The sequence below is a fragment of the Xiphias gladius genome, chromosome 21, assembly GCF_016859285.1.
Source record: "Xiphias gladius isolate SHS-SW01 ecotype Sanya breed wild chromosome 21, ASM1685928v1, whole genome shotgun sequence".
In the NCBI taxonomy this organism is placed as follows: Eukaryota; Metazoa; Chordata; class Actinopteri; order Istiophoriformes; family Xiphiidae; genus Xiphias; species Xiphias gladius.
In genome coordinates, this window is record NC_053420.1 from 29,954,006 (window position 1) to 30,014,953 (window position 60,948).

At 40.3% G+C, this 60,948-nt stretch overlaps 3 protein-coding genes across 14 annotated transcripts; 1 reads left to right on the plus strand and 2 right to left on the minus strand.

The window, feature by feature from the left end:
• Positions 1-1,224: 1,224 nt before the first annotated feature.
• Positions 1,225-14,061, minus strand: cass4 (Cas scaffold protein family member 4). 3 transcript variants are annotated; one of them, XM_040158654.1, is made up of 8 exons: positions 13,936-14,061; positions 5,954-6,376; positions 5,205-5,288; positions 4,966-5,082; positions 2,628-3,944; positions 2,415-2,498; positions 2,035-2,203; positions 1,225-1,692 (listed from the first exon to the last, which is right to left on the minus strand). In XM_040158654.1, the coding sequence occupies exons 1-8, from the start codon at positions 13,936-13,938 to the stop codon at positions 1,667-1,669; spliced, it is 2,223 nt and encodes a 740-aa protein (XP_040014588.1). In that variant the 5' UTR covers positions 13,939-14,061; the 3' UTR covers positions 1,225-1,666. The 3 variants fall into 3 exon arrangements, with proteins under 3 accessions (XP_040014588.1, XP_040014585.1, XP_040014587.1); XM_040158651.1 differs by having other exon boundaries at positions 1,225-2,203; XM_040158653.1 differs by lacking the exon at positions 5,205-5,288 and having other exon boundaries at positions 1,225-2,203.
• A 905-nt stretch (positions 14,062-14,966) lies between these two features.
• cstf1 (cleavage stimulation factor, 3' pre-RNA, subunit 1) lies at positions 14,967-32,815 on the minus strand. Of its 9 annotated transcripts, none has more exons than XM_040116261.1 (6): positions 32,637-32,815; positions 31,020-31,235; positions 30,660-30,937; positions 30,380-30,577; positions 29,717-30,107; positions 14,967-16,450 (listed from the first exon to the last, which is right to left on the minus strand). In XM_040116261.1, exons 2-6 carry the CDS (start codon positions 31,186-31,188, stop codon positions 16,191-16,193), a joined length of 1,296 nt encoding a protein of 431 aa, XP_039972195.1. In that variant the 5' UTR covers positions 31,189-31,235; positions 32,637-32,815; the 3' UTR covers positions 14,967-16,190. The 9 variants fall into 9 exon arrangements, with proteins under 9 accessions (XP_039972195.1, XP_039972190.1, XP_039972193.1 ...); XM_040116256.1 differs by having other exon boundaries at positions 31,020-31,238; XM_040116259.1 differs by having other exon boundaries at positions 32,633-32,815.
• Positions 32,816-37,391: 4,576 nt separating this feature from the next.
• Positions 37,392-57,511, plus strand: znf831 (zinc finger protein 831). 2 transcript variants are annotated; one of them, XM_040116104.1, is made up of 4 exons: positions 37,392-37,582; positions 39,239-43,628; positions 45,115-45,398; positions 55,042-57,511. In XM_040116104.1, the coding sequence occupies exons 2-4, from the start codon at positions 39,287-39,289 to the stop codon at positions 55,936-55,938; spliced, it is 5,523 nt and encodes a 1,840-aa protein (XP_039972038.1). In that variant the 5' UTR covers positions 37,392-37,582; positions 39,239-39,286; the 3' UTR covers positions 55,939-57,511. The 2 variants fall into 2 exon arrangements, with proteins under 2 accessions (XP_039972038.1, XP_039972039.1); XM_040116105.1 differs by lacking the exon at positions 55,042-57,511 and adding an exon at positions 47,662-50,827.
• Positions 57,512-60,948: the final 3,437 nt, after the last annotated feature.

The following is a 60,948-nucleotide window of genomic DNA, read 5'->3' on the forward strand; positions in this document are numbered from 1 at the left end:
GTAAAAAGAATCAAACTAGTTGAAGTGACTTTGCTCTTTTTTGTTAAACCTGAAACCTGCTCCATCAATTTTGATGCAAATACTATGGATGCAGGTATTAAACAAGATCTGAAGTGTCACATTGATTGATGAACGTGGGCAAGGCCTATTCATCAATATCTGCCATCTACTGCCTTTACTCAATTTGTTGTGAGCTGGAATTAGCTAGAGACATGAAACTTGGCACCATAACTGGAAATGATGTGCGACTGCTTCCCAAGGAATATGATTCCAATCGACCTGATGGTGGAGATATTATTAACAGTCAAAAAAGTGAAAAATTTGACAGGCCAGCTCCCAAACAGTGTGAGTCCTATTGACGTCAAATTTGAATCACATATACGCTACAAAAAAACCTCTTGGACAATAAAGGCCACCATGATGAATTTTTTTTCAATTTGTACAACATGGAAACAAGTAATATGACATAGACTTTTTGGATTCCGACTTTATCATCACCAAAGCTGGTATTTAGTCTTGCAGGACTGAGGTACACAATTCTATTATAAATGGGCAAGATCGGTCATAAAACACGTCATCAATCAAAAAACTTTGCAGAGGGCGGGGCTTAGCAGGAATTTGGCCATAACTCAAGTTGTCTTCAAGCAATCCTGATTAAACTCAGTGGGAACATCTGGCATTGTGTCCTGAACAGACACATCAATAGGCTTAGTACTTAAGTTTTCACTTGTGAAAATAACAATAAATCAAATTATACCACACAACCAGCTGGAAAAAACAAAAAAAAAACGACCTAGGTTCCTAATACCACCATCCGTTGCATTATGCTTTTTCTCTCATCATAAGCCTATCATTAACTCAAGTCAAAGTATTTACTTTTCCTAATTCTTTTTGGAGGAAAATATTAATAAACAGCACTGAAGTAAGTAACACTGAAGAAGCTGGTGATTACTACATGGACACTTTGTTGAATTTAGAAATTTTTTTCTTCTTTCATTCAAGTGACTTCGCTTGGATTTATGATAAACAGATTGAGTATATGCAAAGTAGCCATTAAATTTATATTGTTTTGCATAGAAATACATATCTTTTCAACAGAGAGGTCACGATATTTACTTTATGTATTATTCAGATAGACATTAACAAAAAAACATATAGAGTTTTCAGTTTTTTATTTCATTTATTTTTTTAAATTTTTTTAAATAAAAATCCAACAGGTGTTGTTCTCAGTCTTTTGTCGAGACAAGTTTGGGAATGCATAACACATTTTTGAGAAACATTTACATAGATATTTACAAAAAGTAGACTGTATCAAACTACTGCCCTGGAGAGCATACTTCTTACACAGTAAAGTAATAAAATACATAAAACATCCACATAACAAACAATATTCAAATAATATAAAATTGTTGTAAATTATATAAAACAAATTATATTTCATACTTGAAATTTAAATTGTATTTTAAAATAGGTTTGAATACAGTATCCTAAATGTGCAATTCATTTTGGAAATCCACTGTATAGAAGTCTTTTATTTTAGTATAAATACAACTCCATATTTGAATTGTTCTGTTTGTCCCAGCCACTTTTTCTAACATCATTAACATTTTAACGAGCACCTGCATTCATTATAACTACATTCAGCTAAAAGAAATTACCTTTTTGGCTAGTGAAGCTTCATAGCAGTTGAATCTGAAATGAATGAACAAAGAAATATATAGCTAAATGACTGATGAATAAACCAAACCTGTTGCACAAAAAATCAATATGCATGATATGTGGACTCTCAGAAGTCAAGCGATATGCGAAAGTGCTGTGCTCTTTGGGCCAGCTCCTTTGCAAACTCTTGAGCATCATGCAGAGCTTGTCTATCTGGGAAGTGCAGTGCCGCCTTCTTGGTGGCCACAGCCAGCTGCTTCAGGAGGGCACACAAGTGGTTGCTTTTACACAGGAGGCTCTGGCTGGACCCTCCACGTTGGGCCTCCCTGCACAGGGTGTCCACCAGTCTCTGGCCCACCATGATCACCAACTTACTTTGTGAGATGAATTTCTCAGGTGGCTGGCCATCCTGAAGGCTGCCCACAAATCCCCCGATGGCCTTCTGGAGAGCGCCAAAGTAAAGCCGACAGTGCTCTGACAGAGAGATTGATCGATGTTCTTCTGTGCCACTGCTGGACTCAGAGGAATGATGCTTGTTATCAGCCTGAGTAATGGAGGAATAGAAGGAGGTGAAGATGGCAACATATCATTTCTTATACTGACTATACTGACTACAAGGAAAGTCTTAACTCTGAGGTAGCTACATTATAGATGGAACTATAAAGATCAAAATTTCTAAAAGACAAAGGTGTTTCTTGTTTTTGTCATACATTTTGAGGAAGGACAAATACCTTGTGTTGATAGGAGACACTCACCTGGGCCTTTTTAGAGACTGGTGTTACATTTTCTTTTGGTTCTCTCTGCATTTTCTTTTGCTGCCTTTCAAATTCATTCTTAGTCTGAGGAAAAGTCAAAAGCAAAAACATTAAATTACTAAGTGTGCTTCGGTTTTTCGTAGTTAAAAGGTCATTCAGTTACGATAGTAACCTATATTACATATGATGATGAAGAGGATCAAAAGCATTTACCTGTAGCTCTACATAGTCATTGTCATCCTCCACTAAGTCACCTCCTTGTTTTTCCCTGTTAGGACTCTTCTTTGTCTCTGGCAGACGTGTGGTGTTGAGGGGCTCTGGATCTTTCTGAGAAGCTCTGAACAGAAGCTTGCCATTGGCAATGATGATGGACACTAGGCGCTTGACATCCTCTGGAATCGTTCGTGCCACCATAACAAATCGCTCCAGTTGGTCAGGTAGCTGGACCTGCCCCGGGTCCTGGCACAATGTGTTGAGGGGCCAGCCGGCCATGTTCAGAGCACTCACTGTTTGTTGTAGGATCACACCTGAGTCCTCTATGATGAACAGCTCTTTATGGAGCCTCGTCTGAAGGTTGGCATCAGTCAAACGGCGGGCATTACCCTTAATGTCCAGGGCAAAGTTTAGGAAGCAGGTTAGAGAACATGCAATCCCATCTGCTGCTTCTTTGATCTCCTTCAGGTGTTTCTGCAGATGTTCTTTGCTCCTCCAGTGACTGCTGACAAACTCCATGAGCCGGGGAACCGCCCTGCAAATGGACTCCTGTAGTTCCAGAAGTCTGCGGCAAGCCTCGTCCTGGCTGAGTGTGACCTCTCGCAAGGGCTCTGGAGAGGATGAGCTCAGAGCCAGAGAGTCACAGGAGCTGCTGGAGGAGTTGGAGGCTGTGCTTATTCTTTGACTGTCTGATGCCGAGAGATGTAGGATTCTACCTCTCTCACTGTCCTCCTGCACCGGTGACTCCCCACTTCCTGGAAGGTCATGGAAGGACGTACAGGACAGAAAGCTCCTCATTCGCTGCAGGCACGCCCTGTTGAGTTCATGAACATTGCTTGAGTCTCCTCTACATTCTAGGGGTATACGATCACTGGGGGGATCACTGAGAACTCGAGTTAAGGATTCCTCTTGGGGAGGGACAGCATATAGTGACTCCACTGTAAGCGTCTGAGTTGGGGGCTTGTCATAAATTGGGACCACCGACAACACTTTGGTGGGACTCGGTATGTCAAGAAAACTGGGTTTTGGTATATCATAAACTGAGGGAGCTGGGCTGCCTCTTTCTGTGGGCCAAGCCCGTGCTGGAAGAGTGTCATAGAGTTGCTTATAAACAGCTTTGTATGGCATGGTCTCATAGGAGCCTTGGGGTGAACTTGGTTTCTCAGGACCCACTGGCACATCATAGATCCACTCAGGCTTGCGGGGGTTGAGAAGGGTGCTGTATCCACCAGTTATTTTCTGTTTGGCTTCTGTGACTGAGGGAACAGGGATGTCATAGTTTGGGTCCTGAGTCAAAGGTGGTGGAACTGCATACACCTGTGCACAACAACAAGGTTGTCAACATCACAGTTAGGCAGAGGCATTGATGAATGAAGGAGAAATTAATGTCTACTTTGTGGAAAGTAAGTGTTTCAATATGCTTCAAACAGATGCTTGACAGATCATCTTAGAACATCTCACACCCCTGCCCCACACCTTCCTGATTCGGGGGCCTGTCTTTGTTTGAATTTCTCTCTCAAGCACTCTTTTTTCAACTTTACACAACTACTTCTTTTCAACAAACAACTGAGTGCAACAATATGAATGTCTTCAAGAAGATACTGTCCAAAAGTGTGCACTGTTATCTCCATTTGTACGATTCAGTGTGTCGACAATACAAAGTGAAAACAGCGAGTTCTTGGAAAGAGCTTAGGAAGGCAGTGTGATGCAGCCAGGAGAAGGCTATGATAGGAGGCTCTTCACACCACCCACGAGAATGGACCATTGGAACACATTTAAACACTTTTGTGTTTAGACATAGTCAGGCAATGCTTTGTGTGAATTACAGTTAGCAGAGAAGGCATTTCAGACACATTCTTGAGTCATCTGTCTCACTCAGGTCTGACGGAACAGATACACTTCTATTCAAATTAATGCAGCTGTCTACACAGGTTGCGTAACGGCTCATGATTTACTCATGCTATACGTGCATAAATATGACCTGATGCATATTTTTACACTTCAAGTCTATTTTCTAAAGTTTTATGCGTGTAAGTACAGTGACTGTGACTTGGGCTCTGAGTGCTGGCGAAACACAGGTGACCTACACCTAATACCGTGTCTGTATGTATCTTGGGTAGACACAGGCAACGGACTGATGCTGCTGCTCTGCTGACATACTGTTTTTTACTACCTGGTCTATTTAGACATGTTGTTGGTTTGTTTCAAGCATACTGAACCCTTAACACCATGAAATAGAGCATAGTATGTAAAAACTGTTGAATGAAACACTGCATTTCAAAGTGAGCACATCATAGGTTCCTTGTTTTATTAATCCCCCTGAATAACTGAAACTTACATAAGAGTCTCCTAGACTGCTACTCCTTAAATTCTCCAGAGAGTCAGATCTCTTCTCCAGCTCCGAAATTGGAATCAGTGAGTGTTTTCGAGACATATGTCTTGGAGTTGTTGATGCCTGAAAATAGAACATCACAATAACAATGAAGATATCAGACCAATATCCACTCACGTGGCAGTATATCAACAAATAGTCTCTACTTTTGATCCTTTTTGTTGTGTATATTTTCAGGAGCTCACAGTGAAAAGAGAAGCTCGTCGTGCTTGGCTTGGGACATCGTAAACCTCCCCTTTTGGACTGGACACAATATTGAAGATTGATGGCTGTAGACAAAACAGACAGACTGTCATATTGGGACTGACTGGCAAGAATTGCACTGTTTTGATCAAAGCAGCATCTACCTCATTGACCTCTGCATAAATGCATTTATGGGGACAGTGTTTGCTCTGAAGCCTGTTGAAAGTGCCAGAGAACCCCATTTTGCATGCACTTTGCCAATTAACGCAGCTCTATAATAGAAACCATGTTGCTCATTGAATATTAGGTGGCTACTGCAGAAGGGAACAGGACTTCCCTGGAGCAGGAGAGGAAATGGTGAACATCTGGGTGTATTTCTCCCCACTTTCTGCCACATAGGCACCCATACAGACACTTCTGTCTTCCTGGGGTCTCTGGTGGCATGGGCTGCTGTTTGCAGTTAAAAGTGTCTGACGTCTGTGTCTGTTTGTCTTTTACAGGCCCATAAAGACCCCAGTGCTGCATGCCTGTCCCCATGGAGAGGCCTCTGGTCCCCATCTGTAAGCTCTTTTGCCAGCAGGGGTTTCACAGCATTTCATTTCTGCAGCAGTCTACCTATCTAATCATGAGACACTTCCAAGGAAGAGAACCAACTTTGACCTTGGAGCAATAGACTGACTAATGTCTACGTTAAGGTTTTCATCTCTTTTCTACATAAACACGGACTGTTTGAAGAAAAAAAAAATTGTACCGTGTCTTCCTCAGGTCCTTCTGTGCTGGGCTTGTGTGCTGCCAAAATTGGACTTTTTGAAGTTGATAAAGGAGTGGATGGGACCTTGTATATCATGTCCATGTGTTCATAAGCTGGATTGCTGGAGGGTCGAGGTACACTTGGGATCTGGTAGATATTTTGCATACTGTCATCAGTTTTAGCATCAGTTAATTGGGTTTTTTCCATGACATGGCATAAGGAGCCTGCAGTGGTTCCAGTTTGTGGTAAGAGCTGCAGTCTATTTGCAGGGGCGAGGCCATGCCGTCCATACAGAGAGCACATCCACCATCCACTGGTACCGGCCACATGTTGATCCACTACCATGACAATGTCCCCTTTTCTGAAGGCCAGTTCATCTGCACACTCTGCAGTGTTGTCATACAGAGCTTTGGCAAGTTTGTTCTAAAATAAAGAACAGAGAAAATGGAAATAAAGGTTATGAGGTAAAACACACCTTTAGGTCACTTTTACATGACAAAAGTAAGCTACTTGATATGGAGACGAACTCCAAGAATCTTGATATGCAACAGTTATCTGGTCAGTTTTTATATTGTGATGTGCACAGCACCGATCCTCAATTAGATACATGTTTTTACTTGAAACTTGTTTTGATGTGGGATACGATCTGCTTCACAGATCCTGAACTGCATTTCTGAATATGGCATGTCAAGTTTGCTGCTGCAGGCCTAATGACAACATTTCCTCTTGCAAAATAATGCCACAAGTTGCATGTCTGAGTCATCATCAGATTCTCAAGGCAACATTGCACATTGAGTCATTTTATAAATCATAATTAACACAAATAGTTGTCACAAAGTCATGGTTTCACCTGTTTTTAGAGTGATTATGAAATACACAAAGTAAATAAATAAATAAATAGAACACTTTTTTGTTTCAAATTACATCACTCTTTGCTCTTTATTTTCACTTCCTATTTGGGCTTCTTACTGAGAGCTAGATGGAAAAAAGTTTCTTCAAAGCTTCCTCTTGCAGAGTTATAAGAATCTTATCTCTTCACTCAAAAAATACATTGACGTGCACAAATGAAGTCTCATTTCAATTTACATATTTTGAATCCCATATGTACTTTGCAGTAGAAGAATGACAATTGCTTTTTATAAGTGTATTCATATAAACCCTCTGCTATGTGTTGAGGCACTCTTCACTGTCACTAATCGAGCAGCCCATAAACTGTCCTGCTTTTTTCCATATTTGACACATCTAAATTAGATTGGGCCACATTTAATGTGGCCTAATGACGTGTGAACATTTCCTTTACCTCAGCTGCCAGTTCAGTGTGATCCACAAGACAGGTGTCATACTTCAGAAAAAGTCCAAATATTTTTGATAAAACCGGAACGCAACCAATCTCTGAATGGAGAGTATTTTCTGTGTATTCATCACAACAATAAATATAAAAAAGTTGGGACGCAGTGGTAGCTCACCTGGTTAAGCGCATACCATTTATCAAGGATGAGTTCTTACTATGGTGATCTGTGTTCAAATATGGCCCAGGCCTTTTGCTGCATGTCATCTCCTTTCTCTCTACTGACGGTCAAATAAAGGATTTGATTTGAATATTTCACTCTATGTAGGGGCGCCCCGGTAGCCTATTGATTAAAGATCATACCACATAAACACACTGCTGTCCATGATTTGATGTCCTGGTCAGCGGCCCTGTGTAATATGTTTTACCCCTGTCTCTCTCCCAGTGTTTCCTGTATCTACCTTCACTAATTGTCAAAGAAAGGCAAAAATGACAGAGAAAATTTTTTTTTTTAAATCCAATCAGTGTAAACATCATATAATTTCAACAGTTAACTAATATTTCACAAATCTGTTATCTACATAAAACAAACAACATAAAAGAATGTCTCTTTGCAGTTTAATTTTGTCTTGTGGATTTAATGTTAATGGGAAATTCTGATGAAAACCACGAATAACCCTTGGGAGGTGTGACAAATCAGATTTTGTTAATATTGTATGTGATGCCTTTTTTGGCTCCATGACACATATTGTCATATACAGACGCTATGAAGACATAAAATGACCAGGGAAACATCACTGAAATGTACTGTGCTTTGTAATTTTAACTTTGTTGAGTCTTGGAAGGCATTGTTTTATAGCGATGATCACACTATATTGCCAAAAGTATATGGACAGCCCTGTCCACGGCCAAGCCTTATCACCCAACATTAGTGTTGGACCTCGGTAATGCTCTTGTGACTGAAAATCTGCCAGAAGTGTCACTCCCGGAAGAGTGACACTGCTGTAGCAACATTGTTACTGCAATAACATATATGGGTGGAATGTTCAGGTGGCCACATACATTTGGCCATGTCATGAAATATTTGTACACCCGTACTAAATGAAGAACTACTGTGCTTAAAGCTAACACATATGTGTTAGCTATAGTGAAACTAAAGCAGTAATGGTACACACGATCAGACAGACCCTTGACCAAACAAACACACCACACACTCCCTCACACACCCACTCACACACAGACGACCCACAGCTGATAAGCCTGTGTTGGGGGTGTTCTGCTGGCTTCAGCAACAAAGAGCCTATTTACCGTCGGAGCCCAACATGCCCAGCACCTGTTGGGATGCAGGCCTGTGGAGCACACTGACTGCAGCAGACCTTACCCCCCCCGCAACACACACACACACACACACACACACACACACACACACACACACACACACACACACACACACACACACACACACACACACACACACACACACATCAAGCCTCAGCAAACTCCCTGCCTAATCCTCTGGGTCATGCTACACGCATGCAGGCAAAATACGCAAGGTCAGATGACAGTCAGCGACCTCACTACCCAGATTTACGTCGTTGTACTTTCTCCTTGGAATTATCAGTGTACACTATCCTAAGATGACATTAGAAACTGATTGGTTTCAAGACCATTACAACAAACTCTGCTTGTGTTACACACTTACACTGTATTTTGTCCATCTGGGTCAAAATAATGCCTGTAATTGCAGTGGGTCACAAATGCCATTTAAGCAACAGCCTTTTGTGTGACCTTAATATTGTTGACACTTTTACATATATCCTTTGTTTCAATCACAGTTGCATCCATGAAACGATTAGAATTTAGGTCGCTTGTACCCAGAAGAATCCCCCGTCTTGCCTCATCTACTTGTGTCCCTGATTCTGTATGTGTTGATCACCAAGTACAGTAACAAAGTCAGATTCAGCTGTGACTCTTTTGGATTCCTGCACACGCCTGCTTGTGCTGATCAGCCCCTCTGACAGCTGACCTGCGGCACTTTAACTGCACAGCTGTCCCTGAGTCTCCCTTGCTTCTCCCATCCCTCTGCTCCATCCTGTTCACAAATTAACATCGGCACATCGGACACATTGCAAGAGATGTTTTTAAAACTAGGGGCCTCTGTTACGGCAATAAGCCACATCGAGCCAAATTAAGCTACATGGAGTGTATTCTTTTCATGACACACATTAAAAAAAATGGTAAAAAAAAAAAAAAAACCTATCACAACCTCTCAGGAGTCAAGGCGACATCTTCAAATCACTTGTTTTGTCTGACCAACATTCCAAAACCCAAGATTTCTCGGTTTTGGAGAGAGAGAAAAGCTGAAAATCAGCACATGTGAGAAGGTGGAACGAGACAATGTTTGGCGTTTTTGCTGGATAAATGACTTAAAGAAGGACCAGGTAACTTTTGCTGAACAGCAACCACTGTGACCATAATTACAAATTATGTGATAATGCTAAAGGCCGAAACATTCTGTAACAGTAGTGAAGAAGAGAAATAAAGTCAGTCAACTGATTCAGTAATGCCCGTTCTACAGAAATATTTACCTAAAGTTCGCTAACACCAGCATCCTAATGTTTTTTATATTTCAAAAAACACTCTATTTTCAAAAAATTGCATGGTCCAGCTTTAAATGATTGATGGACCGTCAAAATTGGCAAGGAGTTCAAAGTGGTTCTCAAGTGACTCACTGTAAGGCTGCAAGAGTGGTCATTTATTTTTTAGTGCATTTACAGTATATCCACACTGATCATTGCCGATGTTTATTCACACACTGTATAATTAATCGAATTGGGTAACGTTTCGGCAGCCATTGATGTGCATTCATCAGGTTATGTATTTAAGGATATTTAATGGAAATCCCAATGTTTGAAAGGGTGATGCTGTTGGGTAATTGCAATCTTTTCCCCAGATAATCAGAGACCACCTGTAGAGACACACTATTAAGTCAACATAATAACAGTCTCCAGTTCCAAAGAGCCACTGGAACAGGAACCAGTCCAGGAAGCGGCTCTCAGTGTGGGAATAAACCACTCTTGGTTCACTCAGACCTTTTGCCTCTTGACAGATAGGGGATGACCCTGGGGTCAGGTCGGCACCTCATCCATTAAACATTCAGACAAAAATTGCGGGCCCAGAAACAACCTTGGTGGCAGTGAACAAATCTGTCACACGTGGCTAAAAGTTGACCAAAATTTAGAAGGAAAAAAAAAAACGTGGACCGTGTGGCAGGAACAGGGTGTGATGAGGAAGAGCACATAGTTGAGATAATCTCTTTTCTATTTCTGTAAATATGACATTTTAGACTTTCCCACAGTATCTGAGATAGAAAGCTGGGGGGCAGTGGGGGAGACGAGGAGGAGAAAGAGGGACAGACAGACAAACAGAGGGAAAAACACTGAATGAGACATTTGGTATTCCAGGGAATTCTCCTTGGATATGTTGGGAATTTGCTCGTGATTGATTAATTTTATCGTCTTAAGTGATCCACAGAAAGTCACCTTTGTAACCCTCTCGCCAACCCAAATAAATTCAAGAAGAGGCTGTGGAGACTAATTGAGGCTCTGTGGTGGTGACACTGACTTGCTACAGCTGCCCTGGTATTTCCTGTATTGGAACTGGTGAGAACTATGTCAGAATCTCATGCACAAACACACAAAAAACTGACGAAAACTTCCTACGGCCTTCCTAGGATCTCAGGAACTCCTTTACTCTGATCAGTGTCAGTCTCGTGTGTGTTAAAATAATTGAATCGGCAGTTCGTGTAAGTCAGTTTGCCCTCTGGGGAGAAACTGGTACAAGCAGGTCTATGAGACTTTTGAAAGAAAAAACAATGAAATCTTCCTATTACATATGAAAAGTTGAATTCATGAGCAACAAGAAGCACCATTTGTCAATTCGATACTCTCAGTGGTTTTCTGCTACAGCCACAGCCTCACACGTATGACCCAAGCTGACTGTGGCTAATGTTAGCTCGTGTTAACCAACTGAGATAACTGAGTCCTTTTCTGACTTTATGAATCTTCTCTACTTTTCATACCATTCCTGCGGGTTTTCATCAGTGTAGGAGCGTACTGGCGCAGCTATTTGAAGGGAAAAGTATGAAACAAATACCGTAGCTGACTCAATTTCATTTGAATGCATTATTATTATGGTTGCCTGTGATAAACAGAACGAGCAGAAATAATGCGTAATTCACTGTCATTGGCAGTGTCAGTCATCTATAGGACAGTTTGTTGTTTCCTAGAGGTGTAACAGTAAGAGTGGATGACAATGTGAGGAGCAGCAGATAACAGACACGCTGCAGGCTCACTGCTCTGTGGCAGGAACTTATCTCATTGCTCACAGTTTTATTTATACTCACACTTCCTCAGTCTCATCTTCTGCCTTTTGTCAGAGTGTGTATATGCACTATGTGGTCACTTTATTGCTTCACTTGCAGCTGTTACAGCGTTAAAAAGTATGTCAGCAATTTTGACTTATGATCAAAATGTTTTTTTCAGTGCAGGCCTTTGTCCAGTTTTTTTCTCTGTACAAACACAAATGGCATCTTTACTCATCAGGGTGAATTTAAAGGTGCTACATAAAACATTTGAAGATGACAACTTTCTTTTTGAGACATTACTATAATAACTGAGCACATTGGCACAAACAATACCATGGCTTAGACACTAGCTACCAGACCTCTCCTTGGTACAAGTATAGGTTTGCGATATTTAAACCAGGGATAATTGATTTTTTTTGGCCACTTGAGGCCAGTAAAACAAGCTTGGAACCCAACATTTACATATTATTACTTAAAAAAAAAAAAAAAAAACTCCTTACAAAAGTAGCTACTAAATGCTCCGCTATATTCACCAGCCAGTCACTAACTTTGTCTTTCCGCTGTTTGCTGCTGGGCAAGTAACATACAGTGGGTTTACTAGAGCTTTCATTCACTGAAAGCAACTGCCTGTTGCTGCTGGAAACAACGCCGATGACTGCGGTGAGACTGAGCAAAAAAACATGAAAGATGTGGCTTGTAAAAACCAAATTAGCTGAGAGACATTAAAACGCTCCTCAGCGCTGGGGGCTACTGCTGGTTCTGGGTGACAACTCTCTGTGGCTTTGTTAATATTTCACATTACACATAGTAATTCCATGTATTGTTACAATAAAAATGTTTGTCAGAGCAGCTTTAAAAGTCCAACTGATAAGAATCTCAGGCCTGCGTTCCAGCTGAACGTCCCACTATAACAAAGCCTAACGCTCTGTATCTTCAAAATGGGAATTTACAGAAATGGTTTTGGAAAGCCCCTGCACTGTTGCAAGCCATTATTAAATCATATTTATTATTCATCCATTTATTATTGCCTCACAAATCGACCCGTGTTTCAGCTCTACCGACCACTGACTCAATTCATTTCGTTTTCATACTCTATCTAGTCTATGCAGGATCCTATTGCCCAGTTTGCATACAGTATATCCTCAAAATATTTGTCTGAGAGGATGAACAATCAGGGCCTCTCACTTCTGAGGTAGATTAATATTCCTCAGCAGTTAAGCACATGGACTGATAACAAAAAGGACAGCTGGTAGATCAGACCCACAGAAAATTTCAACTTCCTTGAGTGGGATGTGAAGAGCATGCTGTCACTTCGCCATGCCAGCCTCCTGCTGTGTAAGCTCCCGTGACAGTCTACCGACTCCTGCTCTCAGATGATAAATACACAACAGCGGAAAAGACATCCTAAAATAGGTCTCTAGGAACTAAACAAGAAATAAATTCCATTACAAAATAACCGTATAGAACAGAAGTGAGATTTCTTGAACTCACAGTTACTCATCAACGGAACCAGTCTGTTTATTTTTTCAGAAGCAATGAATAAGATGAGCTCAGTTGCATAGTTGCTTTGCATGGGAAAATGTCAGGATGATGCATCTTTTCCCTCTACTGTGACATACAGATAGGTCCTGGGAAGATTATCCTTCACTATTACATTAATCACATGAATGCTTTTTGATATATTTTCCACACAAAGACCCCCAAACCAAATACTGACTGGCCTGGTAGGCCCAGTCTGAGAGAGATGACTAGACAAAGGTAACAAAGGATAACAAAGGATAACAAAGGTGTACAAAGACTGTCTAACTAACTAACTTTAATGTCTTCCCCATCTGCTGTTGTCTACAATCCATTCCCATTTAGTTACTCTGGGGGTCTTGCAACAAACACCGACTTATGGAGATGACATGATGCAAATACACCCCACTGATAAAGCTGCAAACAGAGTTAGAAGTGCACCAGAGCTGCGTAATCCAACTCAAAATTCAATACCAATGAGGTTAATGAGGCTCATTAAGTTTTACTCTCAGCTGTGTCAGGATCAGCCCTCTCAGGTTACAGTTTACAGTAGGGCAGTTCAGAGGGGTAGTGAATAGAAATAGGTGGGAGCTGACACCACAAGTTAAAGTGAAATCCAAGCAGGTGGTCTACAGGGACATTCCTATGGATGAGCCACAGTAGAAACAGAGTAGATAGAATAGACATCACAGTAAAAATTCAAAAATTGCATTATAAACCATTCAAAATTAAATTTGAGCTTTAATTTTAACAATATTTTGGAGTAAAAATATTTGAAGTCCTCGCTAATGGAGTGGTTGCAGTACTCACCATGTTCCTTTAGCAGTTTTATTCGGTTTCTAGACAGAGAAATAAGTCCGAGCACAGAGGGTCCGTTTTCAGTGAACCATCTCCACCATGAGTGTGTGTGAAAACTCATGGAGATTTACCCCTCCTGTGTGTTTCACAAGCATATTGTCTAAGCTGTCACTGAGAGCCAGACTCTTTTACACCCTGGGCGGGGAAACCAGGCTCCGTGTCACTGACAGAGCTGCTTTCCTGCAGCCTCATTGGCCTGAACGAGACCCCCCCCCCTTGCAGCTGCCCCAACCCAGCAATGGTTTTTTTTTTTTTCCACACAATTTCATGCCACTCTACTCTCTTCATTCTCCTCCATATTTCTGGTAAAAGAGAAGTACACCACCATGTACACCCCTAGTTTACTTTTCATACTAAGGGAATTTTTGTCATTTTGTATTTAGCTTCCTCTTTTCTTATAAATTTGACACATTCCTCCACATGCATGACCGATTTATAAGGCAGGTTTTGGGGGGGGGGGGGGGGGGCTTGTTTGAAGCAGAAATTCTTGTAGGTTTCCTCGTTGTTGTCTGGGTAACACAGACAGCAGCGTCTGGGAGAGTTGGGTTGGGGGTTGGGAAATGCAGAGGGAGTGATGGAGCACGGTGAACTTCCAGTCAGAGGATGCAGGCCAAAGTCGAGAAGGAAAATCAGGAGCTTTGATAAGTTTTTTTCTTGTGTTTTACTGTAATTTTTCTGATCATTTGAGGTCACTGCTAATCTAATAAAACTTTAAAGTTCGGACTTCTTTTGACAGACAGCTCTTAAGTGGAACTGGCTTATGAGTTTTGTCACCACACAGAAACAAATACCACAACAAGTTAATGCATACAAAACCTATGGCTATATTTGTGTTATGGTATTTGTGCCTCCCTGCACGTTCTCTCACTTTTTGGTGCAACAACTGTGGTCTTATCTACAGGATATTACCATAGCTGTAGTTAGATGTGTCATTTCTGACGTTGACATTTTACCATCAAATTCACAAAAGAGGCTTCTTCCTTTTAATTGTTTAATAAAAATCTGAATTAGAACAAAGGACACAGAGAAAGTATAAAAGTGGAAAAGACAACAACCATACTCTGCGGTCAATTATGACATTAAACAGAAATCTGAGATCCAAATGTAAAACTGAAGTTTCCAGGCAGTGAAAGGAGTTTTAAAGATCAGACTTTCAATTCAGTCAGACAAATGTTCAGTGTGTCAGTCAAAGTGTAGTGGTCAAAAATGTTATTCATTCATTTTTTCTAGTCTGACTTAAAACAATAGTCAAATCCCCATACACACATCGAAACAGGTTTTGCTTGCTGGAATCATTCATCGTGTTCCTGCTGGACTTTAAAATATCACTTCCTGATGCACTTTCAAAGGAAGTCATGACAACATCTGCAGTACTGATTCTGTGGAAAAATATTTTCAAAAGTCTATCTGAAGCTAATATGAGGTTCACAAGTCTGAATTCAAGAATTCAAATCAAGTGAGTATCTTCTAAAGTCAGTCTTTGTAGTACAAAATTCCCTCAAGCCAAACATGTCTCAGTGGACATACAGGCACCTGACTGTTGTTTTAAGACAGAATTGAAAAACTGTGAGTCTGCCCTTTAAGATGATGAAATGACAACTCTGTTTTGTTGAAGGTACTATATGTAAGTTTTAACCATCCTTACATAGACTTTGTTAGCATTAACAGCTGTTTAGCCAGAGCTACTTCTTAATCCATCCTACTTCTTCATCCTCTAATGCTGAACTGAGGGGATATTGGACGCTACAGTGACTCACCATCGCACAGTGGTATTATGAGATGGAAAAGTAAAAGAAAAGAAGTGATAGAAATAGGAGCAAAACAAGAGTTAACATTGGCGTTGCCTTCCAGCGCTGGAGACAGCTCTCGGCAAATAAAGGAATGAACTTTTGATGCTGAAATCAAAACGTTTCTTCTAGCCTGGTAAGTAAACAGCTGTTATTGCTAACGTTGGCTTTGTAACAATAGCAAAAACTTACATACAGCACCTTTAAGTACTGTCCCACAAATTCCACTGCAGAGTTTAAAATGAAATAAAAATGAAAGATGCCAAAGATAGAAGACAGTGATGAGATCAGTGAGGTTATGGAATCCTAAAGAAGAGTCAGACAGTCATAGAGACAGATGACTCCAGCGTTCTTTTTGGTTCAGGGGGCATGAGATGGGGAGGGAGAGCTGTAGAGTGGAAACATGGAACCAGGTCGGCCTCAGTCTGTGGTGGTGCGGCGGTACCAGAAGCGGGCCCTGAAGTCATCACTACAGGTCATGAAGCCAGGATTGGTGGGCGAGTGGACGATGCAGCGGACGATATTGTTGTGTCCCAAAGACAGCAGGTTTTTCCTCTCGGCCGTGCGAGAGTCCCAACAGCACAGGCTGATGGTGCGCTCATCTGGCAGCAGCACGTAATCCTCCGTGTGGTTGAACACGCCCTGTGTGCGATGCATCTGACGGCCGCTCAAACCTGCACCTGTAACAGCAGAGAGAGAACATATCACAGGGTTCACTTCACCAATGAGACCATAAAATTGTAATCAAATCAGAGCTGACTGCCAACATTGAAATTGACAAGTCATTGACCGTTTGCTAAGTCCCATCCCTCCTTAGTTACTATTAGTACGCTTGTCAAACTTTCAATTCATGCACAACACATATGTCGTTTACCATGACGATGGTGGCAGATTTTCCTTTGAAATTCATAACGCTTTTCCAACCAGTGGGTTCTTGATTTCAAACATAGATAACAAAAGCAAGCTGCTCATTTGTAGGCACTTTATCAGCAACTGCAACTAATCAACAACTATTGATTTTAAGTTTGTGTGTATATGTTTTGGGTTGAGTCTATTTGTTGGTTTGGATTATCTGCATGCATTCAAACGTCGTATAGCTCCTGTAAAATGAGCTGAATCCATTGTGTCAGTGTTAATATTGCATTTTATTTTGATGTAAATGCCAGCAATACATTTGCAGCCTTTTTGCCAACAGCTTGTTGACATGTCTATCACCACGTGGTTGATATCGCTTTTGTCAGAAATTCCTGATATCTCGGACTCTGAATTACAAGTTTGAGGCTGACACAAACAGCAACTGGGTGTTTCTCCCACCCGGCTGCTCACAGTTAGAGTTTAAATGATATGACGTGAACATGGCATTAGCCCATAGATTGTTTACATCTGATTAAACCTGTAAGCACCAATCCCAGCAGGGTGCAGGAGGCAACCGCCCTATGGGGCGTCAGAGTTGTTACTCGCAAGTGGCTGTTTCTGGGACTATGGAAGGACGCGAGGAAAGAGAATTATGACGGAGATGATGCTGCAAAACAGGAAGATGGGAACAACAGAGCTGGGGAGCAAGCGCTACACTCGGCCCGCAGTTTAAAGTGCTATATGTAAGTTTTTGCCATCGCTAAATAGCCAACATTAGCATTAACAGCTGCTTATTTACCAAGAGCCTAAAGCTATCATTGCGTGTACAAGTAATGAGGTTAGAATACACCCTCTGGGAAGCGCTACTTCATCCTCTCATCCTGAACTGAGGGCACTATCACAAAGTGGTATTACAAGACGGGACAGGGCTAGCTGGTTAGCATGCTAACTTCAGTAGAAGAAAAGAAGTGATAGAAATAGCAATCACTATCACTATAGCTAAAAACTACACAGAAAAAGAAATTACGTTCGCAAATGCAATTCCCAGTTGGATGGTGGACAGAGCAGGAAACAAAGGAATTCCTGTGATTGACAGACAATACAAAACTATACACTATGCAACTCACAACACGTAAGGTCAGCTTGTGCGAATCACACAGCTGGATCACCTAGAGTTCAGCGGAGATGAACTGTACGTTTCTTCAATCAAAGGTGGAAAAAAATGAAAACAGAACCTTAGTGAACCTTTTTTACACACTGAAACTAAAAATGTTGCAATAGTCTAATCATCAGTCTCTTTTAAATTATATATTAGTCACTTGTTACGCAATAGCTTATAAAACCAGTTTGATGTTGTATAAAAGACTAAAATAAATTGCTGCTTTTAATGTTTTGTAGCTCACTTGATAAGGGTTTTGGTTTAAAAACATCAGCATGTCTACGTTGATGGGAAGCATACTAGATCTGTTTCCCCACTGTGACACCTGAAGTAGAGAACACCCTCTCAGATTGGACCGAAGTTGCAGGGATGCTCAGGTAACAGCACCCCAGTCTCGCTAGGACTGTTTCAAGCATCTGCCACCATGAGAGAGGGTCAGAGTCATGGTGGACACTTGGCTTCTGCATGTAATCGTTTAACTCATCCTTATCAGTCTTCAATATCAATATATATTATTTCTGGGGTTGCTTGGACGTGTTTAGTCTTCTCTGAAACTCCTACATCTATGCCGCCTTCTGCTCTTAAAGACTAGCAAAGCTAGTCATGCCAGTCTCCCTCACAACACTTCCAAGAAAACGCATTGTGGATTCAGTATAGCTGCTATTACAGCTAGGTTTGCATCTATTTCTTTTTCCCATGGCTGGATTTGGGTTCAAAGTAAGTGACACACAGTATCAACAAACATAGCAGCCACTGTTCTGCACTCCTTGGAATGCTGCAGGTGGTTGTTAATCAAGCTGCAAATAACTGGGTACTCCATAATTCTCTAGAAATCCCTGCGGAGTTCCAGATTTTGTGTGTTGCTGGATTTTGTAACGGCACAATCAGAGAGAACAGCTGTCATAGCCCATCTCTGCTCCAGCAGTTTGGCAAACATACCTACCACTGAGTTGTGGTGCACCTTGTACCACTGGATCACAGTTTATTTGACTATGGCCATTTGCTCTTGCTTCTGCAGCAGGCATGTCATGGCCTTGGTGCTGTGGTGGAAGTGGGAGAAAAGCTTGCTGCATGGCCCCACCATGCAGGTCAGTGTGAAGCACATCGTAAAACCATCATTTATGGCCAGCTGCAGGGAATGGGCAAAACGACATAGAGACTTCCACTCATAACATTCCTAGCTTTCCGCATGTTTGCTATATTATCATGCACTACAGCATGTTTTAATTGACATGTTTTAATTGACATGGATGTGGGATCACATTTACCACTAGTGTACCATGAGTATATAAGCAAGTGTTTATTGATATCCAGGTGTTGGTAGTAAGAGCCACAGAGATGACATTGCGAAACTTTCTTTTAATTACTGCTGTGTGGTCTAATAGCGCTTCTCTATCAGCGATGGTCTTCCGACATGGTATCTGCCCGGCCCAAGGTAGGAGATGAGATCTTTGAATTCCCAGTCTTCCACAACAGATGCTGGCTGCAGGTCCAGGGCTAACATCTACTCAATCTACACTCCCTCCTGACGGCGAGTAGCTTCTGGGGATTCCTTAAGCCTTGCATACATGGAACCAGTGCCGCCATTTTACCGCTCTGCTTGTTTACGTTTGACATTTTATTTACATCATGCCAGGTTTACTTTTGATAGTATCACTATGGTTATGAATGATTGGAACACCCGAGGTGTTTTTGGCCAAGTAACAAATTTCAGAATACAAGAGAGAAATGTTTAATTAAAAAAATTTAAAAAATCTGGACATTACCTAAATTATCATATGGTCAGCATGTACATGTGTACCCGTTCAGACGATTCGACCTATAATAGTTACAATTGCTCATCTATGATTGTACAACTCAAGTTCAGGGGAGAGGTTTAGTGAACTGTCAGTTATCGTACACAAAATGAAGCTGGGCAATTAAGAAGACCTTTAACAAAATCAACATTATGAATTGCTAACTAATCTAATTGAAGTCATGTCAGTATGTTCGGTAATTCAGGCCAACTGATACAGGATTGTTGAGGCCAACACTAGATTTCCTTTAACAAAAAAAAAAAGAACAAACATGTTACATTAACAAACTTTTTTTTCTTTTTATAAAGGATCGCTTACATTTGGTTATTAAACAATTGTGACTATAATATGTACTGAGTGGGACCTTAAACATTGACAAAAATTTAAGTTTATAATTTTTTTAGTTTTTAAACTTGTCAGCGCTTTCTGGTGGACAAACTCGTAATAGTAACACTGTTTGTAAATGATGAATGAAAGTATTATCTATGCTTTACAGTGCTGCTATTTTTTGTTGCTTCTCATCAGCTAACGTATATGCTGATACATAAATATTGCAATGAGCTGAAATCCGAACCCCAAATTACAACCGATGATTGTCAGTCAGCATATCCATTGTGGGTTCATATACAACAGTGAAAGTCAAGTATTGTTTCACCAAGCAGTTTAATGTGATGTAAGTAACCATGTCTGTTCAGTGTAACTGAAATAGAGAAAATGACTCAAGTGTCGGAAGAAATGTCAGCTGGGGCTGTGAGTACTGATGAGGAAGTGCTCACTCAGTTTGGTTTCAGTAAACATAATACGGAAGAAAATTAAACTAAATGGGAGGGGGGTTTCGCCAGCACTTCAGTGATTTTATCAACAAGAGCAAACTAAATTCTTTCAGCAAATGCACAGAAACAACAGAATAATGCTTCAAATATAAACAAAGTATATTCAATCGAACGCTCCTCAGCCAATACATGCACTTAAATGGCATAAAAAAATCTAAAGTTTAATGTGGTGAAAACAGTAAAGTAGCCGGCATTAATTTATAAATTAATATGATCGATTCTGACAATTGTTTTCCACAGCTGCTTTATATTGTATGAAAAGCTTTTCCTTCAGGTCATTAAATCCCTGCAGCCATCTGAAGGCAGCAGGACACGTGTTCATTAATCTGCAGCCTCTTACATACTTTTCTTCGGACTGGTCAGTTAGAACATGGCATTCTGTCTGTCACACGGGAGACATCGGATTACCTGAATTCTTTAACCATGTGCATCATGAGACTTCTTTCCAACTTTGCAGTTTTTCAGCGGTTCATTTTTATTCTTGAAATGTCTAACAATGCTAATACTGTTGCATCACATTTTGCGATATGATGGGACAATTTACAACACGAGATAGAAGATTTTAGAGACAGCAGTCTGTTATACAAACTGCAAATAAATGTCACAACATACACTAAAATGTCCTACAGTTGGAATAAGATTGGAAGCTAGGAAACTGGTATTTAAATGTATTTATACTTATTTTAAAAGTTGTAATAGATGTGAAACAAAGCCTATTTTTCTTTTAATTCCTAGTTTAGAAAGCTAATTTCTAAAATGGGTTTATGTTAAATAAATGCTTTTCATGGTCGTAGTAAAGGTTAGGGTTTGATAGCATTTTATTAAATCTGAATCGAGTTGCAAATCTGCTTATCGAATCAATTCAATAAACCTGTCCTGACTAATTTTCCTTTTACTGTGAGGGGAAACTGGCATTAGCTCCTCACTGGGAGGCTGTGCTACATCTGCAGAAGCTTAAGTAAAAACAACACAGTATAAATGTTATTAGTTCTACTTTATCATTCAGTGAATACACTTGCAGTAGGCTGAGGACTCGCCCTTTTTAAGTTACAGTGCGTTCAGGAAGTATTCAGACCAATTCACGTTTTTCCACATTTTGCGGTTTTGCAGAAAATCGCGAAAACATTCGTTTTTTTCCCCCTCATCAATCTACACACAATGACAAAGCGAGAGCAAAATTTTAGAAAATTTATGCAAATTTATTAAAAAAGGTAAAACTGAAATATGGCATCAAAAATACCACAACTTCTTACATTAAAATGTTGAAGTTGATGTTTAAACAAAGAACTTGTTGTCTCCTTCTCTGTGAGTATCCTCCCACAATTGGTGATCGGCACCTACTACCACTACCACTTACCTCTTGTACTGCCTTGCCGATCAGGAATTGCAGTCAAATTGGTGACACTCCTTGCTCTGTTAGTGCTAGCGGTGGAAGCGGGGAGTAGCATTGGTCATGTCACTAACGGGTGATTTTTGCTGCTCCGAGGTCTCTACAGCCTCTAACAGGAGCAGCGCTAAAAACTTTTGAATATTGTTCACTGTACAGCAGGTTAAGTCTTTGAAAATCAAATGTCCAATGCTGTTTCCATTTTCAAATTGTTAAAAAAAAAAAGATTTTATTTTAATTGTGACTTGAATGTTGCTTGCACGAACGGTTACATTGTTCATATTGCATTTTAATTTTCAAATTTGAATCAACATTTGAATATTGTCCACTGTACAGTGGGTTATGACTTTGAAAATTAAATGTTTAACAGCTTTTCCATTTTCATTTTAATATGGTCATAGAACGCCCATATAAGAATGTGAAAATGAAAAAGCAAATTGTATAATTGCATTTTCATTTTTACTCAAATAACACATTCATATGTCGAAAACTATGATGCTATTGTGGAATTAAATTTCATTTTCAAGTGTACATGATCATTTTAATATGGTCCCCTATAGGCCTCCACACTGGAGAGCTCAAGCTCATCTCTTGTCAATAAACACAAACACTGCTAGTAGATGAATTAGGGAGTTTTCAGTTTCTGCCTTGTTTTTTGATAATCTAGCCTATTTTGTGTGTTTGTGTGTGTTTAATAAAGGCTTCTTAAGATAAAAAAAAAAGTTTTGCACATGTGAAAAATGTTTTGATATTTTGCTCTTCTTGCATTTGTGCAAGAAAAATACTCAATTGTGAAAGCTTACAATAATAATCACACTGTTTATCTTTTAAAAGCAGAAACAAAATATATGTATCACTTGAACTCCCTCATGATGTATGGACCGATGCAATGTTACCAAATGAAAAGCCTCAGAGTGGATGTAGTAGCTAAACTGCTAGAAACAACAGGCTTAATTTCTTAGCCAACAATGAAGACTAGTTGCTGATTAAGATAATGCAGAGACACTGGAAGGTTATACAATATCTGGGTGAGGGTTACTAACCAACACTTATACACCAGAGAGTGCAATTACAAAGTATTAAGATGGAGATATGTCTTTCATCATTTCCTTGCTCTTCATTTTCTCATATTGAATTGAATGAAACAATTAAATTAGGTTAAGTGCTTGCTTTCAGCTTTAAAAGCATTCCCTGGTGTTCACATCCAAATTGGATGAACAGTGTAGGATCATAGTCAATTCTTAAGGATAGTCCCCCATTATTAGAACAATGCAGCATCAGCAATCCTAAATATACAGCCTATGGATGTCCCAATTAGGTTTTCCTGGCCCCAATCAGAGTCCTTTAACATTAGCTAGGTCTCCATCCAAATGTATTGCGTATTTTAGAAAAAAAATCTGTAAAAGAAAATGCAAATGAATATAGGTTCAATCCACTACCTTTATGTGAGGCGTTGGTGTTGCTAAATGTCAAGTCATGTGCAATTAACCCATTGCAGAAGAAGGCAGCAAAACAAGATGACTTAAAAAGAGCATCAGTCAAAATCAAACAGAAAAATTTAGGAGACACAATGGAAATATGACATTTATGTTTATCTGAAGTCTTAATTTTCGGAAGGTTAGCCATTGCTCCACAAAGATCTGATGTTATCATGTTTTGCTGTTTTTCATCTCTCCAGTGAGGTGGAAGCTTCAATGATGTTTAAAAGGTATAATCAGCAATTGTAATTTGTGCTCATGCACGGGACAAGGAAAAGAAGAAGAGGGGAAATGGGGGAAAATGGGCATTGGGAGTGAGTGATACTAAATCTGGCACATGCTAACTATTAAGGGTGGATAGTGCCAATTTAAGGAATACCAGGGGAAAGAGAAGGAGCAGTCTACCCTTCGCCACCACACCGTGTGGAGTTTTGAATGGGGAATGATCGGCACTGCGGAAGAGAGACCAGCGGAGATGTTAAGTCGAGTCAAAGAAAGGAACGTCTGCCAGCAGCGGGATGATGGCAGCATATACTACACAACATGATCGCATTGTCAAGAAGGAGAGATGCCTGACAAACCGCCAAAGAGGAGAGGATCAGAAGAACAAAAACTGAAAGAGAAATGCTATGATCAGGCAAGGGTGAAGAGCTGCGTTAGCATTGGTGAGGCAACGACTGAGAGACCTCCAAGAGGTGAAACTAGCATGAACACGAATGCGGAAGTTACTCTGATTCTGTCTTGACAGGTGGGTAACCTTAGTTTTTCTATGTTGCCTAGGGATATCCGGCTTACTCTTTAGTTTGCCAAGATATGTTGTTGGTGTGATGTTAGCTATAGTAGTAGGCGAGTTGTGAGTATCGCCGTATGCAGCTGGTGTGCTGGCTCTGGGAAACCGTCTTATCCTCTCTGCATGTTAGCTTTGCAGCAGCAACTGTAGCGGACAGGGTTTGCTTTTTCGTTGTTCATGATAGGCTATTTGTCTGTAAACATGAGAAGGGTTGTATAGGCACTAAAACCTAAAAAACACACGTTTGCTACCACAGTGGTTTTATTTCGATTGATGCGTAGTTTCAAATGATATGCCAGGTAACTCTACTTTCCTTGTTAGCTTAGCTAACGCTCCTCTCTTCTGTCACTGTGGTTTTGTAAAAACAATCCTAACAACTAACTCTCACTTGTTTTTACCCCGTTGTGTTTTGGTTGCTGTTTTTGCATGTCGTCTGATGACATTTTATATTATAAGGTTTGTTTGGCTTCAGCTATGAGATAGAGTATCCACTTCCACATCTTATAAGATACTCTGGATTCTTCCACTGCGTCGTTGCCTTGGCAATGTGCATCCATGAATTTGGGGGGCAGAGCTTCTGAAGGAGCACTGAAGGGAGGGGTGTATTTGTTCTGCTTTTGAGGACAAATATCAACAGTCTTTGTCCAGAATCACTTACTCTTTCTTAAAGTCACGTTTCCTGTCCAGCATGATTTATTCGCTAAGCCTGTTTCCATTGCACTTTGTTGCATTTCGCTTTTATTGATGCACTAACTTTTCCACCACTTATCAAATTTTTTTTTTTTTTTTAATTTTTCTACATTTCCAGCCAGGGTTTTTTAAATAGGCAAATTAAAAATACAGATAAAAACAGGTGGATGTGAAAAATGTCATTGTACCCAACAACTAGTGTGCAAAAATTTCAGCTAAATTTTCGAGTTGTGGAGACTTTAAAAAAGGGGTTGTGGCCCTAATAAACAAAAAAACATCTCTACAATTTAACTATGATCTTCAGGACATACACAAGAGGGATGCATAAATGTTACTTGTATGTCTTGTACATTAATGCATCCTTATGGTCCCCCTAAGACTTACAGTTGGCCCAGGAGAGAGGATATCTGTTGGGTTTCTCTTGTGAATATCCTGAAGATTTTTGATGCCTTACTTACACTAACTGGCAGGCAGTATATATTGCCTCTGGATTTAGAAAAGTACGTCATTGCATTGCAACTCTTAAAGTAGACACTATTTCTTCAAAGCTTTTAATTTTGTGATATTGCCTTAGAAATTTTATTTTTCGGCACTGTAAATTTTATTCCTGTTCAAGCTGGTGTTAAGTCATAGTTGCAGATGTTACAGTATCACTGAAAACAAATGTGACAAGAAAAAGACATTTACAGTAATGAATAATAATTACCTACAATATCAATACAGAATTTCTAGTTAAAGGATAACTCTATTTCAATTCTATCTTACTCTAATCAATATAAAAATATAAAAAAATATCTGACCAAACTCCAAACTGCTTCACAGCAGATTTAAAATTTGGGTTTGGAAGCTTCAGTGACAATTAGCCGCGAATATTCAAAGCTTCACTGTGCGCCGTTGGGGTGGAGGGTGGGGACGAGGACAAAACTTGGACTTTAACGTTATACTTACAGGTTGCACTAACATCAGCCATAATAGAGAAAAGAAAAAGACAGCTAAGCTGTTACTCAGTTTTTAGGTGATTTGCTAAACTCGTAGATTTGTGGTATGCCAGTTTCTTTTGGCATATCTGGCAGTCGACTTTTTCGGGGTCGTCTTGCAAATTTGGAAGTAATTCTGGATGCTTGACTTTTTGACATCTCTCTAGCGTAGTTGTAACTTGTAAGCCTGTCCCGTGTCAAAGTCCCCGTGTCAGTGCCGGTAATGTTAGATGAGAGCTGTGACGCACAAAATTATCATTAAGATTAAATGACCATGTCTAACAATAACTAATAATAATTAATGTTGATGCAGAATGAATAATGTTGAATTGATATTTCTTATTTTGTGGGCTGTTTGGGATTTTTGTGGTAATACAGTTTCAAGCAGAAATATTCAACCCCCCAAAGATTTTAAGGATTTATCAATTAAAGTTCTCTCAAAGAGCAAGATTCTGCTTCGGATGACTTCTTTATGAATTGAGTGATACATAAAATAAAAACAGAAAATGCACGATGTAGTATTTGTGTGTAACAGTACATTTTGTTAAGATAGCCATGTCACAATTATTCAACCCGTATATAATATTGTTGTTTTCAAAGCTGTCGTAAAGTTTTTATGGCCTAAAGTGGAGTTGAAACATAATTAAGCCTTTGGGAACTCTATAATTATCCTTCATTTGCTTCAGCTGTGATGCATATATAAACCCCACCCACGAAGGTTTGCAAGGTGAGTTGCAATGATGACAAATGAGCTTCCACAAAAGCTTCACACCTGAAGGGCCTTGGGTATAAGAAGATTTCCAAAAAAAATAATATTCCAAGAGACACCATTGGGAGCATTATAAGGAAGTTCAAAACTTATGGAACAGCTGCAAACCTGCCTGGCCGTGGAAGAAAGCCCAACATTTCATCGAGGGCCCTTAGCAACTTAGTCGGAATAACTAAGAGAATCCCCCATGTGACTGCAAGACACCTACAGGATGACCTGATGATGGCTGGTATAGGTTCTTCAGTGGCAACTATAAGATGTGTACTGAATAAAAAAGGACTTTCATGGCTGTTTGGACATATGGACCAGCGGTATGTCTGGCGTGCAAAAGGCCAGGCTTATCACCAGAAGAATACCATCCCCACGGTCAAGCATGGAGGTGGGTCATTGATGATGTGGGGCTGTTTTTCTGCGGCAGGAACTGGCAATCTTGTTCGTGTACCTGGAATCATGGATTCCCAGAAGTACCAGGCCATTTTAAAGAGGAACGTAATGCCTTCTATTGACAAATTAAACCTTGGCGATCACTGGACTTTCCAGCAAGAAATTGATCCCAAGCACACCTCCAAGTCAACCAAAACTTGGTTGAGAAAATGATCCTGGAATCTCCCGGAGTGGCCTTCTCAGTCACCAGATTTAAATACGATTTAAAATCCCTGGTGGGATTTAAAGAAGACAGTTGCAGCACGGAAGCCATCAAACATTACTGAGCTAGAGGCTTTTGCACGTGAAGAATGGGCAAAGATTCCGGTCGAGAGGTGTAAGAAGCTTGTCAGCACTTACCGAAAACGTTTGTTAGAAGTTATAAAAGCTAAAGGATGCATCACAAAGTACTGAAGCTAGGGGTTAAATACTACTGCACATGCACATGTGTTAAGAGTTACATTTTTTATTTGAACTTCAAAGTTAAGTCAACTTCTGCTGTCAAAATAATTCAAATATGTGTCAATAAATATTTTTTGTTGTTTAATGAGGTTATTTGTCATTTATTGTCATTATCTTTCATCCACATCACTATAATGTCTTTTAGGGTGAGGGGGTTGAATATATCTGAGTGCAACTGTATGTAATAATTCAAAATAAAAAATAAAAAAAATAAAAAAAAACTACAGCATTCCAATACTATTTTGGATATTCTTTACCATGGCAACAGTACAAGCTTTGAAGCTTTGAAGCTTTGAGGCATACAGGTCTGCCCTAGTTAAAATAAAAGCACTTCTTCAATAACTGGCTAGACCATTTTGGACAGCAGGGGGCACTGTTGTCCAAAATGGTCTTCATAGACCATAACATCCTCAACATCAACCCTCAAATGCCCCCAATGAATGCCAATTTAGTGAGGATTGGTCAGTGCAATGGAAACTGGTAAAAAAAAATATTAGGTTGAGAAAAAAGATTTAAGGTCAAAAGGACAATTTATGTTTGGCATCATGTTGAGTGCATTGCACACTGACATGTCATAAATACATTTTCAAACGCTGTTTTTGCTGCTACAAGTGCAATAACTGTACTCATGCTTCTAATACTGCTGTCTGCAGACACAGGACACCTTATCCTCCATAGCATTACATCCCTTCAAGTGCATTTTTTCCATTTATTCATTTCAACTTCTGCCTCTCCTCGCTTTATTTGTAATTATACTTGGCTCAAAACACTCTATGCCATTAATTTTTGGAGTACATAGTATTTAGTACCTTTTTTTGTTTTTATGCTTAAGTTTGTACCTAGTAAATGCTCACAATGTGGTTAGTTTTATGATTACATATCTATACTAAGCATCTGTTTTTGTACTTTTTTGCTGATATTACAATCTCCCTTCTTGGATGAATAAGGCTTCTTATCTTAAATTCTTTTTTAAAACTAAATAAATAAATAAATTGTCATTAAATTATATATTTTTTAAAAATCCAATACTTTGTGACTATCGCCTTGTCTTAAAAAATACATATTTCCTTGTTTCTACCAGTGCCTGGTAGAAGCGGTTGTGCATGGCAGTGGTGGGTGGGGGTCTTTGAAGAATGGTCGAATAGTTCCCAGTGAATATCAAATAGTATTTTTGTTTGAAATGCCCATCCCTAGCAGCTAACATACCTTAACTGCCTGGATGGAAAACCATCCCCAAACTTAATTTTAGTGAAAAATCATCTCATCTTTTGGGCCACTGCCCAAAGATATACCCTAGGCTTAAGGACCCTTTATCTGTTTGCTTCTTTCCTACTCTCTGTGCTCACATATGTAGTAATTTAATACAGCTGAATTCCCACTAGAGCTGTTCTCATTTACATGTTTTTTCTGTTTCTCTTGTCAAACTAAAGAAAAGGTATTATATAGTGACTGAAATGCGTCCCATTAAGACTAAATGTTAACCAGCAGTCACTTCCAAACCATTTCCAAGCTGCTCCTGGTTTTATAACTGCAACGTCATCTGACAAACTCACCATGCACATATGATTTCAGTTATATTTACTTGTAAAATGATCACTCAGAGAAAAGGTTAGACGCTCAATCACATCTTTATCAGCTGCCGTGCGGTCAGTTGAATGGGATGCATAGATAGGTGCGCCTGCAGAGGGATAGCCAACCTTGCTCTTGCAGGGTAAGACTGGCGACTCTCTTCTACAGAAAGTAGCTAAGGTTTGTCCGAAAAGTCACTCGATTTTTCGCTAGGTGCTTTTGTGAAGAAAATTTGCTAAAAGGGTGTGAAAAGTTGGAAAATCCAGCAACAAATGCGCTAAATTATTAACACTGCCTGTAAACACGCCCCTGATGAAGCAATAGACACTGTCGGCACCTATTCATTTTGAAAGAGCAACGTCCAATGACTCCAGCACGTAAGTCACGCAGAATTCGGCTGACCAATAGTGTATCTTTTTCACACACTCACTCACTCACTCCAGGACATTCGCGTTTCTAAGGCTGGTCCACTGTTTTGCATTAGATGATGAACAATGTTCCAACACTTAATGAATCAGAACACTTACTAACTGAATCATCTGATAGATGTATGGATAGACTCAAACCCCTAGTAAAGTCTGTCACTTTGAGCACTGTGTCCCAAAAAATCTTGAGGGTTACCTTTTAAAATCACACTACGAAGTTTTATTATATATATATACACACACACACACACACACACACACACACACACACACACACACACACCTTTTGTTCTGCATACACTGTGGTTCTTGTAAAACAAAAGTCATCTTCACCTGTGTACTTGACCAGTGTTCGGCCTGTAGAGATCTCCCACAGTTTCACCACGGAGTCTTTGCCACTGGACAGGATGTATTTCGAGTTCTTGGAGAAGATGGCAGAGCAGACCTCTGCCCCATCATGGGCCTTCTCGAAGGTGGTCACACAGCGGTTGGAGACACCATCCCACAGCTTGATGCTGCCATCCTTGCTGCAGGTGACGTAGCTGTTGGCGGTGGGGTTGTAGCTGACGCCGCTAATGGTGTCTGTGTGCTGGTCCAGTGGGTTGCAGGATACGAAGCACTGGAAGGTATTGACATCATAGAGACGGAGGGTGGGGTGCTGCGTTCCCACCAGCAGGAAGTCACCTGATGGGTGGAAGGAGATTGAACGCAACATTTCTGCTTCCTATAGAGACACAGATGAAGACAGGATTATACTGTAACATAACTTTAGTAAAAGCCAAGAAATGCATTGACTGACACAAGCAAAAATATTTTTGCCAGAGTAGTTTTAGATAACTAGTTACCAATATTGAAATGTTCTCATTTTCAGCCTTGTTCACATTTGCTGAGCAAACTTCTATACACCAAGACAACTCCACATTTATCAGATCATTCTTATTTGGCAAAACATATGACAAATTGTAAAATTGAGAAATTCTGCCAACAAATTCTGACCTGTATATATTTAAATGCTCTTTTTGCAGAGGGCTTTGAGTAGTCAAACAGTTTGAGGGTGTAATCTCTTGAGCCAGAAGCTAGAATCTGTTCAGTCGGATGGAAAGCAAGACAGGTGACTTCATCGACGTGGTCATACAGTGTCCGAATCACAGGGTGATTCTCCATGTTTTGCTGCGCTGTCTCATTCATCATCACCTGACATAAACAGAAAGAAAAGTAAACACGAGCTGCTGACTTCAAAACTTCCAGTGTACCGATATTCTTCAACCTGCCTCACCTCAATGGGCATGGCGCTCTTGGCCAGCATGCGCTCAGTATCTAGGATCTTGATGGAGGCATCAGCAGAGCCAGTGGCAATCAACTGGCCGTCACGACTGTATGTGGCGACACGGCATGGACCCTTATGAGACGTAACATAGCAGGTCTCATACTCTGATGCCTCTGGAGACATGGTCTGGACATCAGCATCGAATTCCAGATCAATACCCACTCCAGGTGCCACTGTATCCGAGCGCCCGATGGCATACTGAACTGCACTGTCATCATTCTCCATCCCTGAAAAATATTGGAAAAATGTGCGCTTAGGGCCACTTAAAGCCACACTGCACAAACATGAAGACAAAAAGAAAACACTTACCTAACTTTGCCAGCTGCATCAGCTGCTCAGAGGGCGACACTACGCTCTGTGGTTTGACCTCATTGATGAGACTGTTGGCAATGTTGGTGTATCCATCGTAGAGCAACTGGCTTATGATGAGTTTGTACAGGTGCTGCCGGTCCTTCAAAGTTGGCTTGGGACGATACATGTTGGGTCAGTGTGACCAGAACCGGACCGTCAACACTGACAAATTAGCTGCTGTAACAAAAGACAACCTGTCAACAAATAATCGCCTGACTAGGTTAAAGTGCTGTTACGTTATCTAGGTTTCTCAAGACGCCAATGTTACCTATAGTTAATGCCTTGTTGCAGCAAACTGCTTGTTTGCAAACTGCTAGTTTGCTACCATATCTAACACAAGTTCCAAGCACATACCCTTAACTGTGTGTAACTATGCTACTTTTATGGCCGGCTACGGCGAATGAATGGAACTTGTGCTTAGCAGTGCTGCTAAAAGCGCTAGCTTCGTTGCTACAGTTAAGACAGAGCAATAACAACTGTACGTTAGGAGCTGGTAAAACCCTTAACTGGTTGAGCGTGTGCGCTATTCAAAAACAACACTGCGTGCTATGGCTGTGGGTGAAATATTATTGTCCGTTTTTCATATCAAAACACAAAATATCTACCCTTCTCCAAAGTACCAATGGCGCTCCTGGACAAAACGTGCGTTACGCTGCACGTATTTTGCGTCCTACGTCACAACATTGAAAACCTGTACAGAATGAAGTTGCTTCATGGCGAACAGAATTTTCATATTTAGTTCATCATATTGTTAATAATTAAACTTTATTGTGACGCCCCGAACGGCCAATGCGACGTTTAGGGGAAGGAAATGGGAGCCCTGTAGTGACTAAAAAAATGCATTAAACACTATCAGATTGGTCCTCTTTGTTTTACTCTGCGGCACAAAGTAGATATGCTTCTGAAACAAAATAAAAACAAAGGAAGTATTCCGGTGTTACACCGGTCTTTTTGTCATTAAGCCAGAAAAAAAAAACATACTCTCTTTCTTTCTTTGCTTCCCTATGCACAAAAAACAGCAATAAACTTAACCCATAATTATTGCTGGTAATAATTAGTAAGAATCAATCAACAATTTTGAGAAGTGACTGAGTTAAAGCAGTCTGATTTTTTTTAAAACAAAATTTAGAAAGGTTTAGAAAAAGTTTAATATTTTCTCTCTCCATGTTATAAATTTTAAGGATTTGCTGCTTCGCTGTGCTGTGATATATTTTTAAAAAGCAATATGAAGAAGTCACCTTGAGATCTGGGAATTTGACTGGTTTCTAACATTTCTTAGACTAAATGAGTAATTTAAAAACAAACAAAAAAAAAAACACATATAAATGGATAAATAAGATAACCTTTAGTCAGCCTGGCTTTAAATGTGTCCAGACCAAGGTACCTTTTAACCTTTTGTTTTTTCGGGACAGTTGACACAGGCAGAAACCCAAAACAGGTTGTTTTTTGTTTTTTGTTTTTTAATTTTTTTGCAAATTCAGCTGTATTTCTCGTTTTCCGCTCTTACTGACAAAACAAATGTACCGCTCGGTGGCTGCGGTCGAAAAGTAAAGAAAATGAGCTGACGTTACCTACGTGGGTTTCTTTAAATGGTGCTGTCGCACGGAGTTGTGGGATGGCATTGTCTCCTTTACTTTCGTGACGGGTGGTCTAGTGTACCCTAGGCCAAAGGAGATAAGAAAAGAAGCACTAACGAACCTTTCCTTAGCAATTAGAGAATTCGACCAGCTCTTATCGTGGCTGCCATTTAGATACTTCCGGGTCATTTCACTCAGTTAGGAACCTTCCTAATAAAAAAAAAAAAAAACCACAAAAAAAACCCCTTTTCAACCGCAACCAGTTTTTTGTTTTCAAAATAAAGGTTCTACTTCTTTGTCTTTAGACAGTGCTATATATATACATACATACATACACACACACATACATGTTACAATCGCAGACCATACTTGTATTGGCAGCTGTGATGCCCTTTAGCCGTTAATAATTGATGCTCTTACTGAGAGGTGTCGCACATAATTTTGTTTTATGACCTACAATGACAATAAAGATGTTTTTCATATCAAATGAACATGCTGTCTCTCATTTTCAGGTCTTTTCATGTATGGATAATAAAGCAATGCAATAGTGTTTTATTGTATTGCCTGTTCACGTTCAGGTGATTGACCACAACACATAATGTATGTTTTGAAAAAGCACTTTAGTAAGTTTTCCTCAGGATGTATTGTGGACAGTAGTCTGTTATTAATTATAAGAAAGATCAGTGGCATAGAACCAAAAGAAAGCATGCCAAGTGCAGCTACAAAAAAAACCCAGCAGGTGTCGCACTGTGTAAACCTCATCATCAATAGGTTTGTACACTCAATTTCTCAAAAATAAATAAACAAAAAAACCGAAGACAAACAAACAGGCAAACAAAAACAAATAGGCATCTATAGATAGGCAATTATGCAGTACATAATCTACAGAGACAGTCGGCATCATATGAAGCGTCAGCTGTTGTCATCCTTTTTCCAGTTAGAATCAAGCTCTCACTGGTCCGGATTATCAGCCTCCATCAGCTGTGATCACGTGGAGCCACTTGATAACTGGCAAAACACATTCAGTGTAACTCTGCAGACTGGTTAGAGATTCATCCCACCTGATATGGTCTAGTAAAAAGAAACCCCTGGTTTTCATGTCTGCTATGTGTATACTTAGCCAAATCCCTGATTCAGAAAAACAGGGGCATTGGACCCTTGTAGCCCATATATTATCATTTAGCACAGTTATGTCTCTACCTGCTATCCATCCATACCTTATCTGATGCGATTTTGAAATTCAATGAGGATATAATATCTAGGTATGTGTATAAAGTAAAATTGAGTATCTGTACATTTGCCTGTCTGTGAATATTCAATTGACACACATATTTGATGTTGGAATTTTTTTTTTTTACTGTGTTACACCAACCCCAATTCTACCACATAAATAATTTCTATGTGTATGTAAAAAAAAAAAAAAAAGAAAAAAAAACTTATTTTACTCTTGATATGTAGGCCTAACCTCATGTCTCCAGCAGAGGGTACAGAAGTACTGCATCTCAAAGAAGCAAGGGAAAAAATGCTGTCAGCTTCTCCTCAGGTTTTGATCCCAGCTTTGTTGATGTAATAGCACTCTTGGCTTTGAATTTTTTAGCTTAAAAATGCCTTTTACTGAGCTACACACTGACAACAGCAGCTAAGACTGTGTTATAGAGTACAACAGAGACAATAATTATGGTTTACAGTTTAACACTGACAGGTAAATACACCGTGTTTAGCAGCTGGTGGTCATGGTGTGATTGGTAGTGGTGCTGAAGACAAAAAGTGGGGCACGAGACTGCTATTCTTTAGCCACTGAAAAGGCATAAGTGAACATGCAAGTGATTGCAGGCCTCCAGCAATTCCACACCCACCCACATACAATCTCTCAGCTGTCACTTCCTGTATTGTGGCCAAAAAAGCCAGAAATGTGGTGTAATACATGCAGATGGATGATGGTAGCTTAGCCTGTTACAGAGATGAGCCTATTCAAACCATACATCTGTCATTTTTCATTTCATGTGCAAAAATGCAGCAAGGGACCCATTCAGACACTAATGAAGTAAGCTAGATATTTCCCTTGGGCACTTTCAATCTAGAGCCATAACTTGAAAGAGCTTGTCTATTGCAGAGTGAAGAGGCAGCTAACATCATAGCACCTCAAAAATTGAATCTGTCAATGAAAGGTGAGGAACTAATACATGTCTCAAGTCACAGAAGATGTGTTTTAGTTGTGGTTCCTGCATAAAGACAGCAGGTGTAAGCATTGTATTAAGAGATGTTTGTGACTACGGAGCCCATGTCAGCTTTAGTGGTGCAGCTCAACATGTGTCTGACAGGCCCACTCAGTTCCTAAAAACACGTATACAGCTTCACCCACATGGATACGTGTCTAAATAACAGCTACAAAACTGTTAAGTTCCTTGAATAATGCAGAGGTTCAGCCACTGGGAGAGCAGGATGAGTAGGAGAACATATTTTCTTATTCTTTTGTCACTGCTGACCATCAGATGTGAAACTTGACTCCAGCTTGTATCCTAATAACCTGAGTAACATGACCACAAAATCAACTATCGACAAAATTAAGCCCCTGCTGACTGTTTCGGAGGAGGCATTTGTAAAAACTGATACGCTGTAGATTACACACATACTACAAAATTTAAAACATTTCATCTGACTCAGTCTTCAAAAATGTGAGAATGCCTGAAACTATGCCTCCACCGTGCAGGACTGTGCGCTATGTACAGACAGTAGAAAACATGTGTGGTAGGAGGTGTCTTGTTACCATGTCAACCCAAACCATGCTCTCAGCAGACCGGCCTGCAGTTGCCTTGGAGACCAGCGAGAGTCTCTCACAGTGAAATGATATAAAAACTATTTGTTTTTCTTACAGCAGATGTCATCTGATAACCACACAGTCAATCCCACACAATGACATATTGTTAAAAAAACCAGAGCTTTGAAAACATCACTAACATCAAACGGTATTGAGAGTAGAAATATTTTTTTAAAGTTGTTCATTTATTTACATGGAAAAATAAAAACAGAGTAAACCAAAAGCTGCTATAGTCGATAATTTTCTTAACGGTGGATCAAATTATCCACTGTAAAGTTAAAGTGGTTGCTTGTAGTGACAAACCCCCGAGAGTTAACACCCTACTCTGCAGTTTCACTTAGTTCTATGGAGGAATTTAGGTTCTTCCAGCTCATTGTTTTGGTTTTACAGGGGCCACGACATTAATGTTTCTTTGAGTCTCACCATGTTCATTAGAGATTAGAGAGCTCAAAGAAAGAGAGGTAAAGAACTAAAAGAAAAGTGAATATTGGACTTATAATTTTTCCAGGTGGCCATAAACACAATGTCAAATGAATGCTACTGTCACTTGGTATCTGCTGGAAATATGAAACGGCAATTGTTTGCTAACACGTTAGCTATATCAAATTTATAAGGTGATAACATGTCAGTGTTATGTGTACAGCAACCATGTGGCCAAAATATCAATTAATTCAGATTAAAAATGTAATCCAGGACAGTCACTGTGTAGTTATGCCCACAACATAATTTTTTATCTTGTAACAGGCCATTTTAAGACAGCAGCAATATGTAAGGTACCACTCAAATAACTTTCACAGGATATTCTGACATCGTACTTTGGAGCTGTTCACAAAGATACATATAATATCCTAAATGCGTGGCCGGCACTGCCATTTGATTGCACAGCTATTTGGACAAATGCGTGTATTTGAAAAAGTATGTGTCGCTTTGTCTTTCTATGCTGCAATGAAGTATAAGGAAGAAAAACCCATCTACCCTTTGACAATCAAATCGAACAAATAAGCTGGATGTGTATAACTGTGCAACTCTGGCGCCAAATTTCACCTGTAAGAGACAGTATTATTTTATGGACACTGTACAATGAAAGAAAATTAGATTTTTATTTCCTCGTAATTTTTAATAGAAACTGATCATTTGTTTACTGGTTTCTTCTGCCAAAACTAACAAATTTCCTCACTATTTTTCAGATTTTTGGGTCACAAACAGATCAATACAGAATTCCATTGTATTCCATTGCCTAAATCAACAGTTTTGCTCATTAAGTAAATGCAGCAAAAAATATGAATACGAATGAGCCCTTATGATTTCAAAAATGGCAACAGTATTACTTTAAGCATGTGGGGTGTGAACTGGTGTACCCCTGCTAAATGATACATACTGTAATGGGGGCTGTGGTTGGAGGTGGGAGATTTATTCCAGCCACTCACAACTCATCCATTTGTTCTCTGCCTGAGAGAGTGAGAGCAGTGCACATGCAGCCAAGCAGCCACATCAGCATTTGCCTTGCTGCACCCTTGTCTATGTGGGTGTATGAAATACAGTGTGTTGGAGGAAATAGGTAGGTGGGGGAGCGAGTATATAAGTAAGCCAGAAGTCAGGTACTGCCTCAAACTGTTGCTGCTAAAGTCAGTACTTCAGCCAGTGTGACTGTTGAAGGTAAGCTTGCCTCTGTCACTGCACTTCCTCTGCCAAGCAGTCACTTTAACTTCTGCACAAGACTTTGTATGAGCCTTAAATCCTTCGATCTTTGCTCCGGGCCTCTGTGCTCTTCCACTCCTGCTGATCACTTTGTGAAATCTATGTTTTCAACTTGTCCTCCGGAAGTCTTTGTTTGACAGCCACACCCCCCAACCACCCAGCCAGCCGTTCTACTTCCCTCACTCTCCTCCTCTCTGCCTCACCACTTTCATAGTGCATCTTCTCTCTCATTTGCATTTGTTCCACTTCCCTGTGAGAAGAAACAGTTCATGTCAAAGAGCTGTGAGAGAAAATCAGATTGGAAAGGACCACACAGCCTGGATGACAGAACAGATTGAAAAGAGCAGGTACACTGAGGATGGGGCTGTTCATGGTAGAAGACTTTCTAAGCTGGATAATTGTTACGGATTCAAGTGTAAAGCAAGACGGTAAGTGATTTGATTGTCTTTTATAGTTTCTGTTTTTCTTAACTGTTGCAACTGAGTTTCAGCTTGGTTACGGCATGTTCTGGTTTCTTGTGGTGTTATTCTTACCTACACTGTGTGATGGCAACACCGTCAGATATTTCCTCTTTTCAAACATACCCTTTATAAAGTCGGAACAATGGCTACAAATGAGATTAATTGAGCAGATAGATAAGATAAAACGAGAAATTTTTAATTTCTCATAGTGTTACAACAAATCTGAAAAGTCTAGAAAGACTTCCTTTTTGTTTACATTTTGATGCTAGTCATTTTTACGAATGTTTGTTCCTACTACGAGCAGAGGCTGTTTTTCAGTACAGTTTGACCTCTTTTTAAACCCATTCCACCCTCTAATGCAATTTTAAACTGACTACAAGTGCTTGTAGAAGAAAACATCCCTTTTAATAAATCAAAGGTCTGTGTTATAGTTGTATTTCTGCATAGAGTTCTAGCACGTATAACAACATGGCATATTTACATAGCTGTAAGGAAGTGAAAGCACATTACCGTAAGAAGGTAGATCTAAGTTTTCAAGTAAATAATGTTTCAAAAAATTAAAATACACTTACACAGTGCTTCTCGTTTTCATAGAGAGCTCACTTGAGTATGAACAGAAACAAACTTCCCTAGTTATAACAGCACCACAAAAAGTATCTGACATGGGCATTCTCATGCTGTACAACTAACAAAGAGTATGCCCCATGCCAACTGTAATTCTGTGGGTGAATTATGCAAAATCATCTTACATGTAGAAACAGCATCACAGCAACAGGAAATGAAATTTGGTTGCCCTAATATGAATCTAGTTGTCTTTTCATTTAGGTGGCTTTAAGCTCTGATTAGATGACTGCACATATATATCAATCTGTCATGAGACAAGGCTGCCACATGCTACTGTGGAAATTAAGTGTATGCCATTTAATTGGTGCAAACTGGTGACAGAGGCAACAGCTCATGTCAGCAGACACATTTCATTTAGGGAGATAAAAGCCTCTGTTATACTGTATGAGTATCTGATCTCACTCCCTCACCCTTCTCCTGATGTGAGTCACTCTCCTATATCCTTCCCTGCTTCTCTCTACTGTATATATAAACATTTCTCTCCATGTTTTTGTCTCAATATTTCGACTGCCTGCATACAACATATTTTAAGAGTTGTATTCCTACACCAACCGCTCTTGAAATAAAACAGTAGAGATTGAAATGCCTCTACGTTTCTCTGTGCTCTGTAACCATGGGTATTATTACTCATCAAAACAATATCACTCAGATCTAAATGTGTTTTTGTTTTGGTGCTGTAGAATTGTGGACATCCTTGCAAAACACATCTCCCTGGATTTTATCACCACGCAAAATCCAGACTGGATTAATTGCTTTTATTAGCCATCTGTCCTAAAGGGTACTTCATATCTGTCATCATTAACTGCTATAGTACATTTTTTTAATTGCTGTGCTAATTTTCTCTGTTCCACTGGTGAATTTTCTCAGGGAATAAAGCCTCATTTTCTTCTTTTAAAGCAAGGCCTAAAAACATCCCCCTTCAAATAGACAGCTCTGCCCCTGATCTGCTTGGATAGAAGGCAAAGCAGAGGTCTAATGCAAACTGTTTTTATCTTACAGGTAATTAGAGACCTGGCACTGGTACATCACGACAGCAGAAGTGTTACCATGGAGACTGGCAAGCCAGGATTGGCGAGTGCTCCAGTGCACATCAGCTCTGTTGCAGCGCAGACAGAGAAAAGGATGGACATCCAGGCCCCACTGACAGCTGTTTACATCCACACAGTGCCTGCTCTACCAGCGCAGCCTTACCCACAGCTTCCTGCAGCTGCCCGTGAACCAGCCACGATCCATCTGGCCATGCCATCACTCTACTCCAAGGAGACGCTTCCGTTTCTGACACTCCAAATTGCTGGTGGGCTGCAGTCTCTACCGGGACTGAGTCTGGCAGCTGCTGCACCTACAGCCAGACCCAAATTAGCAGGAAAGCATGTTTGCCCTCACTGTGGACGGGACTGTATGAAGCCCAGCGTGCTGGAGAAGCATCTCCGCTGCCACACAGGGGAGCGGCCTTACCCCTGCATGACTTGTGGAGTTTCTTTTAAGACACAGAGCAACCTCTACAAACATAAACGTACTCAGGCTCATGCCCGCCTCTCATCTGAGTCAGAGCAGAGCAGCCTGGGAAGCCTGGACAGCATGTCCAGCTCCAGAGAGACTCATATCTCCAGTTTGTCTCTGGATGAGCACAGCGAGGCATTGGGCAGCATTGAGAAGGATGCCACACTACCTGCTGCTGACATTACAGGGTCAGCCAATACTACAAAGGTCTACTCTGTAAAGACACAAGGGTCTGTCAGTGAACAGAATGCATTAACCCCTGCAGGTCATAATAAAGAACCAAATGAAAGCGCAAAGATAACACAAGAAGAGGAAACATCGAGGGGGGAAAATGAAAACCCCCCTATGACTGTTAGTCGACATCTTCCCCTTCAGAGACAAGAGGCCACTCTGTTCTCCAAGCAGTGGGGAAGCTCTGTATCCAGTGAAAAATCACAGAGCCATGAGAGCACGGACTCAGGCTTCAGTGAGAGCAGCGACCACTACCCTAGCCTTGGCAGTGTTTTACCTGACCAAAGTATGGATTCCCTCACCAAATCCAATAAAGAGCATCTTGAAGAAACCATCAACACACACACACCTTCAGAACCAGGCCAAGGTGCACAGGAGCCCAAGGACACTGCAAGAGAGCAGGAGCAGAAGACATTGGAGGAGCGCATATCAAAGCTGATTTCTGAGAATACAGCTGTTGTAGAGGACAAACAACTGGAGAATGTGAGGCCACGGAAGACAGTTCTGTCAAAGCAGGGTAGCATTGATCTCCCTATGCCATACACGTACAAGGACTCCTTTCACTTTGACATGAGGAAAAGTAAGACTCCAAACGTTGGGTTACAAAGAAACAGCAAGCCTGGATTGTACAGCTCTGTTCCCACTCAGCACTCCACCACCATGGAGCATACCCCCTTAACCCGCAGCAGCTCCCTCCCCTTCAGTGTAACCCTCCTGCAGCCGGAGAGGAGCACTCCAACGTCTTCCTATCAGAGCGATTATGTAACACTCGTTCGCAGGGGAAGCTCTGGCCAGATCAATCCAACAGGTTTCGCGATCAAGCCTGTGAACCAGCAGTCATCCACCCACCGCCCACTGGTCCGGCAGACAGCCGTAGACTGCAACCACGCAACAGACGGTCTCTTCATGAATTCATCTGTGAGGGAGACATGCACCGGCAATCTCAGCTGCGAAGGGAATGGCAGTGACATTTGTGGTGATCCAAGCAACAGAAAGTTCAGGAGGAAGAAAGCACAGAAGTTTGCCTACAATAAGTGGTACATGTATGGGGGCGGGACATTTAAGAAACTCTATAATGCTGAGAAAGGCGTTGATAACAGTGTTATCAGAGGCAGGAAATGTATGTACCTAGAGCATGAGGTTGTTCAGGGTCCACAAAAAAGGTTGTCAGCAGTTCATAAGGAGACAGTAACAACACCAGGCTCGACAATAAACATCACAAGCAGCAATGCAACAGTGGGCCATCCAGGCTGTCCTCCTGCCAAGATATCCCTTGTCTCCGCTGTAGATCTAAGAACTAGCCAGCTTCATTCATCATGCAGCTCTCTAAAGGCTCCACTGCAGAGAAATCTGTCTTTATCAATACTGCCATTACCGTCAATTGGATCATTGGTTAGCCACAAAACAGACCGCTTGAGCAGCCCAGAGGCAGGGAGATTGATTACTGAAGAAAAACATACTGATTCCAATTCTCAGCTCTGTGGAGCCCATGTTCCCTCCGATAGGAAAAAGCAGAGAACTGCTGACAAAATAATTTGCCCACTGGAGATGGAGACTGACCCAAACACACTGACTCACCCCCCTCCCTCTGTCACTGGCAGTAAGACTCAGCAGGATACAAATCACAGTTATATCAACCTTCAAAAAAATCAAAAACACACTCAGCTCAACGGAGCACTCTTCTCGCCATGCATTATAAATGCAAATACACCGTCTGTTACCATCTTGCCAGCCACTTCCATCCCCTCCGCTGCTAAGACAAGCTTCCTGCCCAAGTACCAGCTCAAGTTACCTAATGCTGCTGAACCTGGTTCAAATACTTCTCCGCATGTGCTGAATAAACCAACAGGAACTGATGGCTGCACTGTCACTTCTGCTCTGTCATCGTCTCAAACTGAGCAAACCTCACCCTCAACTTCTGAAAAGAAATGTACTGATCCCATCACCTCAACGTTAATGCAGGCTTGTGATATCAAAAAGATAAATACTTTCAATTCAACACAAGCCCAGCTTCTCTTGCCTTGCACAGGCACAATCTTCTGTCAAGCTGAAACATCAAGATCCAATGAAAATGCGCCATCTAGTCTACCTCTAGTGCACAGGCAATTTGCAGCAACCGCAATAACCAAAACCTGTCTACATGAATATCAGGCAGGATTATGCAGTACTTCAATAGAGCCCTCAAAATCTGCAGCGAAATCAGCGCCTATGCAGTTACCCAGACCAAGTGCACCTGTGGTTGCGAACGTCCCTGCTATATCTACAATAACCACAGCAAAAAACGAGACATCTGCTGCTGGCATTACAGCTTTCTCACAACTTAGCTCAAACCCTCCTCTGTCACAATCGCAACTCTCGCCAGCATTAGACCAGTTAAACCCTCTAAATAGAGCATATGCTGGCCCAAACACCCCAAACGTAACTTGTCACATTTCACCATTTGACCAAGTGCAACCAGCTGCTCAGAATGTGTTTCATGTTCACACAGCAGACCTCCAGATCTGCCTTCAGATCATATCAGACGAACAGCTGGCTCTCATTGAACCGCAGATTGAGCAACAAGCAAGTAGCAGCCTCTCACAGAGATGTGATATGGCAGCATTGGCCCCAGAGGTGATCCAAAATAACGCTCAAAGCTCTGTCACCATGGAAAGTAGCAATGAGGGAAGGGACAATCACCAGCCAGGACATCAAAGGGAGTTGGACAAAAGTCAATCTTTACCCACACTTAACGTCCACTGTCCACTGACTAGCCATTTTGAGAAGGCACAGCCAAATATGCACATGACTGAACACAGTAATTCCAGTCAGGCTACAGTATCAGCTGAATCTAACCCTCCTGAAGCTCTAGGCTTGACACAACGCCCACACAAATACAGTCATGTAAACATGGCCACAGAGACTCGGACCTCTGCGGGCAATCTTATATCAACTGCTGCTTCACTCGAAGGTGTACAGTCAGGAAGGGGCCAAACTTCAAAGGAAGAACATGCCCTTTCTCTGAACCATTGTACTGAGGAGCAACTTTTCAGCAGGGTCAGCCAAGGTGATTTGGTCTTGCAAACACTCCCTGGCCAACACAAGCTCACTGTGACCTGTCTTTCTCCCAGTGCAGTAAATCAGAATAACACTAGACGTGAAATACTGTGCAAAGAAAGCCAAAAAAAACTTAAAAATCAAGGATCCTTATGCAACGCTGGCATAATGAAAGCCATGGGTGAAGACTCTGCATACAAAAGCAGCAGGTTAAAAAGTGGAGAAAACCATCCCTCTCTGCAGGTTAAGTTCAGTGAGGCCTCAACTGGTGCGTCTGCCAATGAACTCACTGGGTCAGTTTCTTCATTTTCCATCAATAAATGCAAAGCTCAACGACAGTTGAACCCACAAGCGTCCATGTCCTGCAGTAATCCTTCAGAATTTACATTATCAGAGAATCTGAATCCATCTAAACATGCAAACAGGAGCCGTGACAGGGTGGGACCTGTGGACAATTCTGCCCCTTTAAAGGAAATGACTCTCAGTGAATCACAGGATGTAATCAGCTTAGCCCACTCAGAAAAACAACTGGATCAGTTTGCTTCAGTGTCTTCTAACATCCAGGTGGAAAGACCCAAAGACATCCCATCTTTTCTAAAAAGTATTCAGAGCCCCACTGCAGGTATATGTTACTATTTTAATCATTCATATTGTATAGGATCTGAATGCTATAAAACACAGTGTGTGTAATGTTATGTGTATAAATTTGCACTAATGCATTTTAGATTTAAACTTAAAAAATAACTATGAGGGTAAAGAGATAGCTTTAAAAGGTATTTGATGGTGCTCACATTGGTGTGGATTGTAGTTTTATATAGTCCCCTAATTTTAGGACAATGCAGCGATGACCCGATATGTACGGTACAGACATGGTTACTACAGATTTTTAGGGTAGATGAGTGAAATGTTCTTGAGGGGCCAAGTCAGTGACTTGACTTCTCTCCAGCTGATCATGTATTTCACTGTTGAGGATGAGACTTAAGGCAATGCTCCCTCCAAATACAAGGGTATTTTGCCCCAGGGTCCCCCAGGGTCACTGTGTATAGTAGAAGGGAACAGCATCAAATTAACCTTGTAGTAACCTTATAGCCATTGCTTGGTTTGCAGTCCAATGTCTTGGAGTATAGAAATAAAACAACAAAAATGTGTCTGATATAATACTTATGTACACTGCATTGTATATGCTTTTACTGACAAGTTTCAATCTGAGCAGATTTCAAGACAGAAACCCATTTTTACCACAAGATGGCAGTAAATATTCACAGGTTTGCAGAATGAAGACCTTGTCTGAACCTGGTTTTGAGTCACCAAAACCCACAACTGATGGAGTCAGTCAATGGAGGTCTGTGTCAAAGTAATTAAAAGCCCTATCAGGAATTTTAAATATAGACAAAATAATAAAATGGCAGATGGCTTAAAAATCTCTGGGGTAGGGAAATAAAAAAGCCAGTCTCCAGGTCCATTTGGCTTTAATTTTACCACGATTGTCCTATTTATTATGACATGTGAGCTGCCCCCCAGGTCTTCACATAGAACTGTAGTCTCCTGCAGTATTTGAAAGTGTCATTTGATCCCTATCACAGCACAAAACACCAATTTACCAACTCTTTAATTTAAAGGAGTTGAAGATTACATACAATAACAAAGTTAAAAGGCCATCCTGGGGAGCCCAGGATAAACAAAAAGACTGCCACTTAGAGACCTCCATTCACTGCCTCCTGGCTAAACTGAAATAACACACTAAGTTTCTAGTGGTTCTGGAAAGACTTGTCACTGACAATGAAGTTCAAGCACATGGTAGTAGTTCACTGTAAATTAAATTTTCCTGCAGATTATTATCTGGTTAACTCTTACTGCTAATCTGTGATAGTACTGTTGAAGTCATTGTCATCGTCTATATCATGAGACAAAAGGCCAAATTATTTCCTTTAACCTGGCTGATAAACTGGTAGTAAGCCATTGATACAGCAAATATAACATTCATGAAGGCTTTTACATAAGTTGTATGATCCTCACCTTACTTCTCAGGTTAAAAATGACTAATAAGCATTCAAATTGTAGCCATCCTAAAGAAAACAATTGCTTTTCATTTGTTTTTCTTCCCATAGGACTTGTGGAGGGAGCCTCCCCGGTGGGATGTGCAGCCCAGAAGGAGCCGCAGACACTGGGACATGGAGGTACCCCAGGTCAGTCAGACAGTGCAGACTGGAGGTCAAAGCGGAGCCAAGACGCTGGAGAAACAAACCACCAAAAAATGGATGGGCAGGGTGGTGGAGGAGTGATGAGAGAGGATAAGAATGGAGGGATCAAGACAGACCACGTGCCAGGACAGTGGGGCAATGCCAAGTCTGGCTGCAGATACACGGTTTTACCAGATGTGAAAAAGCCTGAGGTGAGACTGAATGAACTTATTCGCTACTCACTGGTTGTATATTTATTATAAAAAAAAATGTTCTTGCTGTTTTGGTCTTAGAGTGTAACTGTACCCTTAAACTCTGCTAGCAGCCTCTGTCCCAGCACATTTAAAAAATGCAACAGAGGAGTGAGGGAGTGACGACTGTAGGAATTGTGGCCCTGGGCTACATAGTGTTTGATGTGGAGGGTCAGGGGACATGGGGGAGACTGAGTGACCACTGCTCAGTTCAGTATGGACAGAATTAGAGCCAGCCATGAAAAATTACTATCGGTGTTTCCCTTTAGCTGATGGAGAGACAGGGCAGAGTTTCAACAGTCAGTAGAAGCACATTTATGGCCCTGTGAGAGAGTCACTGTTTGAATACCTGTGTTGTAGCTGTGCACAGTTAACCTTGCTCTTTTTCATCCCTATATATCTTGTTAAACTCGGAATATGGTACAGTTATTGGTTAGCCACTGCAAATAAATAAATCTTATTCATATACATGTTTTACATGTTTTTCTGCATTTAACAGGTTTGCTAAAGCTAACGCTGGTGGTAAGCAGCTCTGTCTGAGAAGTACAAACTGTGCCTATGGTTAGACATGTTATGTTAAGACGGCTAGAAAGCAATGTAGAAGTGAGATCTCGAGACCACACGTCTTGTGTTCCACTCGGTAAACCTTATTGGAAACCCAAACCTATTTACAGGATACTAATCTGTATCTGTACCCCAGGTTGCAGTGACATACCATAACACAACTCTGAAAACACTATACCCTTTTTCTGTGTGCAGTAATGTATTGTAAAATGAAATAACAATATTTAGGAAGATGTTTGATTTACAACTAACTGAAGTAACACTGCTCCAAGTCCTTCTGAGGATGCATTAGCTGAACCACTGTGTGGCGCTGTAGAGTACCAGTACTGGCAGTGTGCTCAGATCCTTTACGATACCATCAAATGCTTTCTGTCATTTATCTCCCCATATCCACACGTTCTTTGCCCTCAACAGATCTCTGGCTGGCTGTGTTTTTTTTACTAGGTGTGGAAGGTATTTGTCTAGGTGATTTACCTTTCCCAGGAACTGTCTGACTCCAATCACATCTGCAGGCTCTTTCATGCTGGTAACAGCTTCCGCTTTATCGGGATCTGCTCAGACTCCAGACCTATTGATGATCTGCCCCAGAAACTTTAGAGTCTTTTGAGACTTTGCACTTCTCCTTTTTCAGCGTAACTCCTGCTCCCTTGAGTATCTTAAGACCTGCATGCGGGTGTGTGCCGTGGAGTGTTTGTGACTCTGTGTACGCAAGCAGATCATCCATTTGGCATGATACTCCCTCTAAGCCCTCCAGGATCTGGGACGTTCTTTTTTGGAAATGCTCCCATTCAGAGGATATACCTGCCGAATGGTGGGATAAAAGTCGTTAGGAGTGCACATTCCTTGGATAAGGGTATTTGCTAAAACCTGGAATTTGCATTGAGCGTTGAAAACACTTTAGCGCCCTCCAACTGTCCAAGTGTATACTCAAATGAGTGAGGGATGTGCCTCTCTCTTGAATGAGTCATTCAGTATTGTTAGGTCAACACATGCACACCTATGTATTATTTGGTTTAGGAACAGGGACTGGATTGTTCAACCTTTGAGATTACACCCAGGTCTTCTATGTGAGCCAGTTCCTGCTTCACTTTGGGCAAGAGTGATAAAGGGATCCTTCTTGGGGTCATCTGGGAAAGCGTTTTTGCATCTGCCTTGAGTTCAATCTTGTATTCCCCTTCCATTTTGCCAAGCCCTTTAAAAAGCTTGGGAAACTGCTGTTTCATTGAATCTGTGGAGTACAGAGATATGGCATCTAGTCTGGCTACCTGTCTGAGTGCTACGCTTGCTGTGCCTCCCGGGAAACCTGACTTCAGACCTGAGACTAATTACACAACTTGTACTGTGCTCTTGCTGTGTGTGTCTGTCGAATGGCTGTGATGTCACACTGTTGGCAACTGTCGGCGAGCTGCTCTAATCTGGATGGTATTTGCCAGTTAAATTTTGAATGCATTTTAAATCACATCATACCCTATCTCACAACTTATTGTTTCCTGGACATTGCTTGAGCTTTGACGTGCTGGTTGGTGCCTTTCCAATCCCAGATCCTAAACAATCTTTGGCTGTTGCTAAACTAGCGATGTTTCTTGTAAGCCTGGTGGCTGGGCGAGCTGGCTCCCCCGACTCCCGTTCTAAATGGTTGAATTTATTGCCCTCTTCCCAGCCGTTGGAAAGAAGGAACATGTCAACCTCAAGCCAGGAATGTCGGGTCCTTGCAGACCTAGTGACTGTGCCACAATCAGAGCTGGAAACATTGAAAAAGCTCCTCTCTGGCGAAGGTGCTCCTGCTCCACTCCTCTTCCCCATATCCCATGGACTGAGGTGGTCGTCAGAGGCAGGAGAAAAATAAGTCGTTGAACCGCCAACTACGACGCTTTCACAATGCATCCTATTGCTCCAGCTTCAGAACAGGTTCCACATTTTGGAGAGGCAACGCACATCTGATACCTCTCCTACTGGTCCATCATTGCTGCAGACAGAAGCGACATCGGTCCAACAGTGGTTCACCTAGTTAAGATTCCGCCACTGCCCCCTCCTCCTTCAACCCTTGTCTGCACTCGTATCTTCTGGGAAGAAGATCCTCATGTCGATCCCAAAAAGCGCTGGTCTGAATTTCATTTACAATTTTGATCTTCTCTGGAATCATAGTGGTTACTACAAACACGATGGCTTTCATCTGTACCACGTCGAAGCGCACATGCTCTCCACAAACATGGAATTTGCCCTCTTGGATGACTGAGAAAATTGCCCACTATGCCCCCACAAGGTAAGTGTGTCATTTGCTTCCTAGCCACCAAAATCCTGCCTAACTGATCACTGTTATAAAACTAATGTACAGTTATGGCAATAATAATAAAAATAGATAAATAAATAAAAGTCAGTTACCTTGAATGGGCACAATAGATTTGCTCTAAACCAATCAAGGGGCCTGGCTGGCTTCATAGATCATATTATTTTGACTCTGCCAGTCAGTCAGAATGTCCTCTGCTTCGGTTGATCCCAGTCAGGATCAGCAGCAGGCAGAATGTTAGCTCTATGTATGTGACCATCATATAACAATAATGGCACTCATGTAGATAATCTTATTCATATTAAACCTGCTATATCCAAGTCTGTCACTAAGACCTCTACATGTGCCTTAAGAATGGCACTGCTCAATGTGAGATCTTTAGTTAACAAAACCTTCCTTGTCAGGGACATCTTATGTGCCAATAAACTTGACTATATACTTCTCACTGAGACCGGCCTTGGCAAGACAGGTAACAAAAAGCTGATTGAACCAGCTCCTGCTTATTTTAGATTGCACATTGCACAAGAAGCAATACAAAGGGTGGGGGGATTGCTGCTCTCTATGCTGTCTACTTAAACTGTAAAATGGTTCCTCTTGCTGACTTCTCAACTTTTAATGTCTAGCTATGGTTGTTACATCTGAATTTCCTGCATAGCTACTGTGAGTATCTATGCAGAAAATACAAGCTTAAAGAATGTGTTCTAGATGAATTTGCTGAGCAGCTGTCAAAAATTTCCATTAACTATGACCGCATTGTCTTTTCTTGCGACTTCAGTATTCATATTGACAATCCCACTAACTCGGACACCAAACTCTGCTAGAAACTTTTCACAGCATGTTATGGTCCCCACTCATAAACAAGGACACATCCTCGACTTGGTTATATCTAAAGACCTTGATGTATCTCTAACTGCCATTATGAATGTTGCAATTTCAGATGATTTGGGTCGGGTTTTAGAGTGAATCATAGCACCATTCCTGTACCGATGATACATAGCCGTATGTCTCATGTTCTTTAGAACATCTCAGTCCCATTAAATTAATTTGTAAGATGCATTGATAACATCTACCACTGGATGTCTCAAAACTTTCTGTAACTTAAAAAAGAAAAACTGAAATACTCATAGTATGCCCAAAAGTACAAAGGCAGGAGATTTTATCCATGTTATCACCATTTTCTCTAAAGCACAGTGAGGATGTCAGAAACCTAGGTGTTATTACTGAGGCCAACTTCCAGCATAATATTAACCACCATTACGAAAACAGCTTTTTACCATTTAAAAAAACATTTCCAAACTTAGGAGCTTCCTCTCCCAGTCTGATTCTGAAAAAGTAATCCATGTATTCATCGGCAGCAAATTAGATTACTGTAATACCCTTTTTTCAGGACTTCCCAAAAAGAGAATAGTTAGGCTCCAGCTCATTCAGAATGCTGCTATCAGAGTACTAACTGGCACTAGGAAAATCAAAAACATTACACCTGTACTGAAAACACCTCACTGGCTGCCGGTACAGTACAGAATTGACTTTCTGACCTGCTTACTGGCTATAGCCCAATCAGATCCCTCAGATCATCAAGCATGTGTCTCCTGAATGTACCTAGAATTAAAACTAAATCAAATGAAGGTGCATTTGTGTGTGTATTGTTTGGCTGTAAGGTTATTGTATTTATGTGGAGTATTTATATATGTGTTTTCTATCAAGTTTAATATTTTCCATGTTTTACTGTAAAGCACATTGAGTTTACCTGTGTATGAAATGTGCTAAACGAATAAATTTGCTTGACTTGATTTGACTTCTCAGTGTGGCTGTGAATTTTCCTCTCACCCGCAGGTGGTTCCATCCAGCTCCATAGAGAATTTTTGCTGATTTCTTCAGTTCTGGAAACCGTCCATATGCTTGGTATTCAGAATCTGGTATTGCGGTTACATCCACACCTGTATCTATTCTAAACTCAGATTTGTGGTCATTTATCTTAACTTTTGTTAGCCAGGCTTTTGAGCCCCGTCTGTGCTCACTGAGCCCGAGAATACAGTGTCCTCCTCTGTGGCACCTTCACAGGTGGTATGGACCAACACAACAGCCCCAGACCTGCACACTTTTGCATAGTGTCCCTATTAGTTGCAAAATGCATCTTTTTGGATGGTAACTGCTGTTTGTTATGAGATGGTGCTCTACCACATCTTTTGTTGTGTGTTACTATGTGGCTATGACTGAGGGTGCCTACTTAAAGTGCGTTTTGCTCTGCTGCCTGTTGACTGTTCACTGCTGCACCCCAACATTGTCCATATTAGCTGCTTTAGCCTCTGTTTTGAAGTTGCTCATTAGCATGTCCTGCTTTTTCACTAGTTCACTTTGGCGGACAGTAACTGCTTTCTCCAGTGATAGCTCTGGGTCCATTTGAAATTGCTCAGGAAATCCTTTGTCTCTCAAGCCCACAACTAACCTGTCACGTATTATCTTACTCTGTAGTTCTCCATAGCCACAATGTTCTTATAAACATTAAAGTGCTGTGATGAAACTATCCACAGACTCTCCAGCTTTTTGTTGTTTCTGGTTGAATTTGGCTCATTCAAAAATCACATTTTTGCAAAGTATAAGGCGTGCTTCAAGTTTAGCTTTGACCGTGCTGTACACACTCATCTCTTCTTCCATAAGGTGAAGTGAGGTTATCATGTTCTCAGCTTCATCTTCCATAGTATAGATTTTAGTGTTCACTTTGTTTTCCTCTGCCTGCAATGCCAGACCAGCTGCTATCCTGAACCTTTCAAAACCTTCTAATCCGTTTGGACCAGTCCTCTGGCTTTGTGAAATTGAAGCTGGGTGGTGGAGGCACTTGAAACTTATCCCTGGCTGCTCACTTTTTTGTTCTTTTTCCCCTTTCACTGGCTGTGCACGGTAGCTTGTTTGCACGCTAGCAGTATCTTAACTTAGCCCAGCAATCAGCAAGGCCACAAAACAAAGGAAGGTTATTTTTGTTCTCCATGAAACCGCCACTCAGTTGACTTTTTCTCCATTGTGAACTAAGTATTCTGACACCAAGTTATGTTAAGATTGCAAGAAAGGAATGTAGAAGTGAGAGTTCAGGATGCAGGATACTATCTGTATCTGTCCCCCAGGTGGCAGTGATGTGCCAAATCACAACTCTGATAACACTACATGCCAGTTTTCTGCTGCTTTTACACTTGTGCATCTAGCAAAGGTGGGGATTGGTTTCCTATTACATCATGGTTAAGGAGGGGCCAGAGGGTTCAGCTGAACTGAACTTTAAAATCCATACAGAAACTAGCAAAATTTGTGTAGAAAATCTCATTTTTTGTTGGAAAAAGTGCCTGTATTAACATCGTATGCCAGCAAAACCCTTTGTGATTATGTGTACGGCACAAAAAAAAATTAATTAAGGTGACATTACTCTTTAAAGGGGCAATATGGAAGTATTTTAGTTTAAAACATTCAATCATTAACTAAGGTTGTCAACAGAATGTGAAGACATAATAATAATTTATATACTTAATAAAAATGTACATTACAGAGCCATACACAGTGGCAAGACAGATATAAAGAAAGAAAAGTAGAAAATTATTTTCTGCATAAAATGTGTGTGAGTGCTGGGGTATGCAACAGCTGCAAAGAGCAAAGAGCAGACACAGATGACTCTGAACCTGGCGAATATGAGACTGCTGTGCTAACAACCAAGCCAGCAGCACTGACAGCAAAAGTCATCTCAAGTTCACATTTTCAAAAAGTGCAATCACCCATAAACTATAGCTTTTAGCTGTGTCTGCAGAAGTAGTCGAGAGCGAGAATATGTTTTTTAGCTGCAACATGTTAAAAATAAAGGGGAACCAAAATTTGGAATCCTTATCGTATATGTGAATGAATCTGCCATTCTATCTAGAGCTTTATTTAAAGCATATGAGATGCTAAGGATCAACTATGGTAGATGTTGTGATACTATGGTAGCTGACTCAAAATGCTCTGCAACGTTTGACAGATGTGTTGTGATGTGTTTATAAAATGTACAAATTGAAGGAATGGAAACCTAAAGAAGGTTTAGGTCAGTGTTTTTTTTGTCAGTGAAAAAGAACAGGTTTAAGCAGCAATGACTATATGAGTATCATGTAATCTATTGTTAATAGAGTACATGTTGTCTTGGAAAGATATCAAGTTAAAAACCATAAACGTGTGGAAAGATTTAATCTTCCCTTGGCAGTCATTTAAGGGCAAACATCATACACCTGTACAAGCCAGACAGTCTTGTGAAAGATGGAAGTTGTTTCCAGTCCACAGAATATTATACTGACAAACAAAATTGCCCCTAGCAAGGACTCATGTTTTTGGCTGATTTGCTCAAGCAAATGGTGGAATTGAGCTCAAAAAAAAGGAAGGTAAGGAATGAGTCAGTTTGCAGTTGTGAGCAGTTTAGAATTTTTTTCTGGTCTAGAAAAAACACCTGTAAAAGCAGTCATTCAGGTTTAATTGCTCCAAACTGTGACACTTACTACAACACTGATTGCAACCTTTAAAGTTCAAAGTTTTATGAGTGTTTTATAGTTTGAATAAATTCTATAGCTAAACATATGTCGGAGCAGTAGGCTTTGAAATTTGAGAGGGTTTGAACCTAGTTAAATTTTTCCTCTTGTAGACATCCTTTATAAAATGATGCTGCTTAAAAATGAATATAAAATCACTGTCATATATTACAAACACAAAAAGTAATGGCAACAGTCTCCGGAATGAGCTAATTTGATGTTTGAATAACATTTATAGCACAAACCGTGCAGGATTTGATATGCAGCAAAGTTTTACTATTACAGTCAAAAGAAAAAGAAAGTAGTTCCTGAAGAAACTGCTTGGGAGTGCTGGGACCTGCTGCTTCTGCAGCTGCTAAGTGCTGTCTGCTCTTAGTGGGGACTGATCTCTGCACCTTCTGATTATGAGTCTACAGTGTTAACCACATAGCCAAGTCAACCAACATGACATGACATGTCAAGTTTCTTTTCTTAAGGAGAAGCATAATTCCCCATAAACTAAAGTCATTCAGTATCAGGAAGCTTTGCCTAGTCAACCCTTATCTTAACAAGAGTTGTCAGAAACATATTTTTTCCCTGAACAAAGATTTAACCCTGCATCTTCTACTTATAAGGCTGCAGTTCTCACCAATGAGACAATACAACATGCTGGAAAAAGAAAACAGACAAAAAAGGCAATCTCAATTTCACATTTTTAAGGAGAAGTGCAATTGCCCATAAAGTAAAGCTTTTACCTATGCCAACAGGAATAGATGAGTGTGAGAATATCTTGGTAGTTTAGACCAGGTTAAATTTAATTGGTAAATATTGCATTTTTATCTATGTATCGCAATAGTGCTGCTGCTGCAAAAAAAACAACGACAAAAAAAACCAGAACGCTGTTTTGGAACCGCTGTAAACAACTACTGTCTATGCAAAGTAGCTAAATCCTGCTCGAAAAGTCACCAAATTTCCATAGATGATGTAATACGCTAATTAGCATATTAATTGCATCATTGTGATGTATTTGCATTCTGCCTAGTGTCAGACAGTTTCAAACCTTTACCTGTTTGCTTCTCTCCTACTCCCTATGCTCACATATGCAGTATTTTAATACAACCAAATTCCCAATAAAGCTGTTCTCATTTACATGTTTAAAATGGTCACAGAGAGAAAGTATGAAGCTCATTCAGGTTTTTGTCAGCTACGATGCGGTCAATTGAATGAGACGCATAGAGGTGTGCCTCTAGAAGGAAAACCTGACGTCGCTGGGCAGCACTGACGACTGTCTTTTACAGAAAGTAGCTAAGATTTGTCCAAAAATAAATAAATAAATAAAAAATTGCTAGATTTCTCGCTAGGTGTGTTTTTGAAAATAGTCGCTACAGGGGTCTGAAAAGTTGGTAAATGTAGCAACAAAGTTGCTAGTCATTTTGAAAGAGCAATAGTCAATGGGGAAACTCCAACACTGGAGCTGGCCGACCAACAGTGTACCCTCAGCACTCAGTCAGTCAATCAGTCAGTCAGTGTTTATAGGGCTTGCCCCGCTATTGTGGTTCAGTCAAAATTACTTTTAAAAATGGAATGAAAAGGAAGGAATATATAAATAATAATAATAATAATAATGATAATAAATAAATATATATATATATAATATATATATATATCATATAATATATATATATAAATATAAATATATATATATATATATATATACATACACCTATCTTTAGAATTATTGTGGATATTCACATCTTACCAAAATCTGTGAAGGCACTACATTTATATCTACTCTATATATTGTAAGGAAACTGCATAAAAGCAAACATATTAGCTTATTTGTGGACTGCTGTCCCAGCACTCACACAGTTATGAGGATTTATGAGCCTTTTGCCAATGTTTAAAACATCAGCAGTCAATTAAAACTATACCAGAACTAGGCAAATGACAGTAGTTATGCTGATAAAGTCTGTTTTTATCAGCATAATATCTGTTTTTTTCTTCTTCCACATGATTTCAGACTTCAAGATTAATAGTGAACAGTTGTAACAACTGAATGCTCCATCCATTTGTTTCCTGTGATGATTTTATCATAATTCATAACTCGCTAGACACATTAAGCTTTTTGGTATTTGAGTATTGCGGGAAGCTAATGAGAAGGTTCAGTGGAGGGAGGACAATGACTGTATTACTGTGATGTATGATGGTAAAATTCCAACTCATATTCTCATTTTATTAACAGGGAGAAGACAGAGAGGTCAAGGAGGAATCCTTTAAAAACTCTTGGCTATCTGAGCAGCATCTCCAGCATCTTTCCCAGACGCACTCAGGAATGTCTCAGTGCCCTCCACAGAGCCCTCAGCAAGCTCCAAGCACATTAAATAGCAGCAGTCAGACTAGCCTTTTCAATTCTCCACAGCCCCCACTGGAAATAAACAACTTTTTCTTCTCACATCAACATTGGGAAAGCAGCATCATCCATAACCAACAGAAACAGATCTTATGTGAATCAAATTCAAATCAATTTATCAAAACACAGGCCCAGTTAAGAGAATTACAAAATGTTTCTTCACGAATTGAATCCAGCCCCCAGCAAACTACATTTTCACACCAGGACCAAAAGCAAGACCAAAGGCAAAGCCTGTCTGTTCAGCAAGGAAATACTGCTGCTAGTAACAACAGCACAGCAGTAAGCTATTCTACTAAGTTAACATCAGGAAGTCACAAAAGCCCAAGTCTCTTGCCTGATGTCAAAACATCATCAGCCGCACACCACTGCCAAATTTCTCCGTCTCTTCAAGTCAGTAGAGCTACTGCTGGATGGACAGGAAACACCCAAGTGTCAAACGACAATATGCTGGATAATAATACTGGGGCTCCGTCAAAGCCCTTTACATACCCAGAAACTGAACAGGCAACCAAGGATCAGGAACCAGATGATTACACAACACAAAGCAGTAACTCTTGGAGACATGGCATTACCAGCAAATACCAGTCTTTTTTCTTGGCTGGTCAGCTTCATGGCTCCCAGTCAGTCGAGTGTCTGAGCAGTGGAGTGAGACCTGTTCAAAGCTGTCAGGACTTTTCAGAAGACACCAGCAGTAGTGACGATGAAGGAAAGCTTATCATTGAGCTTTAGGGGAAATGTGGACATGCATATATGCCATTTGAGGTTTTATTTGCTATGGATATATTTTTTTTCAGAGGCAAAATTGCTCGGGGACAGAAATAATATCAATAGCTGAGTTAACTCAGTGGGCAGAGCCAAGGAGCCATGTGTAAAATCATAATAAGTCAAACAATTAATAAAAAAATGTATTGTCAATGGCATCTTTATATTTTTCCATTACATTAATACATTAAAAGTTCAATGAGCAAGTTTGTAAGTGCAAGCTAATGCTGCATTCATATCATATTGTACTGAGTGTAATTACAAGCAGCCAAGTAGGAGAAACTGCTCACGTCAGCCTTCTAGTTGTAATTCCAAGCATGTCAGGAATGTCTGGTACAATACCTCCCAAATGACAAAAACAACCACAGAAATTAACAGTATAAAAATATGAAAATATAAAAGAAAATTGTCGATGAAATGTTGTATTTGAAGATCAGCACGTTATTTAAGTAGCTTACCCAGGAAGCTAGAGGCTAGTATGGCTAGTCTTTGCCAGCCATCCTGGTTAGTTAGCTAAATTAGATAACCTAGCCTAACAAAAGTTTTAGTTACATGCATACTGTATACACACTCAAAACAGAATGAATGCTACCATTTCACAGAGGTTTCTGTTCTGCACTCATAGTCTGTCAACTTATGATAATATAATAAAACACATAAAATGAACTGTCCCCATTTAGGAATAACATGCAATCACTGGAAAACAGCATGGCTATTTTTCCTGTTAGCAGTGAGTTTGGTAGCTCCCTCCTGTTTTATGTAAGGTCATTGTTACTTGGCTTCATAAGTGTTGACAGAAAAATTGTGGCTTTCTCTGCTATTCAACCGAACCAATGAGATTACTTCTGTCCTGCTCACACATGCTCACATAATTTGCCAATTTGTGTATACCTTCACACACTCACTCCCTCTCATAAATTGCAGTCTGTAACCCTCTCTAACCTTCCCTGACAACACCTGTGTGTGTGTGAATCATGTACATGCTGCCAAATACCCGTTAAGTTGATCTCTGCTGCCAATCAGATCACTCAGGCATTGGCTGGAGGGGCATGACCCTTTCCCAGTCTGGGTTTTGTAATGAGTCAGCAGCTATGATAAGGCGCCAGAGCTAACGGGAACAGGAAATGGGTGGATGTGAACATTATTGTACATATATCGACAGCTATAGCTCACGCTAACTTGCTTGTCAATCCACAGCCCATGAGTGGTCATTAAACTTTTTGGACTTGACCGGTGTATGTGTGCAGTTGTATGGAATGAGATTTATCTGCAGTGAATCTGTTCAGGACTGTTTGGTTTGACATGTTTGATGTGTTTATAGTGATTTTTGACACAGAGGAAAGCTAAGTGCACAAAAATGTGCGGCTGTTTACAGTTACAGTAACACACTTCTTTATTATTATGTTGTAATATTTGTTTTTTTATTTTCTAATTTTATATTATTGTTACAGATTGTATATGTAAACATAACTGACAAAACAAATGATTTCATCTCAAAGTTATTGCACATCATATTGTGTTTTCAACCATTTTAACAAAAGACGAGGTAAATTAAACTGTACCCAAAACCATTTCTACTGGTCGGATTGTGTGGGTCTGTTCTATTCTTCAGTAAAATTTTATTATTATTAGTTCTTTGCCTACAGGGCCAAGCGCCCATGCGCTTTAGCTGTTGTTTCTATGGAAACCAAGCAAGTAAGGCACGTGAATCAGAGTGGTAGTTAATTAAAAATGCTTTGTCATTGAATTTCTGAACAAAACACAGCAACAAGGTTGCTGAATTCATCCTCTTTACTAAATGCACATTGGCAGTCACAGTTTACATTTCCCTGGAAGTTTTATTTAGGCTTATGTGTTCAAACTTTTATCAAATAACCTCATATTTTCTAAGACAGTTCTTCATCTTTTGTGCTGATGATTCAATCTGGCCATGCCAATCCAAGGCGTAAGAGTGCACCCATGAGTCATGACTCACGTAACATTGTCTATCGGAAAAATAAATGGGAGTTTTACTTCCAGAACCTGGTGTGCCTGAAATAGCTCATCCCATTTGGCAAAAATGTATTCAATCTCCGTTTAGCTCAATTTTGATCTCCTCTTTCCCCCGAGAAAAATTTTTTTTAGTTGCCGTTTGACTTTCTCCACCAGCCAGTGGCCAACCTTGTAAAGTGGGTTTAGATGAGGTCTGATAAGAGCAGTGAAACCGAACCAAAGTGGTGAATGTGTTGTAAAACTAAAATAATAAGCCAAAAAATCTCAAAAGTTTTCATAGAGCGAGATTAGTGAAAATTCTATGTGGGCTCTTATCTACTAATGACCTCTTTTACATCACACAGTCATTTGATTCATTGTTAAAATTAAAACACTATTAAGTAGTGCAGCTTTAAGTTTAGAGGTAAATATTTTCCTTTCACCCAGCTGTAACCAGCCATGAAAAGCCATATATGTAGAATACATTTCAATGTTAAAGATTTTAGACATTTACTTTTTTAAACATTACTAATCAAATAGATCAAATTAAAACACACTGCAACGCATGATGAATTAATCAATCAATGTATAATACACTTGTGTTTACTCCACACAAATCAGCAGGTAGCCCAACATTGTCAAACATACAGCGGTGAACTACGTGACCTCTGTTGTCACATTCACCATTACTTTTAAGCCCTACATGCATTAAACCAACTTGGTAGGATAAACACCCCAAAATCAGAGAGACAATCAATAGTACTTAGCCATTTGGGCTTCATGTGTAGGTTTTCTCCCACTCTTTGGTTCCACCTCTGGAAGGACTTTGCACACATCCTTGGAGAGGTTGGGGACATGGAATCTGAGTGGGCCATGGTCAAAGCCTCCAGTGTGGATGCAGCTGTAAGGGGTTGTGGTTGGAAGGTTGTCGTTGCCTGTCGTGGCAGCATCCCAGGAACCCACTGGTGGACACCGGTGGTGTGGGAAGCCGTAAAGCTGAAGAAGGAGGCCTTTCGGGCTTGGCTGACCAAGGGGTCTTCTGAAGCCGCAGACAGGTACCGGCAGGCCAGATGGGATGCAGCTGCAGCAAGTTGTGGAAGTGGGAGTTCGGGGAGGCCATGGAGAAGGACTTTTGGTTCCTTTGTCAGGAAGTTCTGACAAACCATCCGGCATCTCAGAAAGGGAAACCAGGGCTTGGCCCAGGCTGTTTTCAGTGAGGCAGGAGAACTGCTGACTCTAACTGGGGATATCATCGGGCGGTGGAAGGAACACTTTGAGGAACTCCTGAACCTGACCAACAGGTCCTCTAAAGAAGAGGCAGTTGTAGTAGCTAAATGCTCCACTACATTCACCAGCAAGTTGCTAGCTTTGCCTTTCTTTCATTTGATGCTGGGCAAGTAGTGTATAGTGGATTTATCCAGGGGGGGAAGAAGTCCTCAAATCTTTTATTAAAGTCAAAGTAGCAATATCACAGTGTAGAAATACTCTGTTAGAAATAAAAGTTCTGCATATAAAATTTTAATTAAGTAAATGTACAAAAGTATCAGCATCACAATAAAGTTAAAGTACCAAAAGTAGACGTCTTCATTATGCATAATTGCCATTTCTAAATAATGTGTATTATATTACAGGATGACAGTCATTGTTGCATTCATTTGTATATCGCTTTGTTGGTGCAGCTGGCAAAGGGGGTGCCAATTTTATTTACTTTATATACTGCTGGGAAGGTTGTGAATTTCTTTGCGAGGATCAATAAAGTAATCATAATAATACATCACAATTTATTTGCTAATTATATTTTTGCATTATCAATCAGAATCTGCAAAGTAACTGGTAACTATCTTTATCAAATAGATGTACAGTATCGGAGTAAAAAATACAATATATCTCTCCAAATTGTGGTGGAGTAGAAGTGTAAAGCAGCAGAATATGTAAACAATCAATGTACAGCTACCTCAATTTACTCCAGTACATTACTACCAGTACAGCTTTTTTTTTTTCCAGAAATCAGCTTCCTCCTGTAGCTGGAAGAGAGTTTGCTGACACTCCAGCAATAGACTACACTACCTTCCGTGCTCAGGCAAACATCTCCGTAGACAGAAGTCCAACACAAGGAGATTCAGAAAAAGCTTTTTAACTCACGCCATCAGGATGGTGAACTCTGACCCCTGGCCCTAACTAGTAAATTGAAGTAAGTAACTAAGTAACTAAGACCTCACTGCACAACCAAATACTATAAGTTGTTGTTGTTTCTTATTCCCTCTGTAAATAATCACTGTAGTGTGGAGATGGTTGATATTCAAACTAGGTGAACTTTATGTAATGAGCACTGAATTGATGTTTTCTGATATTAAATCTCTAGATGGACATATATTAACCACATAACCACTCTGTTGAAGAAAGAATGAATGGCTTAGTTTGTTGAATCACTTCACAGCCAACAGTTATGACAGTGACGAAATCACAGGCTTCATGTTTTCAGTTCTGTTTCAGGAGAGAAGTTAGAAACACCAAGTCCATTGAAATTTAGAAGGTAAACTTTTCAACTTTTGCAGTGGGTGATTAACATTAGAAAAGTAAATGTTTTCAGTACATACACATACAAATCTTTATCAACAAATTTTCAAAGTGGACTTCAAGTTAAACATCAACTTTAACTTTGTTGTCCTGAGGGAAAATTTGTTGCCAGGTCAAACACAGAACACCCAGGCTAAAGTAGGCTTCATCAAAAATGATAAAATACATTAGCAGTGGAGCTCTTTACTGCTGACTCAGTTCAGCTGTGATTCACAGTAAGTTACCTCCTCCTTGAAAGCTTATTAAAAGACTGTGAAAGTCACAGAAACAATCATGATGTAATAATGGTTGTAAATATTAGGACGCTGACCTATCAACTTTATGTGCTGTGTTTCTGTAGGATAGTTTTGTACTGAACTGAAATTGGAAGCTTGGAATAGCAACAGACTGCATGTACTACCAAACTGAAGACAGTTTGAATCAGCGCTG

Coding starts and splice junctions, on each gene's coding strand:
- cstf1 (XM_040116261.1), bottom strand. CDS start 31,188: ATGTATCGTCCCAAGCCAACTTTGAAGGACCGGCAGCACCTGTACAAA. Junction 30,108..30,379: donor GAGCATTTAAATATATACAG/GTCAGAATTTGT, acceptor GTGTCTCTATAG/GAAGCAGAAATGTTGCGTTC. Junction 16,451..29,716: donor AACACTGGTCAAGTACACAG/GTGAAGATGACT, acceptor CTGCTGTTACAG/GTGCAGGTTTGAGCGGCCGT.
- znf831 (XM_040116104.1), top strand. CDS start 39,287: ATGGAGACTGGCAAGCCAGGATTGGCGAGTGCTCCAGTGCACATCAGC. Junction 43,629..45,114: donor TATTCAGAGCCCCACTGCAG/GTATATGTTACT, acceptor TTCTTCCCATAG/GACTTGTGGAGGGAGCCTCC. Junction 45,399..55,041: donor CAGATGTGAAAAAGCCTGAG/GTGAGACTGAAT, acceptor TTTTATTAACAG/GGAGAAGACAGAGAGGTCAA.
- cass4 (XM_040158651.1), bottom strand. Junction 5,289..5,953: donor AAGGACCTGAGGAAGACACG/GTACAATTTTTT, acceptor TTTTGTCTACAG/CCATCAATCTTCAATATTGT. Junction 2,499..2,627: donor ATGACTATGTAGAGCTACAG/GTAAATGCTTTT, acceptor ACTTTTCCTCAG/ACTAAGAATGAATTTGAAAG.